Source organism: Serinus canaria, chromosome 2 (assembly GCF_022539315.1).
Source record: "Serinus canaria isolate serCan28SL12 chromosome 2, serCan2020, whole genome shotgun sequence".
Lineage (NCBI taxonomy): Eukaryota > Metazoa > Chordata > Aves > Passeriformes > Fringillidae > Serinus > Serinus canaria.
The window spans coordinates 42,603,467-42,675,555 of NC_066315.1; the positions used below are offsets into that span (position 1 = coordinate 42,603,467).

At 40.0% G+C, this 72,089-nt stretch overlaps 1 protein-coding gene across 1 annotated transcript; it reads right to left on the minus strand.

Moving 5' to 3' along the window:
• Window positions 1–277: 277 nt before the first annotated feature.
• Window positions 278–59,345, minus strand: ZNRF2 (zinc and ring finger 2). Its single transcript, XM_030233419.2, has 5 exons — window positions 58,851–59,345; window positions 27,822–27,917; window positions 8,033–8,138; window positions 7,239–7,316; window positions 278–6,118 (listed from the first exon to the last, which is right to left on the minus strand). The coding sequence occupies exons 1-4, from the start codon at window positions 59,326–59,328 to the stop codon at window positions 7,259–7,261; spliced, it is 738 nt and encodes a 245-aa protein (XP_030089279.2). The 5' UTR covers window positions 59,329–59,345; the 3' UTR covers window positions 278–6,118; window positions 7,239–7,258.
• Between the last annotated feature and the right edge of the window lie 12,744 nt (window positions 59,346–72,089).

A 72,089-nucleotide genomic window follows, 5' to 3' on the forward strand; every position in this document is an offset into this window, starting at 1 on the left:
GTCACATCACTGCTTGTGGGACAGGTAAAGAGTGAGAAGGACTCAGAGGGGCCAGAGGCTGGCCCCGGAGGGCTGCACTCCCACCTGCAGGACTGCAGAGGTGAGATGCTAAGCTGCTTTTCTGGCTGTGGTTCTAAACCATGCACTGCTTTTCCTTCCTCTGCTCCAGCTCAGACTGCAGCACAGACATACAGAAGTTCTGTCCCACAGCAATGCCTCTTGCACCAATACTCAAAACAAAAAAAATTAAAAAATCACCTGGAAGTGTGAGAAAAACTGTGCTTCAAAAGATTTATTACATATATTTGTACATATTTTACATGAATGGAATGTTAAACATACAACCTAAAAATCAATAAAAAAATATTTTCATTCGAGATTATGTACTGGCAAACCACTGAAAAGAGTACCTTAGAACAACTTAAGTCAACTTGCAATCATACTGCTCAATTAAAAAAACCAAAACAACAAAACAAACAAATATATTTTACATTTACATTAGACATTGCAAATTACATTCCGATTTCTGCTCCAGGTAATGAAGGAAGTTATCTTATCCATTACCATTGCATGTACAGGTGGCATTTCAGAAGCTAGCATGGACTTCCCTCTAACTCACTGTGGGCAAGGTTAGCTCTGTAGGAAGAGGCATATAAAAAAAGGGAGTACACACTCTGCTCCCTACTAGCAGGTACCTGCCAAAGGGTGGGAAGAGCCAGAATGAGACTTTTAATCAAGGGATAAAGGTTAACGCTGGATCACCACTCATTCAGTGCCACGCTGCAGCTCTTAAAATTTGTTCCAAGTAGTTTTTATGTAGTTCACTAAAGCATCCCCTCTACAGCTAAGCCACCTCCCTTCTTCCTTGAAAGTTATAGTGCTTTGGCAATATCAGCTAGGGGAGAATTCTTCGCTGTATGGTAACAAATATTCCAGCTTCATTGAAATATATACAAGAGCACAGAATCAAGCTCTGATGTCTCTTCCTCTTAGTATTTCACACCTTGAGAGCTTGTGACCAGTTGTGTTGAGAAGTGTTTACTATGAAATATAACATATCAGCGTTAAAGGGGACAGATTTGAGGGAAAACAAGAGGAACAGGATTCAGCAACAGATTATGTTCTTGCAACGTCGGGTTACTTACACTTGAAACTCTGCCAAAATCGAGCAAATCCTATTTATCGTTGCAAAATCTTTGCCAAAGCACACCCAAGGGCAAAAGTCTCTCAAACAAACACACATAGATTAAAAGCTGCCAGAAAGATCAGTGAGTGGGCTGGCTGCCTTCTACTTCTTGTACACTGGCAACTTATTAGATCCAAGACAGAACCAAGTCCAGCCTTTTTCAGGTGCAAGATACTCCTATGGTGGTTTACCTGAGCAAGTCTGCAACAACTAATAATGCCCCACAGTGAGGTCATTTTACAGCTTATCCCATCATCAGCTCTGATGTACTAATTGAGACATGACTTTACAGAACAAAAGCAGCTTGAAAAGACAGCCTATAATTGTGGAGTAAGATAACCAAATGTAATTTGAGAGTATGGACTGGGTTGGTTTTTTTAACCCCCAACAGGCTAAACCATCTCCAACTTGATTTTAGAAGCAGGTGGAGAAACAGAAACATCACAGATTTTTCATTCAGGAAACAAGTCCTGGACACAGTTCTGTTGTGAATTTCTCATGCAGGGAGTTTTAAATGACAAAAAGTTAAGTGGTAGGAGCTGCATGGAAAAAAACACATTTGGCTGGATTGTAGGAAACCCATAAGAAGCCCTCTCTTACAGTTACAACCTCTTACATCATTTTTGCTGATGCCAATGGGAAGCCTATTCATACAGGAATATGGCCTAACATATATCTCATCTTCAGCTAGGCAGAGAAGAAATGGACACTAAAATTACTTTTAAGCTGGGAAGGGTGGAAAGTGAATAATCAAATATAGCACTCATCAAAAAAAGAGATAACCCTCCACTAGCAAAGGTGAGCTGGAAGATCCCATAGTAGCACTTCTGCACTCCCAGGTGTGTGGTAGTCTCTCAGCAGGAAAATCCCAACTGCACAGTAGAATTAGTACCAAATTTGCACACAAATACTCTTTCAATACACAAAGCGGCTAAAAGCCACAAGAAACTCAGAGAGATCACCGCTTGCACCAAAAGCAACGTTTTGCCACCATTTACAAAGAGAGAATAGTAACATTCAAGTGCCAAGTCCCTTGCTTTTGGTGGAACACAGAAGAAATGGAGCAAGTTTCTAAAGCCCTCACATAGAAAAGGCAGCGCACTAAAAGCGTTCTTAAGCACATCTCACATATTAGCCATATCCCTCCAGAAACACCAAAGATCCACATCTCTGAATAAAAATTATCTTTCCCATATTTGCTGAGATTTCAGTTCCCTGGGAGTCTGTTGTACCAGCTCTCCAGCCTTTCAGCAAGGCTTAATTAAAAACCCAGTGCTCCTAAAATTAAGAAGTAGGATAAATGTATAAATCTTGAGATTCAGTCATAAACCCTCTTCACATCATAAGGGGGGAAGCAGGGAAAAAACCAAGGTCACAAGTATCCACCCACATTTTTGTACATAGCCTACATGTTTTCCATTCCAAAATACCCAGTACACTTACCCTTGATTATGACAGCTAACCTGACTACAAATAAGACCATCTGGTTTTGGCTTTATCCCTCCCAAAAATAAAATACCAATAATTTGTGGTGTGCTTCATATTTTTGCTTTTACATCCTACTTAACTCATTGCTGAATATACACACTGCAAGAAAACGAGCTACCTCCTTCCAAAGGGAAGCATTATTATAGATATACTGACTTGTAAGAGCCAGGACAAAGGGTGCCCTGTGCTGACAGCAGTCTTGACTCCCTTGTTATTGTACAGGGTATGGTTAAATACAAACCAACTCACAGACACCTCCACTATGAACTTCAAAACACGAGCTGCTACCGAAGAGACATGGGTATGTTACAAGTTCAGAAAAATCGCACATTTCAAGACAGTGTCAAATCTACTCTTCCCCTGCTGGCAAGCAGCATGTTTATGGCAGACCTGAGTATGGGAATTATTTCACACCCTTACATACTTAGGGAAGATATAGGCCAGATGACAGAAAATTCTCTGAAACAGCACAGAATTGGCAATCTCAAGATATTTACAGGCAAAGAAGCATATCGCACCGAAATTGAAGTTATTGCTTCTTGTGGACAAGTGTGGTGTTCCTTGTTTGAGACACAGGACTTGTTTGGTGTTTATTTTTCCCTTCTGAAGCACAATGAGTTGACATCCCTGTGAGGACATTTTCAAAATGAAGGTGTTGGCTGTGACTGGAGTTGTGCCCACAGCATGGTCATCACCAGCTGATGGTGACAGAAAGCTTGCCTAGGTGAGTTTCCACTGGTGTTTTGAAACCCAAGCATTGCTCTCATGCTTCCAGGGTCATTCCAGGCTTGGTCTATGTTACAGGTTTGGATACAAGAAAACCTCCCACTGTCTTTCAGAAGAGATTTATGGATACCAAGAACATCAAACTAAAGCTGACCTTGTATCAATTCCTTAAATAATCCAAGGAACTGCTGCTCTACTGTGCTGATGGAAGCAGCAATGGACTCTTGCCTGCAAAAGCATCACCAGTGCAATGGTGCTTTTCCAACACTGTTCCTAAACATGGGACAATAGTCCTAACTGCTAGGTCGTTAAATCAGCTACTTCCATCTGAATAGAGAAGATGAAGGGTTTTGAGGAAACAGTAAGTGAACTAGAAGTATGAACTACCAAAACTGAGCTCAAGTTGTACACAGATTTATGTTTCTTGTATTTACGTACTTAACCCTCAAGCCAAAGACTATCTATGACCTCAGAGCACATGACATCAAAACACTGACCTACCCCCTTTACATGACTACAGGTGAGTTTCTGCAGGCATGAAGCCAACAGTAAACATTAAATAAATGCAAATGGAAAAGTTTTACTTTCAGAAGATATCAGGAGTTTAAAACATTGGGAAAATAGGTCTGCGGGCAACACCACTATTTGAGTATCACAGGTGCTGTAATTCCTCATCCCCTCCCTCCCTCCCCCAAGATAATACAAGGCAACACAAATATTCTTGTCGAAAAAGGACTCTGTACAGGGAATGACTGTACATTTGATGTGACTACAGAATCGAATGTGTGACAAAATGATTCTGCTCCCACTGAAAAAGAGAACTCAACAGGGCCCCATAGCTTACAGGTTCAGCTGAAACCAGTGATGCAAGCCCAAAAGTATAGAAACTGCACTGGCAATTACAACAATTTTCTAGTTTGGACTCCTTTAGATTTGCAGCGTAACAAAGGCATTTTACAGAGCAACATTCAGGAGAAAATGTTATCCAGGGAAGAAGTGCTCTTCAAGAAAGATGGGAGAGTTTAGGAACATGAATTGCACTTCTTCTCCAGATAGCAGTAGTTGCTCCTGTTCTTTGCCCTTTTTGATATAAATCACAGCAGCAACAGAGAGAAATGTGTACTTAAACAAAACAAACAAAACAAAGAAAAAACCCAAAACCCAACCAGAATTATTTATATACAAGAAAAAAAGTCTGAGGTGTTGTGCAACTTATTTTAACTATTGAAACTCACTAAGAATACTGTTGCTAATAAATATTCATAAACTCTTCCCTGTGTTGTGAAATTCAGAAACTACTACAATTAATTCTTGATATAAAAAGTATGCTTCTAAACCTGATATCTGTTCCAGTTCATTGTCTTTTTTTTAAAAAAAAAATTACTAATTTTAACTGTGATACTTTGTGGGATCTAATACATATCCACAGTTTTACTCGGTGTACCCACCCAGAGACATCCTGTGTTTTGTGGAGCTCTGGTATACCAATATAGCACAGTAAAATAATAATAAATTAAACAAATGCAGATGAATTAAACAAAAAAAAAAAAAAAAGAATGAAAAAAAGAAAAAACCCAAACTAAACACAAACATACACTGTCAAATGCTGGTCTCCACATGAAGACACCAAGGGTTTAGATGCAATGTACTACAGATCCTGTGACCAAAAAACACATTCAAACAAGGAAACATGAACTTGCACATGTTCGAAAAATAAACACAAATCCCACCTCGATGTAATCTCACCCATGCCTATAAAAACCTCTCCCCGTGCCCACACTTGCAGTTATTCATTTACACCTCAGGAGGCAGCCTGGAGATGAGAGTAGTACAATAAAATAATTACCTGAAACATCTTTAAAAAAATACCCGTTAAACAAATTACCTTAACTGGCAGCACTTAAAATTGGTAATTCATTTCTTTTTTTCCTATTTTAAAAAAAGTTGCATAGCTGTAAGATTTTGCTTTGCTGCATTTCTTTCTGTCGTTTTGACTCATGAGCAATAAAAGAGACGTTTTAGTTACTTAAATAGCAATACAATGTGCAGATTTCAACAATCTCTATAGCTTGATCAATATAAATTAGTTACCTGTCTTGGTTTTACTCTTTGGACTGCATTGTGACAAAGGTTTAGTTACAAAACTTTGAAATACAGTATTCCTACACAGAGCGGGTTATGTTTCCTGTTCTTGAAAAAAGTGAAGAACGTAAAACAGGGTGTGAATTCAGTAAATTAAGGTCACACTGTTAGATTTTATTTAGTTTGCCATGTACTGTTCTTCAGCCAATGAGAAGGTGAAAACGTTCCCACTCCGATCTGGGGCCGTCCCCCGGCAAGGGTCTCAGATAGCACGTATCGAACGTCTCCGCTTCCACTGGAGGCAGTAGGAAACATGTCCAATAACTTGCTTCTTCACAGAACCAGAAGTTAGGCTGAAATTTGGAACTTTGGCCTTCGATACAAAACAGTGTCAGTAATGTCTCTGGGGAGTCGATTGTTACAGGATGTGCAGCATTTTCAAAATCCCTGTGTGTCCTTTGCATGAGTGTTTGGTATACTGAGCACTACTGTCAAGTAACGGTGTCTGCAATGCTTTCTCTGTGTCACTGTCCATCTTTGCCTTTTTCAGCCACAAAGAACTAAGTCTCAAGCCAGGCACGCTGGGTTCAGCAAGAGAACCTCACATCTCCTATGTTTTCTGATCAGTGGAAGCAGCTGTTGGAAAAGCAGAGGAGAAAATACCATTATTTCAGTACAGAAACCATTTAAACAGCATGAGCACAACAACTGAGTTTTCCTTCCCCTTTTTTCCTAAGTCCCTAGTTATCACCATCCCTGCCATGGAAAAAGCAAATAGAATTTAACATGAGGCTGGACAGCCATGAGCATGTACAGAGACACGGGTGTTCACGAACAGCATGCAGCCTACTGCCACAACCAGAGATTGGGGGCAGTATAGGAAATGTGTTTGGTTATTAATTTTGGCAACACTGCCCTGAGATTAAAACAATTAGCTCAGTAGCAGGATGTCTTCCTTGACATTTTCTTTGCTAGCCCTACAGCACAGACACATGAAGCAACATGAAACAAATGCACAAATAAATGCTAATCATGAATACTTCAGATTTTTTTTAAAATTTCCTTCAGAACAACAAAACCAAACTCTCAGCTACCAGATAGGATTTCAGATATCTCTGTTTCTCTAAGAATTCTGATTGTCGGTGTGCTTCTCAATGCTTAGGGGCAATTATTTAATGTAAGATAAAGTTTCTGAGTCAGTCAACTAAAGAATAAAACTACCCTTTAAACTTTTAACAGAGATTGCAGATCTGCAACCATTAACACAAAACATAAGCTGGAAAAATGCAAACTTCTGTGAGATGGGATAGAAACATGTCAAAATTTTTTACTTATTTATATGCTTTAAACATTTTGGAATGCATTGACATTAAGGTAGTTTTGAAAATACCTAGTTTCAGCCTTTTCATATGATTCCAAAAGACTTCTGTCAGAAATACATGCCAGGACTCACAGAAAAATCCAAAATGACATAATTGTGTTATTTTAATTTTGTTTCATTTCTATTGAAAAATACTCTTAGAAAGTTAATGTTAAAGGTTTCTTGACACTGACTTGCCACTTTCCAGTACTAAAACTGGAAAGACCATGCCAAGCAAGGATGTAGAAACCTTCTGCCTATATTGCAATATACATCAATTCTTACTGATTAATATTGTAGTTCTGAGACACAGTCGTAAATTCACAATTAAAAAGAAATAGTACAGTTATTTCAGGTAATCAAGATATTTATTGTTGGAACATAAATAAACATTACCTAAAAATATGAATCTTGTCTTAATCTGATGGATGCTCAGGGCAAGATCTATTTACTTCAAACCATTCATCTATGCAGCTGTTGGATACATGACAAAAAATGAGAACAATTGACATGAATATGAGTAATATTTACAGTAGGATATGAATATAAATTGGTTTCTCCATTTCAATGACTAGTAGAATTTTATATTATACAAAGAAGTATTTGCATATACACCTATCACTGGAAAAATTAATCACCCCAAACCACAGTAATATTTGGGTATAAAACATTGCTGAAAACCTAAATTTCTTAAGTGTTAAAATTTTCTAAGGAAGCACTTTACAAATTACAGATTTCATACACAGATTAATTAGCTACTAACATTATCATCTTGCCTATATCATTCACTGACATTTTACTTTCTGTAAAGTACAGACACATTAAAAAACAGTATGAAACAGGTTAAAAAACCAATCCCACCCTCTCCCTGCCCAACTCTATTATCATTTGACAGAACTTAAGCCCACATGACCTAAGCTCCTCAGCCATGGTACACATTCCTTCCCCATCCAGGTGATTTCCCAAGAATGAGAAGCTTGTAGCAGGGAAAATTAACTTCAAATACATTTGGTAGAGATGGAGAAAGTTGTCATTAAAAAACATCTTTAAGATTGCTACTGCTGTTTTTTTGTTATTTTTAAATGCAAAAAAGCAACTAAGTTTAAGCACTTCTTTAAGCACCCCTTAAGAAGAGTTACCCCATAAATGCCACCTTGTGAAATTTTACATCCATCCTAAGGAATACTTGCCCTTTATGATATATGCAGAGGCAAGGCAGCCGTGCTATAGTATCTCCTTGCTGCAACTCTTCCAAGCATATTGCACACTCCCCAGCATCTTTACTCAGCACATCCTCTGAGGAAAGAGCACAAAGTGAAATGGTTAAGAATCAGACAACTAAAAGCAAAATGTTCTTTATTCAGAACATCAAGGACAGCTATAGAAGAAGGTATTTTCTGTCCTGCAGAAAGGCAAGGATCAGTGACACACCAAATGACTGAAGATTCATGATGAGAACCCATGTTCAGTTTTCGGCCTGGAAGTTAAGTTCAAGCCTGAAAGTAACATTCCTCTGACAAGGCACTGTAGGTAAATAACTAGGTAAAGTTCTTCCTAGCTTCTAAACACTTAGCCTATCATTTGATTTTTCTACTCTCCTACTCATCTCTCTTGTATACATCTGGCTTTCTTCCACCAGCCTTGCTGGTAACTCATATTTCACACCTTCAACTTCTTCTCACCACACTAGTATGTTCTATACCCCTCCACCTTTTTCTCAGTGTAAAGTACGAAACTGCCAACTGTAGGAATGTGAGATTTCCATTAAGGAAAGGTCATTGCTGTATAGCTCCAATGAGTCCTGGAGACTGAATTTTTTGCAGCATTACCAAGTCCGAGAACAAAGGAGGAAAAAGTAAATTACTAGGAATGCAAAAGAGTTGGCTTTCACTAAAATGTCTCTGGGGAAACATATTATTTTTAATAAAAACCTTATCTCTTGGACACTTCTCTTAGCCAGAATGTGAGATGCAGAATTCAGTCTTAGCACAAACAGAAGATCACATAAGGGCCTCTTTGCCAGATACAGATTAGAAGTCCCTGTTGGACACAGCCTCACAGGGCACTCCCAACAAGAGGCCACATAGCAACCAAATTGGCAGATCAGAAAGGAGCACACTTGGCAAAGTAAGTCCACATGTTCAAGTTTCCATGGTTTCATGGGAAAAGCTTCCTCTTCATTGCCAAAAGGCACCTTGAGTGATTGCTTATGGAGAGTACTTTTTGCAGCTATGACTGAGAAACCAACAGCTCTATGCTGTTCTCTCCTGTGGCTCCATTGCCACTGGCATTCCAAATACAGAGAATGTAGACTACTAGAAAGCTACCATGGCAGCAAGAAAGTAAAAGGAAATTAGGTCTACATTGTTTCCATTAAATGACAGTCAGCTGTCTTGCAGGTGCTTGGGGTTCTAAAGCAGTGCTTATTTCAGTCTCCACTACATTCACTGGTTATGCTAAAAATCCTGTATAATGTCACATGTGCAGCACCTTCACAAAGATGTGAAAAATATCTAGCATGAACTATTATAAAGAAAAATATTCAAAACAAGAATATAAACAATATACATCCACGACAATGAAGAAAATTTTAAAATGTATTTTATGCACAGTAAACTCCTGCTGTTTGATCAGAAACTGTAAGCTTCTCAAAACATTGGAGATACTAGGGAGACAAGGTAATTTAAAACAATAGAAAATATTTTAAGAACTCTTACCTGTCAACTTGCCCAGAAGAGGGTGCTAAGGATAAATACTTCCTTGAGGTCGGATTTTGGTATTTGGTTGTTTGGGGTTTTTTTAATACAAAGGTATTCTAATATCTGACCAGGAGGCAAATACTCTCCAGACATTGTCTGGCTACAGAGATATCAATCTTTGTCTGATGCTGTCAGACTTCATCCTCCTAGACCACCTCTTTGCAAAACTTTACAAGAACTCCTGTGAGCAGTTCTCTTCTCACAGTTAGGTTGTAGGAAGCAGCACCATTAATAATTCAAGCATGTATCATACATACAGAGCATACTTAATAAAAGTAACTTTTTCCACAGAGTCCCTTTATCAGATCAGCAGCTGTTACCCAAACCAGAATGGGACTAAGATACCTCTAGTGAATTAAATCCCAGTCTCACTCCCTCAAGCACTCTCAAGAGGGAAGCACTTAGTCAAGCTTTGATAAGAGAAATTGAAAAGCTGTCCGATAAAAACATTTTATAAAAGAAAGCATTCCTGTAAACAGCTTTCCCATCGTTCTCTATTGTACATGTCTGGCTTATCCTGTACTCCCCAGACTGCACAATGCTTGGGTCTGAACTCCCACTGAGCGATTTAACAAGGTTCTGCACCTTTTGGCTAACATTAGGGCATGATGCCAATTCAAACATTTGTACCTCCCACCAGCCCTGGCGTAAGTGTCTGACACTCCTTTTATTTTCCCTCCAGTATTCCTGTACTCTCCCTTTTGCCAGTACTGGCCCTACTGCACAAGTCCCTGGCAAACAGCTTGCTGCCCTCCCTGGCTTCACCCCAGGCTTTCCAACTGGGACGAGGCACTAGGCACACACTGGGCTTTGCCCAGTCATGCCAGGGGGAGCTGGTGCGAATGACGGCTGGCACAGACAGGACCTCGGAAACACGGTGCAGCTCTGCCATCCCTGCAGGAGAGGTTGTATTAACAGGTCTCAATGCTCCTCTTCCTCTGGAATAATGAGGAATCAGCATTCCCTACTTGTGTAAACCTCATGAATCCTACCTAAGGCTCTAAGGCTCTTGTGCATGAATACTGAAGGTATGAGTGCAAAAAAGCAACTGCTCTAAATGCCTGTGTGTAACTTGCATATTAACATACTCCAAACCCATATAATTAAGCTTATAATTACTTACACACATAGAGTGATGACAGCAAAGCCAATCCTTCACAGACTTATGACACCTTAGTTCTGACTACCTTTTGACCATTTTAGGTGATTCGGATCATCAATCTCAGACAAAGAAAAAGGAGTGAATAATCCTCCAGTTAGACCTGGATCTGGTCAGAATTTGTTCTGCACTCTCCTACACCAACAGTGGCTTGCGTCAGATGGAAGTCAGTTTAAAGGCCATTTAACAATGACTTTTAAACATATCTGTTACAGAAAAATCTGTATATTTTGTACAGAACCACTGCAGTCTGAAGAGGTTTTTTGTTTTCCTGCAGCACAGTGATTCAGCAGATACATTTTATTTTAAAATTTTTCCTTAAAAACCCAAACCAACAACAAAACACACAAACCAAAAGAGGAGTAAAGCAGCTTAAAACTTCATCAATGTTATGATCAAAACATTTATATCAGTGTATTACCTAAATGAAAGTGGGAAGAGGAAATAAGCCACATTTTTCCATTTCGCCCACATGTGGGTACATACACAAACACCACACCCCCACATCCAAATGCACTGCCCCCTAATAGGAGGTAAACACTCCTCCACCTTCCCAGCTACTTGAGCAAGTACTCACTAGCCAAAGATTGGTGTCAAAGACGAAATCTTGCAAAAGAGCATAGTATTTTCCTCCTGAGTCTGCTCAAATACTTCTTCCTCTTCTCCTCTATCCCTGGTTACTACTGTTTTAACTTTGGGTTGTCAGTAATTTTTCCTCCTAAGCTTCTGCTTTTATCTTTACTGGAAAATAAATTCTGTGGCATTTCTGCACTTATAACAAAATATGTAGTAGAGGATTAAAAAACAGGCACTCAGGCAATTTTGCACATACTTTACCAATTAATAACTTGTCTTAGAACTTTTGAAAATACATCTAATAATTACAGAAGCCACTAACTCAGCCATGATTAGGATTATAGGCAATATCTGTGATTAAAGTGTCTTTAAACTGAGGACTGCAAAAGCGTATGCACTGCATACCTTCTGGATCAGGTAATTAAAATCTGTTCTGATGCTTTTTGTTTTGCCTTTTAAAATACATTCAGATATAGTCCTAGGCTTAAGAAACTTGAAGTAACAAATCATGGAGATGTCAATATATTTTGGGAGCTATCACTTTATAGCTGCAGTGTTTTACTTCACTCTGAGCATTCACTGGAAACAGAACACTAAGTTAGAAACACCTTGACCCAATTCAATATGACAACTTTTCAAAATGTGTGTATTTTTTCTAAAATTTAAAACCTTAAATGTCCATGGAAGCTGCCATCCCAACTAACTTACCTAGTGAAAGACACCACAAAGGTCAACCCTTTCAGGAGCACAACAGAAACTTAATTGAAATATACCTTTTGAACAGCATTGGCTCTAAAATTGGTAAAACAACAACCATTAAAAAACATAGATGAAACTTTATTAAATAGTACGTATTGCCATTTATTCATTACACATTCATTTAATTTTGAAGCTGATGACAAGAACTGTCTTAATAAAGTACTAGATACTGTCTCTGCTTATTTTTAAATGGAGTATGCAGAGCTCTAGACATCTAGAAACCAGTATATTTGTTCACATGTAGAGCGTGAATTCATCCACATTGCAGAATTTACATTTTTACTGCTATCACCTTTGCTGATATCACAAGGAGTCAACAAGGACCTAAATGTTTCTACAGGTACCTTACTGTTCAGCAGACAGGAAGCATGTGTGTATGTGATTACACACTTAGTAATGTTACTGACTTCGTTTACTAAATCTTTATGGCTTCTGTCACATTTCTTTTTCTCTCTCTCCATTTCTTTCTGGCTGTTTCTTACTATGCTTTCCTCCTCTTCACACTCGTTTTCCCTAAATGTGTTTTCTCTAGACCTGGATTTTCTACCACTCCTCCTGCCCTCCATCATCTCATGTCATTTTCTGCTGCAAAGCAGGCACTGGAGGAAGGAGGAAGAGAGAAATATTTTAAACTATCTGATACAAATCATATGGACAGCCTTCTTACATGGGGTTAATGTCCTCGGGAGAAGAAGACACTAGAATGGAAGGAAAGGTATTATGCACAGAAGTGCTTTTCTCATGTAGCTCAGTGACTGAGCTTTGCAAACTGGTATTGACTGCAAGCAAAACCTGTCTTTCCCAGTCCATCCTAAGCACTAGGAGAGCCAGCAGTTTTTTCTTTGACATTACAGCTGGTTTTTAGTATTCTGGCTGCCACAAGAGGAATAGTCTTCATTCTCTAGGGATCATTCTTGGATGACCAAGTCAGCCATCCACTGCTGCTCAAAAGTTGAGCCAGAAAGACACTCTGAAGGAAAGATAAATCTTAAGTGCTCAGAGCTCCCAACAGAAAGGAGGAACATCATTCAGTTGTCACTGCAGATGCTTATTTTGCCACTCAGCTTTCACAGCTACAGGGTCAGTCAGCAGATTGAGCAAAGCAGAGCTGAAGCCATTAGCTTAGTTCACCTATGAAGACTGTACTTTCACAGCCAGAAGTGGAAATTCACTACCCTCAGCAGGGTAGAAAGATTTCTCTTTGCTCTAATATAAGCCACCTCCTCTGGATCAAATTTAAAGGGAAGATATTAACATCCAATATTTTAACTTGTACCACAGCTAAGCAGTTTTCAGGATTCACAACACCACAAAGTTGAGCATGTGAATAACTTAAATCCAAATTCCCCTGAACTACTTAAATCCAAATTCCCTTCTATGCTGCTGAAAAAACCCAATACCCTTATGCTAATCAAAGAAGCACAGGTGGTAACTTTTTGTGCATATCAACACCCCAAACACCACTGCACAACTCATGTGGTTATACCTAGAACTTAAGCAAGCCACAAAAACCTCCCCAGCCACAATATACAAAAACTAAACCTCTCCAAAGCAAGCTAACAAGCTGCAACAAATGTGACACTTTATCAAATACTGACAAAGTGCTTGATAAATTGCTGGGTTGGGGGGTGTGGTGATGTTTTCCGGCATCTTACTCTTCAGCCCTTGCAACAGGCAGCCCTTTACAATCTCCTACTCAAAATCCAAGTGTTATCCTTGTTTTCCCCATCCCTCTCACATTGCTCAGTGTTGGGCCAGGACTGAGATAGCTATGTACAGATATCCATCATGAAAAGACCTCCTGCACACACACTGCCTACAGTCTTTGGTGTTGCCTCTTCTTAAAACACAAAAGTAAAGGGGAGGGAGCTTGCAAAACACAAAAGGAAAGTCACACAAGAAAAATATTTGCCGAATTAGGCCTAAGTGGCAATACTTGTGTAGCAACACCAGGCTGAGATGGAAGGAGATGGCTGCAGAAGTTTCATTGTTTCTTAGCTAACCCACATTTGAAGAATTGGATTTAAATTTTTGTGGGACATTCTAAGCTTAGTAAATTCTGAGAAATAGCTAGACGCTTCCTGTTCAGAGAGATGACAATCGAGTCTATAGTAGAGAAAAAACACTTCTGGTGAGATAAAGATAAAACTGAAACAGTAGTGATAGAAATACATTTAAGTGAGCAGGAGTAAAAAAGTCTGTGTTGTGTAGTCATTGTTTAACTAAACAGAATTGTATCCAGGTAGCTAATTAATACAGAAGGCAGAAGGATTTGCACACTGAAGAAAACGGAGTTCTTTTGTAGAGAGATTTAGCTTCAGTGACCACAAGGGAAACATAGCTGGAGCTGTATGATAGAGGGTGCCAGTACAAGTTATGGTTCTGAATAAAACTCAAAATTTAAATCTCAAGTATAAATAACACAGGTTTGATACAATGTTCAATTAAAATATGTTACTTGCAGACAAAGTCAAGTTTGCATCTCAGGGCTCCCAGTGAAAAGCTACACTTTACAAAAAAAGTCCAAATAGTCAGAGAAATAAAGCTCCTCACTTCCAAGCATCCATGTCCATAGCCATTCCTGTGCTATTGTTATCAGTGTACCAGCTTTCACAGTCCGTATTTACACTGCTGACAGAGTGTTGGGGTGAAATAGGTATTCATACTAGATAAATTCTGCTAGCCCAACAGGCCATGAAATGTCTTGTCCTCCCATCTTGAGATTTATTGCTAGTGACTATGCCTTTCCACAGTAATTCAAGATTTGCTCTCAATACAATTATCTGATTGACTGTAAAATTTCTGCTTTTTCCCAATGTCTGTTTAATCAGTCTGCTTGCAATTTAAGATGCCTTTGGACATTAAATAATCTCAAGATAGCTTAATAACTTTCTCCTGCAGCACTGACAACTAGAGATAAGTTCCATTCACCACATTTGTAAGCACTATGTCTTTAAATTGCCAATTTTTCCTCTAGGTATGGGCCGAAGAGCTGCACCTGTTCATAAATGAACCACAAATAAACAGTCTTGTCCTCCAGAACATGATGTAAAAAGAATTTTTTGCCAGCCTTACCCATCTTGTACTAAGTCCCCACTTCAAGTGAACTGACATATTTTTTGAATGACTCAAGGGGTACCTTGGGTTCTTGAAGTGTCTTGCTTGGCATGTTGTATTTTGTCCTGAGGCTTACTCCATGCTCCTGTCAGAAGCACTGCTTCTGGGAGACAATACTTTAAATCTTGTCTTCTCAGAAGGTGATTGGGTGAAAAAGTCTTGAATGCAGCCATAGCAAACTTGTGCCCCACGTGAGATCCCACCATGAACTGTGTACCCTGGCACATGCTGCCTGAAACAAAGCTGTTCACTGCAGCACATGGAATAAGGAAGCTGCCTTCAGGCTGCTTTCTTGGGTTTTCATTGGTATTACGTGACCTCTCAGGTTATTGAGTGTTAGTCTTGAATGTCAGGAGTTAAAAGCAGCATGTAAAGGGGCAAACCCACAAGAAACAAAACAGCAGCAAAACAAGATACCTTAGGAAACAGCCTAAAGAAAGGATCACTTGGGGAAAACATCCTCCCCTCCTTGGCTCCATCAGGGAAGAATGATTTACACTTCTCAAGGCTGACTTTACCATCAAAAAGGATCTTGCACCACAAGTATGCTACAAAAGGAGGAGTGGTTGATTAAATGGCCAGAGGCAACCAGATTGTATTGCTGACAGTCTGCTTCATTTAGAGAGGATCCTTTCTTACAGGGAGCTGGAGATAGAGCTGGGATGAAAGTAACTTACAGAAGCAGGCAAGAAAGAAGTGTGGGATGCAGATCTTTTATAATTTTTGTTTGTTCAGGAGTAAAACAAAGCAAAATATTTAAGTACTGCTTATGCATATCCACCAATCTATACCAGTACTAAGAAACTGCTATGACAGATGAAAAATCGACTTAGATCTATTGAAAACTTGGGACTGGCAGGCCAGAAATCCAGGTGGGTGAAAGTTGGGTGAACCATGAACCATGTTTCTGCTTAAGCAACATGCAGGATCACCATGCAGAGTACACTCAAGAAAAAATGAGAGACATGAATTCCAGCTTGCCTTGCATAGCAGATAACTTCTTTACCAAAAGTAAAAAGCCACCAAAACCAAAAACCAAACAAACATAAACCCAAACACACACACACACACACACACACACCCAAAAAAAAAAAAACCCACCCCAAAAAACCTCCCAACCATTCAACCAACTAACCAAAAACAACAACAACAACAACAAAAAAAACCAAAAAAAAAAAACAAAAAAAAAAAACCCCACCAAGGCATATAACCCCAAGAATATTTTATCTATAAAAGCTTCTTCTGGTAGTAAATCACTTGGGTATCTGAGTTGATGATTTCATGAAGAAAAGCTACCATTGTGGTCAGGGGAAGGGTGAAGAACTCCTTAGAAATACAGTGCAAAAACAGGTCTTTTCGCATAACTTTATAGTCAGAAGGAAGAGTTTACTCAGATGCTGTAAGTGTTAAAATGAGCAACTTTTGCAAATCAAGACCAGATGCTATCACCAACAATGTTCGTAAAAACTTATCAGGTAAGGCAGAGCACGGATGTGGCAGAGAAAACAACAGAAGATGACTGTCAGATCAAGCTGAAGGAAAGATCTAAGTTGGATAAGATCTCACAAGTGCAGGATGTTGATGTGGCCATTCAAAAAGATCCCCACTGAGTTTATGAAATCCCTTTTGCTTTGTCAGCTTCTTTAAGTGACTAAATTTATTTTATCCCCAACACAACAGAAGAGCTCTCAAAAGACTGCAGAGAAGAGTTTCCCAAATAACGAGTCTTCAACCATTCACCATCACTGATACTACAGCAAGAAGCCAGAGAAATTGCACTGCAAAGATTCTCAAATAACATGTTTCATTCTTCACAGTCTGCAATGAACTAGGAGTGTGATGGGGACAGGCTGGCCTCATGAAATGTCTGAGAACTCTCACATGACAGAAGGCAGGTGAAACAAGCACATTAGAAAGCTTCGGAGAAGGAAAGGGTAGGGCAGTAAGTGTCCCTGAACAACTGAGGCAGAGAGAGGGGATGAAGAGAAGCAGCTCAGATGAAGTTATCTATCCTGTTAGTCTGGGCAATATGGGTTACTTTAATGGTGACTTGTTTTGAAGTTGGATAAAGGATCTGATTCCATGTTTTTTTCACTTTGTCCTTTTTCAGGTTCCTATTCCAGGCTTCCTAGAGATGCCCTAAGCACAATGAGTTTTGCCAAATCTTTTTTCCAGTCTTTTAACATTGGCCAAGTAACTGACTCATTGCAAGCAGAGGAGTTTGGTTTGATCTGATGCAAAATGAGTGCACAGGGAGATGGCATGAAAGATGAAACTATGAGCCTAAGGTAAAACAGGAGGGGGGAGAAAAAGCAGGTGTGTGTGACTAAGACACTATGCTTAGGAAAGATAGGATGCATTACCAAGCAACAGACAATGAAAACACTGGTGCCAAAACCCAGTGTGCATGAAGTCTGGCTTATTAATCCCAGTGCCAGGTGCTAGGCCTAGAAGGTACTTTTCCCAACAGGCTCCAGATCAGCCTTTTCCAGATTAATACAATGTCTGGTGTTAACACGCATACGTGGGACAAGGATATAAATCACTGCATAATTTTTACTTGTCTGTCTTTTCTGTTTGCAGCAGACAGACTGCTTTTTACAAGCTATTCCTATTTTAAATACAATTATCCTTGTGATATAGATGGAATGCAAAACATGTCTGAATGCAAAGGTTCTGATAACATCAGATATTGAGTCAGAGTTTTCAAAGTTATCTCAGTTTTTCTACTCTACACTAACCCATTATCCAGTATTATAATTTATTGCAGCAAGCATAGAGATACAGTATTTCTGGTGCTAACAGGTACCTACAGGTTATTACTATCCCATGTGGTACTGAGAACATAGGTATTGAATTGCAAGAGGATGGGAAAAAACAAACAAACAAACAAACAAACAAAAAAGAAACCATCAATAAACCTTCCTTTAAATTTTAAAGTGATTAAGTGAAATAAAAAACAAGCACAATTCCAACAGTTCTCAGCAATCATGATCATTCACAAACAATAACACAAAAAGGTTAACATGGAGGATGTGTTTAAAAAACCAAACATCCCCAAAGACACTTCTCCAGTATTTGTTCCAAGTTACATGCCCATAATCTGGCAGTGTATTTCTACAGCTATTTAAAGTTTTATTTTTCTCCTTGTTCTTTTCAATTTAGAGGCTATCAAAACTACTGAACATCATTATGACATCATTTCAGCTAATAAAGCCATAGATTCAAACAGACTTCCTTGGAACTGGGAGAAGAAAAAAGGTAAGTGCTAACCAAACAATTCCTTCTTCCACCTCTTCATTCCAAACAAATAAACATTATTTATGGGCTAAAAATTAACAGTGAATACTACATTCTTGCTCAGCTACACAGGGGCTGTCAAATACCTAACAATACACATGAATAGTACCTAATGAAACTTCACACAAGGAAGGAGGACATGAGGAACATGGTCAAAATTATGAAAATCTGATAAGGCTTCAAATTAGAGATAGCTGGTAGTGCAGGGTTAAAATGGAAGTTGAGGTTTTTATGAGGAAGTTTTTACAAGGTTTCATGAGTGTTAATATAATTCAGCACCAAACACCAGTGAAGTTTCTCATGTTAGAACTTGGGATTATTTCTGAAGCTGAGCATATCTGTAGCCACGTGAGACAAAGTTATGCAAACTTTGGGGAGCAAAGAGGCTCCCCCAGGGAGGACAGAATAGGCAAGTCTAGTATTTTGTACCTATGTCAGTGGGTGCTTCACATCCTGTTCTAGAATCTCTGGATTTTGTTAAAAATACTAGAAACTAGACTAGAAGCTGGTAATCTTTCCCCTGTGTAAGCAGTGATAAGAATCCCCAGTTTAGAAGTGAGAGCACTCTATCACACTAGCAGTGTTCTCACCCAGCTTGTTTCTGAAGAGTTTGCCTTGCTTTATCACTGGAATCCCCTGCAAAAGCTGGACTGACTTCTTTTGTGCATTGAAAGGCTGAGTCTGCAGCTCAGAAGCACAGGACTATTAAAGTAATCAAAGGGCAGCAGGTTTTAAAGCAAGATTTTAATCTGAAGAAAAAAAATAAATTGCAAATGACATTTCAGGCAGTAGTTTCAAATTGATCTGCCCTTGGGGCAGTTTCTGAGCCAGAAGGAGTAGCTCTTAATCTTTTATACTTCTTTAGAGGGAAAAGAAAAATAAAAGGGGAGAAAGTCTTGATCTGCAAATAATCTGTACTAGATCCTGCAAAACAGTGAGAAATTTAGGGAAAGAAATACCATGAAATTTCTACACAGATCACTCATCTCAATGAGATGTACTCTGGTATTTATTTATTAAGACCTAATGATTTCAAGTACTATTATTTCAAAATCCAGCAAATGAAATATATTTTCTATTATTAGAAAAGGGATATTTTCAAGGTTTTGTCTCCACAGGGCAACTAAGAAAAAAAAAATAAAAAGGGCAGACTACTGGTAATGATAAAATCTTAAGGTTTTAGAGGTATCAGCTTTAAAGACTGTAGAATTACCACAGAAAACCAGCAAAACTAGGAGCGTTATTTCGCCTGGAGCTAAGTTCGCAGCAGTCACAAGACTGCAGCAGTTGCAGACGCGATTTATGACATCCTCTGAATGACCTCTCCGAGCTAAAGACTGATTAAGCGCAAGGCATGGAAGGTAGCTCCTGTCTGCCCGCATCACATGGTGCGCACTCCCGGCGCGGCGGGCAGAGCTGTGCCCGGGCTCTGCTGCAGGCAGCCCTGCGCTGTGCTGCCATTATGTAAGGTAGCACAGCGACACACAGCACCGCGCCTAGCGGTCCCCTCCCCGTGTCACCCGCAGATGTTCCCAGCGGCGCTGGTTCACAGGTGTGTCTGTCATTTTCTAGGACAAGAATTGCCATTTGACTTTGCTCAACAGCAAGGTAACAGCGGTGTCTGAGCTTAAGGAGTGGCATATAAGGAAAAGAAATAACTTGTGCTATTCAGCACATGAATGATCCCATTTTCTCTGTTTCTTCCAGAAACAAGTGGGCTTGTTCTATAGCTGCCAAAATTGTATTTATCCAAAATATCCCCATGGCACAGGTGTGCATTTAAATAAAGGCAATTCCAGTGTATTGAGAAAAAATGTTGTCCTGCTCTCAAGAACTGAATTAAGTATGAGATGACATTGAAGCTATTTTGCCATGGCTTTGTTACAGGAAGTTCACTCTAGCAGGTTTAGGCCTGGCTGAAGGGAAAGTATGCAGAAAATACTTCTCCCCAAAGGTTTGTTAAAAGAGTAAGTCACATGCACAACAAATCAGAGAAAATATTAAGATATTAATAGGTGTGATCTCTGCAATATGTGCTTCTCAGCAGGATCCAAGCATGTCCACTTCAGTTCACTACAGTAGAAAGAAAATCCAGCATCATCTATTGAGCACCTCCAACCCTAACCATGAAAGTGAGCTGTCATGGCTTCTTTACAAATCTATATCCCACATTTCTCTTGCATGTAAAGTAAAATAAGCAATATTGATACTTCAACCCCCAGCACTACATCTCCATGAGTGTATCTTGCAGAGATAAATGGGGCAGTCTGCAGTTCTGGGAATTGCTGCTCCAGACATTCAAAGTACTTCCCTGTCAGTTACACTGTGTTCCCATTTGATGAGCTTTCTTCACTGCCACACCAATACAAACACACAGCTTACTTTTCTGGCTTCATAGCAAAGGTTTGACAGTTTGTGGGTGTGGAGGAAAGATAAGAGACTGCAGCTTCTGAAAGTGCTGCAATTCCATACTGTAAGAGACTGACCCAGTTCATCCAGTGACTGAGGCTGGAATGGGGTCACTGAAGCAGGTCCCACCTCCTCCCTTTAGAAGGCAGGCACAGGTTGCACAAGTTGAACTAGAGTGTGATCTTATTTAGTGACATTTATCAGCATTCCTCTTCAAAATGAACAACCTCCCTTCTCAACAAACTTCAAATGCAACAGGCTGCTTTTGCAGTGATGCTTTTCTGGGAGGTACCAAAAAGTGTTGAAGGAGAGGTTTGGGAAGGCGGGAAGGAAACACAGCTTTATTGAACAAAGGGAGGAAGAAATTAAGTTTGCCACCGTTCCTCTTGGCAGTCTAGTTTGGACAAGTAGCTATCTTTAGCCTAGACTGGTGAACATCAGCAAAAGTCTGCTCTTGTCCAAACATTATCAACAATTCTTAAAGGGAGAAAGTACAAACCAGTCAATATATTTTAATCAAACATTACTTAATACACAATTTCTCTTCCATCCTCAAATTTAACAATGATTTGCAAGACAAGTTATGAGAAGTCTGGGCCAGTATTATATTAATTCACAGAAGAACATCTGTGCAAATGTCTGAGATGAAAATTTTATTTACTATAATAATGTTCTACTGTCACCACATTAAAAAAACTTCGAAGTTAAACAGTTCTTTATATTTTCAAGAACTACTGAAGAAAACAGTTTTAAAGCATTGGGGAAACTGAATGAACCTCCTACATACTCTGGAGGATGTTAATGAGAACACAAGATCAAAAGAAAGAGTAAATACCACTATTTTAACTGCAAGGAGGGAATAAGTGTCTTTTAACATGTTCTATTAAACTACCTTTTAAAGTATGCTCTTCTGCCTCCCCAGCATCCCTGAGGAGAGAGCACAGAACCACCTAGGGCAGAGTAAGAAACTAGAAACTTTTAGCCAGGAATCTTGTTAAACTTTAAAAATTACAGAATCGAGAAATTCTATGGAGAATTTTACACCTTGGAAAAAGTGGAATGAAATAACTGATCTGCCTTAGCATAATTTTGTACTGCTCTGCTAAAAGTCTAGTCCTATTAAAGGATGAGGACAGGGAGGAAGGCTTAAGCTTTTCCAGGCAGACTGGCAAGATGCCCTTTTGCAAGGTCTTTCAAGGTATGATCTCAGGAACTCTGGCAGAGAAATTAACTTGAAGTTAATAATCCTTTTCATTCCTGAAGTTTTGAGTGCTTCAGTCAAAACAGTTGAGAGTATCAGCCTGGCTGAATACTCTCCCTTGGTGCACAGAAGTGACCAAGCAAATCAAGTCACTGCAGTGGGCAGGACTACCAGAATCATGCATTTTGGTGCTTCAAACATTAGGTTAAGGTGCACTGTTTTTCTTTCCTTCTACTGAGTAATATGAACTCAACAAGTTCTGGCATATGTATCTTGCCCCAAAGACACTGAAACGGGCAGCAATCAACAAAGGTTGTAACTTTATTTGACCTAAAAATTAGGTCAGCCCCATTCACAAAGAATGTTTCTGATATATTTTTTTAAAATCCTTTAGTGACTCATGCCAGTATTTAAGTCTCTGCTCTTGATCAAAATGCATGTTATGACCGTCATTTCAATGCTGACAACTCCTCTAGAAGGAGTATTACTTACACAGATTCCAGCTCAAGATTCTGCTCACATACAGGCCTCAGCATATGGCAGTCCCAGCAAGAAATGCTTTCTCTCAAGACATAACTTGACACAACACCTCAAACCAATTTAGAACAAAAATCAGTGTGTTTAAATCACAACAAAACCCTGCTTTGCATCCTTGCTCATTTGAATCAATTGCACTGTTGTAGCCCAAGTCAGTTTGAGATCAGCTCAGCTGGTCAGAGCATGGTGCTAATAACACCAAGGTTGTGGTTTCTATCCTTGTGTGGTTCATGCACTTAGGAGTTGGACTCAGTGATCCTTGTGTGTGCCTTCCCACTCAGAATATCCTGTGATTCTGTGAATTTGGTTAGACAGCATGGGAACATTCCACTCTTTGTACCTGGTGATACAAACACCCCAGAAAACAAAGTACATTGCCAGAGAGGAAGAGCACATTGAGTTCCACTCCTGTTTTTCCTTCTGGTACACATACCTTCATTTTTAATATTCTGTCTATACAGTTTTCCCCATAATAATTCTCCATTTCAAAGAAATTGGATAAAATCTTATTATAAAATCATATCTGTAATCCCTGCTATCTGTGATGTTGGATCTCCTGCTGTTTTTTAATATGATAGGTCTAAAAAATTCACTTATTATAACTTAAATTAAAAAATTACCAAGTCCTTACTTCAAGTAAGGAAAAAACCTTCAGCAGTTCATGCACTGGATGTCTCAACATTGTTCCTCTCTGAATGACACTAGTGAAAGCTTTTCCCCTTAAAATGAACCCTAGTAAATATGCTGGCCAACAGTCAGACCCACTGCCACATGTGAATTAAATGCAGAGTAGTCTGAGCAGGAGCAGCACTGATGTCAAAGCAGAACCACCCCTGAGCGAGCAGCTTTGAGGAGATCAGCTTAGAAAGTTTCCAGTAGAACACCATTCCAACAGAAAGTGCTGACTTGATGAAACCCAAAATATTCCACAGGAATGTGCTAATTCAATCAAAACTTTTGAAAGAGGACAGGCTGGCTTGCCAGGCCAGCCAACCAGTCTAGTGAGCTGACTGGCTCTCCCCAGCCCTCCAGGGTCACTGGCTGCCCCATCTGGCCAGGTGCCAGGCTGCTATCCCTGCCCTCTGAGGGGCCCTCGAATAATAATAAAACTAATGGAGTCTTACAAAGTGTGCTGAGAAACAAACAAAGGAATTTAAAAATGAAAACCAGAATTATTTCAGAATCAAGTGCAGGGTTTCATCAGAAGGTATTGGGTATGTTTGTTGCAAAGCATCTAAAGTCACAAGTCTCTCCTGTGTCTCCTCAATTTTTTATAAAACATCTTCCAGTGAAAAAAGCTGAATCAATATTGGAACGACACAATAATTATATTCAAAATCTAAAGTTTACCAGGCACCTGTAATCATCAGCAAGGAGTTTAAGGTAAGTTGCTTCCAAAGCACTGAGAAAATTCACATAAATGCTCATACCTGACCAAAACACAGGGCTACAATTTAAGCAACATCTTTCACAGAGCAGTCCCTAAGTGGGCTCCCTGCTTGTCACCATGACAAATTTGAACAAGACGGTGCAAGGGGCCTCATTTAACACTCTGGAGAAGCTCAAAGGATTAGGTATGGCTACACAATATTTTAGCAGTCTTTTTTTTTTTAAAAAAAAAAAAAAAACCCTCTCAACTAGCAAGTAACCCACTTTCTTCAAAAACTGGCTTTTGGCAACCTGTGGTTAACCAGTGCATGGAAACTACTCTGGCTCCTCAACAACTCAGCAAGAAACAGCATTTGCTAACTGCTAAGAAAGGTTTTTAAAGACAACATCACCAAACACCATGATGTTTTCTGCACAATACCATTCATTTAACCAGCTTTTGTATAAAAATGCCTAGATATTGGTTCATGTGTGAACACCACAAGTAGTTTAAGGAATGTGGAACAAAGTTCCACAGAAAAAAAGAAAGAGCTCTTTTAAATTGCTTAATTCAGTCAGCAATGAGATCTCTGTTGCAGACAAGTCACATGATTTTGAAAGAATAAGGCTAATAAAATGTACTGATATATTTATATGAAAATCAGCACAACTCCCAGCATAGAACTGAGACAATTTTGTGACCACTCTTTCAGAAAACACATGTAAATCAGACAGCTGCCCGAGTTTGCAGTTCACTGACCCTTTCAACTGCCAAATGCAATGCACAAAGGTAGCTCAGAAAGCAATTAGAGACTGGCTGGGAGGACTCATTAATTTATTTAAACTTCAAATCACAGCTAAGCAGTCTCGTAACATTTTTCTGTGGGAGACTGTTTGCCTCAGACTCATATTTAAAAAGAAAGGTCTGTCTTCTCAGAATGACAAAATACATACAATTTGCTCCCTGGTGTTTCTTAGAAATAACTAATACATTTACAGTACCATGAGGAAAGACATCTAGAACAGAACTAGACATAAGCACAGTTCAATCCAGCTGCTCAATCTCTAAATACTTCTGCACCTGCAAGGTCTAAGGCTTCCTTCAACTCCTCACAACAAAAAACTCAGAGATAAAAGAAGGTGAGGAGAAAAAAAGGAAGAAAAGAAAAAAGATATTTTCCCTTCTAGTGATAATAGGACTGGCAAATATCAGTGACCAAGCAAATGATGCCTGGTTGGCTCTATTCTAGTATATATGGCATGAGGCCAAGATAACAATGAGAAAGTAAAGCATAAAGAGATGCCTTCCATTTTGGAAGCAGCTATCAAAAGTTGACAGCAGCATCTTTTCTTCTCTCAAAGAAAACTTGAGATGACCTTGGCCTATGGCAAAAAGGCTGATTCATCACTGATCTCATGATGACAAATAGCAAAAAAAGAAAAAAATGCATGCATACAGACATTCATATACATGTCTGGGCCTGAAATCATGGCAGCATTAAGTTACCAATCTGCTAGCTAATTTTTTTCATTAGCCTCATTAAAGGGACCACAAAAATAACACAAAGTAACAGCTGAGCACTGCACAACTCAGAAGCCATATCCTCAATTTCTTCATGCTGCAGTAATTTAAATAGCCAGCTACAAGCTATAATTTCAGCTTTAGTCCGTGACTCCAGGAACTAACCAACTGGAGCCACCAGGATCAATGCACACTTCTCTGAAGTGTTTATGAAAATGAGACCATACTTCTAAGTATCTCTCTCAAACCAGCCTACCTAATTTGATAGTTTCCTTATTTCACACTTACATAACTATTTCCTAGAATCAGTTTCTGAGGCTCACTGTACAGCAGACACACTCCTAAGCCAAGAGATGTCAAGCTGCTCTTAACCCCTATTGCATTGCCTACAACTGCTTTTGTCATACTGCAGATTATCCAGAGTGGCTTCAGCTGCCACTCACAGGTTTTACTTCTGCTCATCTGTTGACTTAAACTGTGCAAAGGTAACAAGATGGCCCAAAGGAGCTGCAACCAGCAGTGTGTAAGCTGAAACAATGCAAGATGGAAACAGGAGTCTGAATATGGCACCACTTTGATTCACACAAAGATCATAAATGATACTGAGAGGTTACATTATATAATTACCATATCTTCAAACAAAATTTAGTCAGCTGAGTGCACTCATATGTACATGTAGGAAGCAGCAGGGGAAAAGGATTTCAGTCAGTCAAATTTGTGCACACCGCATCAGATGGATTAGAGCCAGAGCTTGTTCTCTGCCAGTCTGCCTCCTCCTGCTCCCCCCTAACTGATCCCAAGTGCATTTTCCTGCCCTGACTGGGGTGACTAGTGTGCTTCTCTTCTCTCCAATGTCCAACATCGCTCAGTACACACTTTATCTTGGAAACTGCTCAGACCTGAATTTAAGAAAGAAAAATAAAGAGGAAAAAAAGCCCTCTTTGTTAAATGAAGTCAACCTTCTCAAATATATGTGTGGTAACACCAGGAAGAAAAAAGAAATATTTCTTTTCCTAAGTACTGTGCTTTCAAATGGATTTCACAACTCTAAGCATATGATTTCAAATTATTTTTGCAGTTAAGGGCCAGTAGTATTGGATAGCATTATGGTATCCAAAAAATAAGATGGGCCCAACCTTTCTTCAAGACTTGTTTCAATAAAATGGTCCAGTCTAGAATACCCTAACAGCAAGGTACCTGAAAGGTCAATGAGCCCATGACACTATGTAAATAACCTATGTTGGAAGGGACCTCTGGTGGTCTTCTGGTCCAGCCCCTCACTTAAAGCATGACCAAGGTAGACTAAATTGTTCAAGGATGGAGGCTGCACAACCTCTTCAAGTGCCATTTCTACCTAACACTGAATCAGATCTTTCCCTGATGTAACTTGTGAGCATCAATTTTCAGCTTCTTGCTGTTCACCTGCAAAAAAGCCCAACTTCCTCTCCTCTCTACAATTTCTAACTGCATTCTATTCTGACATCTGATGACTGGTGAACAATAATCTCATTGAAGATGCACTGTAAGATTTTCTGCCAAAGTAGGCACTAAAATTTCAGTAAGACTTTCTAATTCCTTGTTTCCTCAAGCCTTTTTTTGGGCTCGCCACAGAACTGAGTGTCAGCCTAAGCTACAGTGATAGAAAGGTTTGATCTCAGTGGGAAAAATCCTGTTTGCCTTGCATTAAAGCTTGCCTAGAAGGAGAGCTTAGTAGTAGGGGAAAAAAACAAGTGTTACTACAGGTGATTCATTTAATATTGACTAAAATAACAAAAACATATAACCAGTCTTTATGAAGTATCATATATGGAATCAAGTGAAAAAGGAGAAGTCCTTTATTTCCTCCCAAAAAATGTAATTTTCTTGAATAGTGTGCAAATGCTCAGCATGTCAAGTAACAGTCCTTAATAAAGTCCCTAGGAGACTCAATCAACACACCTCACTACTTGACGTCATTAGATGAAGGGATGTATAAGCTACACATATCTCAACTGGACAATAAACACACACTGACCAGTGGTCAAAAAATGGAATAAACACATTCAAATAAGAATAATTTTATATTTGCAGGACACATGGCAAATTATATTGGCATGCAGTATATATAAAGACCAAGTTCTTAGGTATTAATTAGAAAGCAAACTACAAGCAAAAAATCCACATAATTTATGAGTCCACCAAACTAGTTACCAGAATATCTTATTAAGTAAAGGACTATTAACACAACAATGTTTAAAATTAATAAATAATTATCAGCTTACTTCTTTCTTACCATTGTAGGTTATCCTTGGTTTTGTCAAACACATCACAAGATGTAAATCCATTTCGTCAGAAGATACAAATTTTGAACAAACAGGGCACTTGAATCCTATGGAAAATAAAAATACGTAAGTGTGAGCATACTCAACCATGTAGCAAATATATATATATTCAAGCCAAAAAGCTATTCTGCACATATAAAAATAAAAAAAAAAAAAAAAAAAAAAAGAAATCCTGGAGGCTTTTCAGTTTTGACCTGACATTTCTTACATAAATAAGATTCCCTTGATTTCAAAAGATCTCAAAATGGACTTCAAAATTGTTTCTGGAAATCATTCTGTTGACAATTGCAAACATTGTCAGCACCTCTGGAACACAAATTTTCTCAACAACATAAGAGCAGTTTAGGGCAGGAGCAAAAGGATCATATGACTCTACTAAAACAGAAATTACAAATCTGTAGAGGACAGAGCCATTAAAATTTGAACTTGTGCAGGAATCCTGAATTAACATGTTCATTTTTACCAGGAATTCTACTGAAACTTTAACCAAGGATCTTGGGTCTGCATCTCATCATACAAGCTGCAGCATCTTTTACCAGTCTGGGGCCCTGGGAAAATATTAACTCAGGGGTGTTGCCTCACCTACTGAATCACTAAGACTTCCTGTAGCACTGAATTTGTCTGACTGCTCTCATCCTATCCAAACATGACCTTGTTTAGCTTTTGAGGTCACCGCCTCAGGCAACATGGGGTAAAGAATAATTAAGACAGTCTGGATTGTGATGCAACTGCATCACAGCCTATGACAAAAGTGCTTAATACCTTAATTTATGTCATTGCCAAAGACAGCAATCTTCCAGTTAAAGGACAAGATCAGCTGGACAACTTTTACAGAAGAGCCTGATTGATTTTGATCTGCTGAATAATTAATACACAAGTGAGAGACAAAAAAACCACCAACAGGGATCTCAATGCATAGTAGCTGCTAAGGAGTACACCTACAGGCAGATTGTCCAATAGGACAACATTCAGCAAAAATATCGAATCTACATCCACTCTCAGCACAAAGGCACAACTTCTCTGATGCTGTGAGGAGTAATGATGCAGCCCTGTATAAAGGGTCACTGCACCTTCCACCAGCATTCCCATCTGAGCCTGCTCCCACATGTTTTAGTTTGTTGCCTCTTGCTTTTGTACTTCTAACCTTGGAAGCCCACAATAAACCAAGTCAGTCAAGGATGACAAGCAACTTGATGCTGCACTTTCAAATAACTGATGCCTGAGAATTTTCATCTTTCCTGTTAATTATTATCCAGATGTAGAACAAGCAACTAACCTGAAGCATGAGCACTTGATATAAGTACTGCACTTTCCTTATCAAGAAAATAATGTATTTCTTAGGGCAGCTCATAGGAAGCAAGTCAAAGAAGACAGCTAGTAACAACCACAAGGAACTCAGGGCAGCAGCTGAACACGTGCTGGAAACCACTTCCTGAGATAAAGTACAGTTCTGCTTCTTCCAGTTTTCAATTTTAGTCATATCTATTTCTTCTTTGTGTCAATCTTGTACTTCAGTTTGAACATTGCTCTTCTCTTCTCATTTCTCCTCCCCCAACACACATTTTTACAAACAACAGATCAATAAGCACAGCACAGCCAAACGTGTCTTTTGGAAAAAACTAGCTGAAAGCATTCATTTACTTGTTGAAAACTTTATCAGTGACCTTTCAGCCACTTCCTTCACACAGGTGTCCTGGGGTGACTTTATGATGCTGAATTGTATCCCCATTTGTCTGTTTAGCCCAGAAATAAGTTTTGCACCTTTAAGACTGGTTCTGAGAACAACGTGGGGGAGAGAAGAAGCGTGGAGATTGTTTTCACAAACTGCACTCACTCCTCCACATTCCTGCTCCTGGACTGTGTTGTCTGCAGAACAGACAGTGAGAAAGAGCTCTCCTTTGTTTTTAGTTAGATTTTGGTTAGCTGAGGCAGTGAAGTTCCCTGGACTGTGTTTTTCCTTTTTCTTGGAACTGTTTAAACCTGCTCTGGACTGAAGAACCCAGAAAAACACCAGGAGCTCACTCACACCTGTGGCTCACCAGGCCCAGGACACTGCCGGAGGGACTGACAACAGACTGGGTGAGCTGAGCTACAGCCCACAAAGAGGACTTCCTGAATTTATCATCTCTTCACAGCAGCAAGAGGTTTTGTTGTTTAGTATTGTTCAGTTTTTGTGCTGGTGAACACTTTGCCTGTTAAATAAACAGGGTTTTTTCCACTTTTCTCCAAGGAAATATTTTCCCAAACCAGCTGGGGGAGAGGCCGCTTGAATCTGCTTTCTAGAAGAACCCCTTTAAAGGTTTTCTCCCAAATTTGCCCTAAACCAGGACAGCAGGCTACACCTCAACATGACTAAAATCAAAATTAGGAATTCAGTCTTCCAAACACCCAAGCCCACCACCCATTACTGCTCTGTTACAAGTTTCTTCAAAAACTAACCCAGGGTAAATTTCCTCTCAATCTTTACCACCCTACTGCTGCTGATTGCTAGGTTTTGACCAGACTTAAGACCCATGCATTATTGTCATTTATAAGCTTCTGTAAGGCATAATTGACAAGACAGTTTGATGTGAAAAAGCCTTACTTCCTTATATGCTTCAGACCAAGTTCTGCTGTGACAGAAGGGGGTGTTTGGGGTGTCTGCATTACAGCAAGTTAACTTTTATGTTCATGGATAGTTAAGCACTGAGACAGTCATTAACAAGTTCTCTCTGCTTTCTGGACAGAACTCTTCTAGCTTATTCCCTAGAGTCATGGGCACATGTAATTGGGAGTGACAGGGAGCAGGGACAACACCAACATGTCCTTAGAACTATTGTTAAAGTTAACAGTGTTAAGAGGGTACAAATCCCAGGAATTCTTGGAGGAAATATGTTAATCCAAATAAAGTTCTGGGGAGAGCTTGAGTAAATAATAATGATAATTTATTAATAATACTGCTTTTACTTTAAACCATGCTTCAAGATATACAGCAGAGAAAAATATTTCAGGTTATCCCCCTAGAGTATTCAGATGAATATGCTTTTACCACCATGCACCTGCCCTTAAACCAAGTAAATAATCTGTGTTCTAAAGCATAGATTAGCAGTATAATGCAATACAGTAAGTATTTTACAATACATTTTGTTGCAGCTTGTCCTGTGTCAGAGGGATGTGAAGGCTATGGCTAAACAACTACAAACATCCTCCTGACACAGCAAGTCTGGGATACCTGACTGCTGTAGCTCTACTTAGTGTGCAGAGCTGAAGTACCCAAAGAACAGAGGACATCACATTTAACTAAGATTTAAGGAACAACTCAGCTGACCAAAGGAAAAGGTCTGTTTGTAGAAAATATGGTTTTCCAGTGACCACAGTCAGCTGTATGCCAGAGACTAGCATAATACTAGAAAAAGAGCCTTGGGCTCACAACACTTGCTGAAACATTCTTTAAACACAAGTGAAATCTGATTTCTCATTCCTTCACAATGTTCCACTGCAATCCAGCTTCTGGATTTAGCCATCTTCTCCAACAGATGCATAGTCTAAGTTTTGTGTGAAGGAAATTACCATCTCCAACTCCTTTTAGTAACCACAAAGAACAATTATTTTGACTACAGACAAAATATTTACTTTATTTTAACTGTATTTGTAAAATATAAATAAGCAAACAATATACACTGTGGACAATCCAGTTGAAGATCCTTAAAAAAGCTCATATTTTCCTACCTTTGCTCAAATCAGAAGGCAATAGTTTCATGACCCAGTTTACAATTAAGTACTGGGAAAGAACAAAGACTCTATTGTACCCCTGCCCAGCAGGCTAACAACATTTATAGCCTATGTTTGTTTTTAACATCTTCTCAAGGAACAATTCCAATAACTTACAGAAAATTTCACATGACTTTAACAATCAGCAACAGGTCAGAAATAACTTGCTCTCTACATGACTTGTTTTACTGGGTTTTGTAGATACCTCACAGACATTTGGACAAAAAAGTGGCAGCAGTTATCAGATGAGGTCACATGAAGTGTCTTCCAAAAACCTATGAAACTCAATCAACTACTTTCTCACTCTCTTCACAAAGGGAGCACAACAGATAATATACAGTTCAAGGTAAAAATCCAGCTCTTAGGAAGGTGTTGATTTCACAGCACACCTTATTTTTGTCCCAGATGACAACTATCACCTTTGTATTAGTGTTGTCACTGTCAGCATGTCACTGCAAAGTCCTTCCTTCTCCCATAGCAGAGAACTCAGGCTGTGACACACCCTTAATCAACTGAAGGACCACCTCTCCCCCCATTCCCTACATTCTAAAGTACAGCAATAAAGAACTGAGCACCAGGACGGAGCAAGCACACACCTCTAGCTGACTTTTGCAACAGCATCCTTAGGAGGGCAGGGAGCCAAATTCTTACAAGCTCCCACCATCTAGTTTCACAACCCCGACTACAATACTGAAAGTAACACATGACTTAAAACAAAACCAAAATCCTGGAAAAAGATTACAATTACAAGAAATGGAGACAGAACAGAAAGTTGCAGTAGAGCAACTCGAAAATCCCAAGGTGACAGATAAAATCTGAAAGAACTAAACCTGCTTAAGTATCAGGACTTATGGCAGAGGTGAATTCTGTCTCAGTCTCTCTTGAATGTATCACTTTCTTCAAGCTCTACCATCTCTTGCAAGTGAACCTCCAGTTAGTCAAGAAATCCCATCTTCTCTCACAACCATCTAACTCACACTTTTCCTCTCAGGCAGACTTGGGAACTACCCACAGGGACAGGTTCATGGGTGGCCACTCATTCTATCAGCACCAATTTCAACCACTTAGAGATGCCTTACTGTGTTTGCCTTGCTTTGCAAACATCAGGCTGCTTATGTTTGCACATCAGTGCACAGCAGAGCAAACATAAACATGTAACAAAAACCAAATTCCTGATTGCTAAGATTTTTACAAAATCATGCTGGCACTTATTCTGTAATATCTACTTAGTGGTTCAAAAAAAAAAAAAACAAAAAACAAACAAAAAAAACAACCACCCCAAACTGCTAAGAGCTTCCAGACAACACAGTGCAGAGTGTCACAGAATTGCACATAAAGAAACATATTAGACTTGCACAGAAGACTGGATGATCCTTTTAGACAATATTAAACAGTAGTAGAAAGAAGTAAGCACTAATAAAACCAGCACCAACACAAAAGACTGAATGAGCCTGATCAGAGTAACTTTTCAGCAGAAAACATCAACTGGAACACTGCCAAAGCCAAAGCAGAATGGGAGCAGCTGCTCTTTTAAAGTATGCAGCATATTACTATTTTAAGTCTTTGTATCCTTGTGTTTTCAAATAAGATGGATAATTCTACCTTGTTTTGCAGTTAAAGAAGTCGTAAGAGAAAGCCTTGCATCCACACACTTTTTCTAAGGTGTATTTGAGAATAAGAAGCCTGACAAATGTTACTTACATATGCACAAATGTTCTTTGGTACTTCAAAAAAGAAGTACAGACAATCTGGAAACACAGCATCCAGTAAATTTGATGGTATGAGGGTGGTATGCAAAATCACTATCACACAAAGAAAGACTGCATAATGATGCTAAAAAGGAAACAATACAACACAAAAAAGGACTCGGTTACTTCTTAAGTGTTCAGTAGACATGGAGAACAGTCAGTAACTCTGCTCAGTACAAAACACATATAGACACTGGGAAGTGTGCACCCTTTATCTTTTTCCCCTAGTCTGAAAACAGATTCCTCTAATGTTTCCTCACAGGCCCTGATGCCTAAACCTTTTATTGCTCTTCTTGTCCTCTGGCCTCTCTCCAATCTTACCATGGTGCACTGCCAAGATCTGGGCAGAGATTTCAGACTAAGACTTCATAAGTTCTAAGCAGAAATCAATACTTACCTATTACACTGTTCCATTACACTAGGTGTTAGTATATATAGATCTACCTATACATACTGAGATCTCTTTTATGGGTGTATATATAGGTAGGTACATTTTAAACAAACCCACAGGTGATTGGCTTATTCCTCTCATGTCTCACAATAACCCCTAAATCTTCAGCAGAACCATTGCTAGCTAGGTCCATTTTTAGTGCTATATTTCTGCTCACATTTATTAACTCTTATCTGTCTTTCTTAAATCCATTATTGGCACTTTTTTAACTTGATAAAAAAATTATGAATGAAAATTTTGCCCTCCATAGTGCTTACAAATTTAGCATTTTATTTTGTTTTTTCATGTGCCCAGCCTCCAAAAAAGAAGTTGACTGAAAACAAACTCAAAGCAGACCACTGTGATATTTGATTTAAATTGCTTTCCACAAGCAGATGTAGGATCTTTTCCCCCAACTATTTCAGCATCCACCTACTTTTTCACCTATACCAAATTTTTTAAGTTGTTTTATAAGAATATACATCAAAATAGCATAAATATTTTGAAGTCAAAGCATAATGCCTCTGCCTATTCCACTTCTTCCTTTTCTGTTCAACTGTGTAGAAGACTATTAAGTAAAATTATAAGGACAGCAGAAAAATTAATCTAAATAATTCAGCTTCTTGGTGAAGTAACAGTCCTGGTCAAGATAATATTCTATTACTCCCTTCTTCTGTAAACTAATTTGTAAAATTTGAAGTAGTTTAAAAAAAAAAAAAAAAAAAAAAGAAGCTGTCCAGTAAAGGCCACATGGTCTATCAGAGTTATATGGTCACAGAATTCTCTCTTCTCCTCAGACAGCTGAAATGGAAAAAGAGAATGAGTAATTCTGTAAGCTCAAAACCATGAAGCTTTATACACTAAAGCACATTGCTTTAACACAGCTAAGATCTTGCCTGGCAAGTTTACTCTAGCCATCAAAGAGAATATGAAAATTATTTCACACTAAATTCAAGAACAAAGAACTAACATTTTTAAAAGTCTTTAAGTTAGAAAGCAAAAGAAAAAAGAGCATTACCAATTCCCAGGGAACCTTCTACACGAAAATTTCTAGGTGCTGTAGCTGGCAATAGAAATGGCTACTCAGAGAAAGTTTGCCATTTTATGGACTTAAGTTTTTTGTTAAGGAAGAAAATGTCTCAGTGAAAAATCACATCTAGTTCTCTACCTTTCATCCTTCCTTCTGCTGTCAATTGTCTAAGCCAGAAGAACACAGCACCACCTGGAAAGACTTCTGGAGATGAAAAGAAATAAAGAAATACTCCCCTCACTTTGGGAGAGAATATGAAATCAAACAGAAATAAGGAACACAGTACAAACATTCTAAGCTCTGTCTTTTCTAGAAAACTGAACCGCATTAAGAACAAATAAGCACTTACTGATTTCAGGTTCATAATCTAGTGGGGTTTTCTTCCCCACTTTTTTGCCAGAACACTGAAGTAAACAAATCTGTGAATTCCTTGAGGGAAACTAGGGATTTTTTCTTCTGTTTTCTGATTTAAATGTCCCACAGAACTCAGTGGGAAAGGGGGATATATAAAGTGGGCAATAAAAACAAATCTGAACTATTTTAGTTTAGGAGTCCACAGAATAATAAGAAAATATATGTTTGGATAATACTTCATATCCTAAACAAAAAGTTATGAAAGACAAAATCTTATTACAAACTTCTTCAGCTCCCTTCATCTTGGTAAGTGGGAAAGTTAGATCTTCAGTAGCAATCACTGAAAAATAATGCAGTACAGAATGAAAATAAATTGAATAAGACATTTTCTGACTCATAAACAAAGCCTTTATCAACTACACAATTCAGGTGTCTAATATCAATGTAAAAGTATCATGTGATGATGATTATAATTGACAGCTGGACAGTTTTAGAAACAGAATGAACATAACCATTAAGATAGAAAAAAAAGCCCAATTTTAATATATCTTGCAAACCAGAAGATGAAATTACAGGCAGGAAAGACCTGTGGAAAGCTTGATATTAACTTTAAACAGAACAATAAGAACAGCTGTTATTAGAGGAAGAGCCTTTTAAGAATGACATTTCAGATCGATGGAAGCACCCAACAAAGGGAGAAGGAAAGACCTTTTTAGCTCAACCAGTTTTGTGGGGTCAGTGTTATCCCCCCAGTCCCATCATCCATAGGGATCTGTAGTCAAGCTAAAGGAGATATTGCTCAAGTCTCAGTCATCCAAAGTCCTAGAGTATCTGCACTTTCAAACTGACAGGCACATAAACAGGAACAGTTGTTCAAGTGACTTGTAAGCCATTAATTCACTCTTTAACTTACTACTTCGTTACCTCCATTTGAAACAAGTCACACCCTTCCCATCACAGATCCACCACAAGTTTCTCAATGCAGCTGAAGTAGCTGAAGACTGACAAGTGTGAATATAAACTTTGGTTAGGAGCAAGCTTTGGTTTTCATATACAAAAAGGCTCCACCCACACCCTAAATCCAGAAGATTTTAGCTTTTGGCTTACACTTGAGAAGCACATTTTCAACTAGCAACCAAAACCTCCCCTTAACAATGAGACTTTGCCCAGAAGAATATCTTTCACTTCCACTGTATTTTCCCAAAGGAGGGGGAAGGGGAGAGAACCCTTCTCTTTTTCATGTAGGTGTGATGACTCCCTTCCAAAATCTGACTCAAGGACAAGAAAGGAAAGACACTTTTCTTCTCTCTCCATCATGAGATCTTTGGCAAGCAGAGACAAGAGCAAGGTCCCCCTCTAGCCTCATCAGCAGGGTAGCATAAGGAGTGTGGGAAGAAAGTAACCAATCACCGTTTCAGAGGCTCTTCTACACAAGTGGGGCCACTGGCCACTTGGGTGAAACCTTGTGGAGCTGAGCTGTTGTCTGAATATGAAGTTCAGTCAGGTGGACACCTTTTTGAGCCCAACTGACTACCTTCTTCAGAAAGCAAGTAGCCAGAAAGCACTGTCAATGGTTCAGGGCACAAATGTATTTTATTTGCACGCAGCAGGCAAGATCATCCTGCCAATGTTCATCTAGCTCAGTTATGATGACAAACAACCCACTGCAGGCCAGCTTGGAAGTCTAAAAACTTTAAAGCAAATGAAATGCCTGAAAACTCTTACTTCAGAGATACCTCATATTCCCATAGCTTTTTTCATCTTAACTCACTGACCTCAGTCCAAAGAGGAAGTATTCTCTCTCATTCCCAGTCTCTCCTGAACCTATACATTTGGCTTTTTTCTTTCTTCTTGAGTTTTGCTACTCCCTCAATTTTCTCTTACTGCCTGGAGCAACATTTTTCTCAAACACCTGAAAAAGGTGTTTGAGAAAAGGTGTTTGTCTTTCCACTCATAATTCCACAATACAAATGGAGGAAGGCAGACAGGACAACTGTGTTCTGTCGTCAGAAGGCACTTCTTGGGCAACTGAGTAATTTGGCAAGACAACTACAAATTTTTAAGTGCAGGGAACCAGTTTGTCTACAGTCCCCTGCCCTACTTCACACTGTCAAAAAAGTCACTACATTCAAAAACCTACCAGGGTTAAAGAAAATTTTCCATTAGAAATCACACCATTGAAAAGAGAGTGTAGAAGAGCTGTTCCAAGACCAGAAGAATCAAGCCCTAGTTTTTCAGAATGCACAGGTATAAATATCTTCAAAACTTGTACTGTACAGAATAACAAATCTGATCAAAATTACATGAAGCACGATAACAAGAGAGGAGAGGGTGGCTATACCATGCTGAGACTATATTTAATGATAGCTAAAAGGGAAGAGGTATGATGTGAAAATGGCTGAATAATGGTTGACAAGGATGACTAAACTGAACACGTGAAACAGAGCATCTTGTTGGATGCAGAGAAGTCTTCTGAGCAAACTGGCCAAAATGCGTACGAGGTCTCACAAAAAAAAAGAAATGGGAGAGACAAAGTAAACACTGCACTTGAAACGCAGCAGACAGGAACAAAGGAGCAAGCCCCAGGAGAAGGCAGCATCTTAGAAGACAGCACAGATAATGATGCTGCTTGAAAGCATGCAGAAGACAAAGTCTCTCGGAGAATCTGAGAACTATTATTCTACTACACAAACAAGGCGATAATGGAGACCTGAGAAAGCACAGCATTTACAGACAATTAGTCTGCTGTCTACAAAGTTTTTACCAAAGTAAGTGAGGGTAAAAAAAAAAGAGATCCTCACTAAGGCAAAACTTTGTAAAGTCTGATTTAGTTTAAATACTTACCAATAACCTACTTGTTCCTGCAGAAATAGAGGTAGCAGTGACAAAAAAAAAAGAAAAAAAAAAAAGGGGAGAACCAATCAATGATAAAAAAGTCAGAGTACAAAATAAAAAGATTACATCTGGGAAGAATATATGTAAGTAAAATGTTAAATTATTATGTGGAATGTTCCCAGGAGTTTATATATTAATTCTAAACAGAATAATGATTCATTTTTTGACAGCAGCATTAAATTATATACCAAAAGTACTTATTATTACATTTATTACTCAGTAGAACAGGAAAATTTTACCTATTACAGTTTCAAGAAAGCCAGGAACAAAGGTTTCAGAGCATACTTGTTTTCTTGTGCTTTTCGTCTATTTTTTTCATCACACAACAATAATTTTTATTACTTAAGCAAAACAGCAGATTTTCCTGTATCATTATACTCTGTATTTTCCCCTTTTATCTCTCCACAACAGCAGTCCTCCATAGATGACATCATTTATCAATTCAGCAGGGAAATATCTAACCCATGCGCTCATTTACTTTCATTCACTTGAAACTGGTGAGAGTTGAATAAGGAGGGCTGGTTGGTTGGTTATTTGAATTTGTTGAGGAGAGGTCATTCGGGGTTTTGGGGATGGTTTTTTGTGGTTTTGTTCATCTGGTTTGATTTTTTTCCAGAGTAGGAGTACGGCGTATGAATAAAAACAGAACGTATTAGAAAAGTCTGGCTTAAAAATACCACTCATTGTCAGAACAGAGGAATTTTCTTTAAGGATTACCTTTTAATCTAAAAGCATGGACATTCTCTGCTTATCATAAAGCAGCCTTTTTTAAATGGAAAATTCAGCTAAGAGAAGTTCACTCTACATTGACCCATTTATTCTTCCAACTTGGAGAATATTTACTTTAATGTATGGACTATTGGCCAGACTAGGGGTGTTGGATCATAAGACGCCAGACATTTAAGATAATTAAAGAGAATATTACAATATATAGAGACGTCCAAGGGTTGGTTACAAAGCATGCTAATTTCAAAAGTGTACACTGGAATGAGATCATTAAATTCCTCAGTACTAACATAATTTAAGTGTTTAACATAAGCAGCATACAAATTTTGGGAAAATGTATTTTGGGAAAGTGTGTTTGCAACCTCTACTTTTGCAAAAGTTCCCATGTCTAAGACAGAACCTTTTAAGAGCATTTGAGAATGTACCATTGTGAAGAAAGCATCCAAAATGCCTAGTAAGAGGAACAGTAAAGAAGATGCATTATTAGTTTAGAAAAAGACAGAACTGAAGTAAAAAAGATATAACCCCCCCAAGTATTTGTCAGTAAAAAGTGAAGAAAAGCTATTGAGTTGCATGCTTTAAATATTTAAATATCTCAATGAGAGATTTGTCTATATTTAGTCTTTCACCTCTATTATGAGAGTACACAGCACCCATAACATATTCTACAAAATTTTTAAGAACATCCATAAATCCCAAACCAACCAAACTTTCAAATTATATATTACATCACTGCTACCACAGTAACTGAGGCAGAAAATGTAATTCTTGCCTCTTCACAGCTAAGAAAACACCATTTGAACAAACTGCTCATATTTGCTGTATCACTCACATTTTAAATATGACTGGTAAGAAATGCTACTGAGCACTTCCTTTTTTTTTTTTTTTTTTTTTTGCTGTTTACAACTGCTGCATTGGTCTATCAGTCAAACTATTGAGAAAGTTGGTTAGTTACCCATTTTAAGCATCTGCATGTAGAAGAGAAACATCTTGTTTACATTAACCAGATCATGCTTATAAGATGCAGATATGCATGCATACACACAGAGAGAGCATAGAATCTAAATAAATTTTAACAGGGACTTGCAGTTGGAAAAAAATATACTGAATGATAGTTTGACTTCTCATCAGTTTGAAAAAATGACACAGTAACAAATGTTTTTACTTTTCTAATTACACCTTTCACTTAGGGTGTTACATGTTTTCATTGCTTTACTCATCCATAAGGCTACTGAAGGTAAAAGAACCTATACCTACTTAAGAGATATGAGTTTTTTCTTCACTGTTCAAAGAAAATCATGACCTGCTTTTTGATACACATAGGCAATACTCATTAAAAATAAAGAAGACACTGTCTTGAGTTTGAAAACTCAACTGCAACATGCTAATGAATTATACTTTAAAAAGAAAGGTTATTGAGGATTGTGGTTTTTGTTTTGTTGGCTTTGGTTTTTCTTATAAGTGATTAAGGAGCAATCACAGTTAGTATTCTTGTTTCAGGAATGTCCATATGAGATCAGAATCACAGCATGCCAAGTGGTAAAAATATGTTTGTTCACATATATGTATTAGTCCCACCTCCAAAGAGCTTACACTCTAAAACAGACAAGAACAAGTAATGGTTACAATGGAAGCAATGTCTCTATTTTATACTTGAGAAAGGCAGTAAGGAACGAGCCCTACCTTACACAGAAAGTCAAACAAGTCTCCTAAATCTCTAGCTGTCACCTTATATAAAAATGCCTATTTGCCCACAATGACATTGAGACAAGGATCACAGAAAAAGTAAATCAGTGACATAAATTTGCTCTGCCTTTCTAGGTAGTACTGCTTTCTTAACCAGCATCTTACCTAATGAGTTAGCAAGGCTCTACCACAAGTCCCTAAATCCAGTGACTGCATAATTTAAATAATAAAATACTCATTGAAAAAAAAAATCTTTGAAAGAATTAAAAAGCTCTTTAGAACAGTTCTTGATGGCAGCATAAAAAATGCCTGAGTTTGAGCCTGCACTCCTAACTTATTTACATGTTCATCCCTTCACCTTCCTTTTCTGCTGTATTAGCCAACTTGGAGATTAAGAAGGTAACAGAAGCTGGAGAGCAAAGACCAGTAAGGGGCATCCAAAGAAACCCTTCTATGACATAACTCCAAACAAACAATTAAAAAAACCCCTCCATGCTACAAGAGACAAGCCAATGAAAGATGTGCCCAAAACATGTTCTGTACACATCCTTTACAAGGAAGTAAAGAAAAAAACCTTCCACAATACACATCAAATAACGCAACATCTGGGATTTCATTCTCTTCAGAGAACCACTCAAATTATTTTTTAGTGCCTCTCACACATTAGGCATCTAAAGCCCTGAGGTAGACTGCTTAGGGCAACTACTACCCCAAGGTCAAACCAATTAGACACAGATTTGTATCTGTTTTCCCATAGAAGCCTTTCATTCTAGGTTGAAATTTGTAACTTTCCAAAATAGACTGTGAAGGAAACAATAGTTCTCAAAAGGCTCTTTTACTTAATCAAACCATTGCCCAAGAAAGAAAGATTTCACACTGTTAAGTGTTCAGGCACTGAATTATCACATTGTTAATTCTAACACTTAACATAATTTATAGGCACTTTCTTTTTCAAATTAAATTTTCTCCTTTATCTAAGAGAAACATTAGTACCTCAAAAATACTTCTGTTTCAGTAGACAGGAGATGTGCTTTCGATGTCTTATGAAATAAAATCTCCATGATAGTCTTGAAGTATAAATCTCTCACACTTAAACTGTTACCAGTTTTCTAAAAGGCTTTCTTATTCTGGATTTAGGAGAGGTCAAAATAGCTGTTTCCCACACGGACACAAATTTAAATCCACTCCTTTCATTGTAGAAGAAGCCCTCAGAAGGCAAGGAAGTCCACTGCATACAGGTGAGTGCAAGAGCAGCTGTGATAAATTTCACAGTAGAGCCACACACAAAATAGTGAGATAAAGCCAGGTGTAAGTCATCAGCTCTGGTGAAAAGACAGACTTGTTGCAGTTTTTCCATAGCAAATTCTATCTGTATTTAAGAGTTCTGAGAAGTCAGTCATAGACATGTAAAGGACAGCCTCTACCTCCAGGCTTTGTGGGTTTATCAAGTAACTTTTTTTTTTTAAACTTGCCTTTAACTACCATTTTTGGGAACACTTAATAAAAGCTCCTAAGGGAAGCTGGCATTCCTGCCTGTCACCACAAAAGCATACTCTTCTCTCTAGAGGAGGTCTTGCCATACCCATCTTTTACAGCAGTCATATCAAATCAGAGATCAGTAAACCAAGAGATGTGCCACTAAGGGAAACCTATTTTCATTAGATCTTTCCCTTGAAATGAAACAATACTCAATATGATTCCTGGCTTTAGGCAGTGCAAATGCCATTTAAACCATTAAACTCATGTCTCTTCTTTCCAGAACTGTGCAGACATCGTACAATTTATTCTATTAATACTACGACCTACAACAGTAGTTTCTGGTCTGGAATATATCTCTGCAGGGCACACCACAGAAAACTAACATCTCTCTAATCCTTCAGGGAGTTTTTCCAGCTCCAGGTTGCAAAATGAGTGAATGCTGAACTTGTTCTGTGAACAGAAGACTGATACATTCTCTGTCAGATAGTTTGCCCAGAACATAGTGGGATAGACTGAAATTCTGCTCCTGGTGTAAAACTGGTGGTGTAAGACTGGTGCTCAGTTAAAACTCATCAGAATTATCCAGAAGCTGGCCTAAGAGGGGAAAAATAGATGCAGTTGGAAGGGTTATTTCATATATATGAAAATAGAGTTATTTTCTACATGAGAATACATTTTTGGGTAGAAGTCAAAACCAAGAAAATTGTCCGACTTTGATACTGTGTAAATAGGACAATATTTATAGATATCAGAGATATTCAAAACGACACTGCAAATTAAAATCTTAATTAAGGAAGGATGTTCACAGCACTGAACATCTACATAATAGCTTCCAGAAGAAAAATAAAAATTCATTTACCAGGTGTCTACCTGCAATAAAATTCATATGGGTTGCATTAAATTCTGAGTCCCTAGACTGATCTTGTTACAATGTCACCTAGTTACTCTAGAGGCATACAGTGACAGCTTCAAGGGGAAACAGGTGATCTAGGCTCAGAAAAACAAAATCAAATGTGTGTCAATTCACCGTGTTACTGACCTACAAGACAGGTGGGATTATAACTCCTGCAGTACCTTATTGTTCTTGGCCTGGCCTGGTTTGTCATGAAGTTGAGGGCAGTGCTTTCCACAAAATAAAACAGCTTCTGGAATCAGTTCCAGATATTAAAACAATAATACAGTATTCTAATCTATTAGTATTCTGGCAAGAACACACATACACACATCAGAGTCTTTAAAACCAATTTAGACAAAAATCCTGATCTCAAATGTCTTAATATGGACAGCTACAAAGTGCCTTATTTTTCATAGGCAAATGGCTTGTACACAAGTAATTTACAAAAGATACATGAACATATTCTAAAGTGCCAGTTATGACAACTTGTATTATCAACCCCTATTCCCTCAGGGACAGTTTTACAGAAAGAAACTGAAAATTAATCAAGGAAAGAAAAACCCTTATAAAACTACCAGCTTTTGTCTTGCACAGGCTAATCTGTTAAAAAAGGTCTGAAATTTATTTAATGTAAATGTACATGGTGGGGTTCCGTCCCCAACCAAGAAAATACAAACAGTATTTCATTCACTGTCCAATCTCTGTATGTTTCTGTAACTATTCAGGGAAAAAACTGTTCTTATACCAAACCTAAGAAATCAGAATATCAGGGAAATAAATTCCAGAATATGACTTCAGTAAAATCCCAGGACTTATAAATAAAATCATGTCATATATCACATCTCAAATGAAGCAGGATTAAGAGGAGGGGGAAAAAATAGCATTGAAAGGTAGAATGCAGCTCTGGAAATCACCCAACAACTTGCCACAGTTCCCACATATATGGCAGGGGGCCAACCTAAACAACCTAACCCAACCCAAACAAAGCAAAGTTACCCATAACTTAGGGACAAGTGATTTGGAAATACATCTTTTCCAAGACACTAATAAAACCCTAGTATTAATTTTTTTAGTGATGGATTTCCATTTTTTATTTAGAAAATACACTCCAACAACTATAATAGCAAAACCAGTTTATTTTCTTTTCTTCCTGCAATTCACCTTATCTCTTCCAGTAGGGAGTACAAGAATTGCATGTGGGTTCCTTTTTTATTTGTTTAGCAGCAAACCAAATAAAGCTGCCAACGTTCTTATAGAACCTGCTCTAATGATATAGTAGTATACCAAAAGATCTTCAGCATAAAATGGAATTCATATTTATTAAAGATTTCTACCCCTAAGGCAAATCGTACAAGACACTGCTAAAAAGATGACAGCAAGTAGGGGAAAACAGCACATACTGTCTTAAATAAACTGCACTTAACAATATAAAAAAACCCATTCAAACCACACAGCTCTGCAGCAGGGCCGTAAAAAGAAAGAAAAAAGGTCACTAAAGTATTTACAGAACTTGTTTTCACACAGGAATCGAAGTATTACTGTGTTTTCCATCTGGGCTTTGAAAGCTATTAAGTGAAATTAATTATTCACATTTTGTTCTTTTTCTTCCAAACACTAGATAGATCTTGTCTTGTTACCTCAGCAATACTGAATACAAAGCTATCCCTTTTCAAAAGTAAATATTTCATAATACCACCTTGTAGATTTTATCTTCTTGACAAGAAAAACTAATATTATTTCTAAAGGTTAATCTTTCAGTGAGCCTTCTACTGCTCAAGGCTTCTTTCTAATACTAACTCAAAACATATCCAGAGGTTTCTCCAGGTTAACTTCAAATCCTTTAATTCTCTCTTTTTAAAACATTGGTGTCACAGAGCATTAAGCAGTGTGAGAACAGCAAGGATCTGCATAATTTGCATTTTCTTTCCTACTTCCACATACTATGAGGAACCAAGCAGGGAAGTCCAGTTGAAACCACAAGCCTAACAAAACTTTCAGCAGAAAATGAGAACCAGGTCCAGAAAATCCTTAAACCACGTGAAAAACAAACAACAGAGATGAAACTAAAAAGAAGGAAGCTGCTGGTTTAGCAATATTTTGGAAAGCTGTGACAAGAAAACTATTTTCTAACATAAAAGTGAACAAGTAGAGAAATGTCTGATTTAAAAAAAAAAGAAAACCACTGCAGGCCTGCAAGCCAAACTTGGTGTCCTAGGGTGACTGTTATCCCCATTCATGTGTGTGTAATTTATGCTGGATATTATGTTCTTTGCCTTTAAGACTGGCAGAGTGAGAGTTTTGTTTTGGGCCTCTTATCAGCCATCCGGCGGGACATACAGATAGCACCAGTGCATGTTGCGGCTTTTCTGCTTTTTGCCCTGCTTTTTGCTCTCGCTCTTGCTTTTTTCCCCCCCTTCTCATTAGTTACTTTAGCTAAATAGCCCAAATTCCTTTCTGGACTGTTCCCCCCACCCCGTTGGACCTGCTGACTGCTCCGGACTGGGATTTAGAACACTGAGAGAGAGTCTACACCTTGTGACTGCAGCAGCTGCCTCAGCGCCGGAGGGACTGAAAACAGCAAACCCCCAGGAGAGACTTTCTGAATTTGTCATCTTTCTCAGAGCAGTGGAAGAGTGGTGTCATCCCCTATTGCTCATTGTGTGTGCTGAGGGGGGCTTGATTGTCAAATAAACAGGTTCTTTCCACCTCTCTCCGAGGAATTCTTCCCGAACCGGTTGGGGGGAGGGACCGTGTGGGTTTGCTTTTGGAGAAGCCCTTTTTGGGGATTCTCTCCCAAATTTGCCCTAAACCAGGACACTTGGAAAGAACGACTAAGAGCCTTCCAGGGAAGTGTACCCGCTCTACCCTAGAGGCTGTCACAGCTGCTTTCTGCACCGCAGGGCACTGGGGCAAATGAGGGTCTATCAGGAACTTTTGCTCTTTCAGTAGGATTGCGTGGCCCAGCCCGAGAGCCGTGGGCCGGAGGGGCAGGTAGGGCTGCTGCGGTGTGCCGTGGTTCCCGGGCGGGCTGCGGGAGCCCCCAGGCCCGCAGCACCTGGAGGGAGCGGCCGCGGGCCGAGGCTCGCCTGAGCTGTCCAGGGCGCGGGTGCTGAACGGGCTCGGCTCGGCCCGGGAGGGACCCGCCTGGGGCAAGGCCTTCTCCTCTCCTCGGCCTCCACACAGCCGCTGTCAACCCCAAACGATTTATCCTCATTACCAGTCTTCTGGTAATCCTGTTATTAAGTGCAGTTAGCCAAATACCACAAGAATGACACGAACATATTAATACATGAGGTCTGTCTTCTGCAGCCAGGCCAGGATCAAGCCCTTTAAAGTTTTACTCTCAGCCTTAGGCTGAGATTCATGGCTTAAAGGCAGAAAGATAAAAACTTCAGTTTGTGTACCAGGATGATGAGGTATATGCAAGTGAAAGAGAAATCCTGAACTTCTCCTCTATTTATACAGCACGAGTGCCAATTTGTATAAACAGTCACAATGGTACTTTCATCTGTGTTATGGAAACAGTTTTTTTACAGCCCAAACAGCTGCTTTTAGTTTTAAAGAATAATTGCTGCTGGCTTTCTTGTTTATACAAGAAGGAGCAGCTTCACGTTTACTAGCTAACACAAACAGTAACACCAGATAACTCTACAAACAAGCCTGTTTTCAATGAATTCTCTTATCAATCTATCCTCCTGAATCTCACTAGGCAGGCAGCCACTGACAGAAACAAACAACCTATGTTTTTAAAGACATTTGCTTTGTTGTTAAATGTTGTCTTCTTCACTAACACCCTGGTCCTTATTTGTCAGACACACCTAGCAAATTAGAGCTTTCTACAAACCTAATTCAAAGTAAGAGGCAATAAAAATCGAGAGGTACTAAGTGTAATAAATGTCCTTTCAGTTACATTTCAAGGCTATATGCATCATTGAAATTGTAGCTAATAGCTAGCAAGAGTCAAGCACAATTAGAAAGGAAAAAAAGAGCCCTTCATGACTGTAATGAGAAAAGAACTATCTGTTAAAAAAATGCATCAATTGCAAATTTCTGCATTCAAAATGATAAATCAGTTGCAAAACAGTAAGAGTAATTTGCTTATTAGGAATTTTTCCAATGGTAAAATCAGTTGTCCAAATAAAATACCAGAGAAATTAGATGGTTTTCCATTAAGAAATTAAGAAATAATAAAATCATCGGCTTGGAATGGGTTAAACCCAGCTGATCCCATATTCCAGTGCTGGTAGGAACCCCAAGGTCTCCTCCTGTACTATGAACATCAGAGAGACTTCAGCCCACAATTCACTCATTAGAATTAAATCTGTCTTTAAAAGTCCATTTGCATAAAGCTGTTGGAGAAGAGCATTGTATGCATAACCTAAAAATAATAAGGAAAATTTTTAAATTATTAATTATTTTCCAAAACACACTGTGAGAAAGAAAAAAGCAATGTTTAAGTATTGCTTACAACAACTGACTGAAAGAGCTGGCAAAGTATCTTTCCTCAATACTTAGGTCTCTGTGTACAAGTACTGGTGATATTTGTAATCCTCAGTCAGAGGATTCAATTGCCATAGTATTCACAACTTCCAAGGTTAGGAAAGCACTATTACAACTTACTTAAAATTTATGAGTTTCTGCAGAGGCCTACAAATGTAACAATTTAAGAGCATGAACACTGAGACTGCAGAAAGAGCTCCTTCGCCTTCAGCAGAGGAAGAAATCCTTGTCAGTTATAGATGACAATTCCTGACAAATGGGATTATGCCCTTCAAGGTAGATTTGTGAGCAAACAAGAAGTTCTGCAGGAGCAAGGCTCAATGACTGGAGTAAAGCTGTCCTCAAAGTGTTTTAGCTGTACCAATAGCTTAAACACATTGCACCTAGCACATTTATCATCATTGCCTGAAGGAGCATGAGGCTTAGTATGTCAGACAGAAACTCCAGGAGGGAAAATAAAAGAAAAATAAGGTCCTATCTTGAGGCTTTTCTTCCTTTCCTATTTCTATCTGAAATTTCACATGTCTGAAATCAAATCACAAGTGTGTAATTTTGTAAATTTACAAATCCTTAAGGCATAAACAGAAAACCAATAGGATTAGAATTTAATATGTTGACATTTAAATTGCAGGCTGTAGTGCCTTGTGCTAGATGTACAGCCCATTTACATGGTTAGCTCTTTGAGGGAGCAAGTTTAATCAGTTTTAACCCATATGTGCTTCAAAACACCGCCAACAAAAAGCAAAATTTACATTACAATTTTCAAGTCTGGGGAAATGCAAGTTAGAAAAATTTGAATTCAAAAAAATACCTATGAATAGATACCCTAAAATAAAAAATTTAATCAAAATGGCCTCTTCTCTTGGATACAGAACTAATTATCTATTTCAGTAGGTTTCTCTTCAGTGTTATTCCTCCATTAATAGTACTGATATACAATTGCTAGATAAACCCAGGATAATAAAGTTAAAATCCAAATTATATATAATACCCTAAATAACGTCTTTTAAGAAAAACAAAGAAACAATTCCTAAACTTAAACACTGATCTTCTTTTTAAATGTGAGCATTTTTAAGATCCAGCTAAGTCAGTATTTCTGCATATTTATTTTTGTTTTCAATAGCACTACAGTTGCTAATAAAGGTGTTGCAAGTGAGATGACTCATCCACACAGAAAACAGCAAAAGGGCAGGGAAAAGGAAGAAAAAAGGAGAGGCTCTCACTAAGTGACACAAAGCTTTAGTGTCACAGGGCCATAGTGTAAGAGATCAGAAAACAACTGTATCAGTACTCGTATCCCTGCACCCTGACTCCCTCTAAGTAAGAATGCAAGGAACACCACCATTCCATACAGACTTTTTCTTCTCTCTTGCTTACAAGTTTGGCATCCTTGCCAGATGATTTAACATTTCCTGGGTGCTTATATTTTTCACTCCTTTTAATTCTGCATCATTGTGAATAGTGCTGGGACAGGAACACGTTGAATACAAATATTTGTTTTTAAACATATTTCGAAGAATGCTTGCATGCTATAGCTAACAAACTTTTAGGCTGCCATGGGACACAGCTATTTAACAGCCCAGAGATAGTGCAAATCCATGACAGAACAGTGATGAAAAACAGGAGTCTCTAAAGGGGCATCTTATAACCAGTATTTTACAGCACTTTGGAAAATACAAGGATATTGTCAAGCTGTAGTTTTGACCACTGGCTAAATAATTCTTTAAAAAACTTGTTAAATATCTGCCCTTTTAACTTGCTTGTTTAAGCATCAGAGCAAAAGATTTCAAGGACTTTCATTGTGGTCCTTGCTTTTGGAATAATAAACATTAATTTCTGCTATTTCTTTTAACTCCTGGCAAAAATTATACTCTGAATAGTTTTATCAATGCTAAGTATGCCTTGCCTTATATTTGTTGTAACATGGCAGCCTTTCCCTCAACTTGCTTCCTGGCTAGCCAATCCCAGAAGAGAATCAACAATGGCCAGAATTTAAAAATTAGAATGCTTTTGACAACCACTCCATGACCACATAAATCTGTGTGGATGGGAACAATCTCAACATTGCTGTCAGTCCAAGCTCTCTTTAGAGAGCTTAATTCCTCACTTTTCACAAATTAATGGATTTCCCCAACACATTAAATGTTTTAATCTCAAGAAATTACATCATCCAAGCTTACAATGCTTTTAAACATTTCTTCTGAACAAAGCTTTAAAGCAAAACATACAATCATTAAAAATATGCAAAAGGTTGGTTGCCTGCACACCTTCAGAGAAGTCACATGTACCAGCCCAACCCACCAGGAGGAACTTTTGCCCTCCAGCTCCAAATGTGTTCATCATTTGAACTTCATCAAATGAATTTACTCCGACTTCATCAGTTGAACACAATTCTCTGCTTTACAACTGGAGAGGCCAAGCAGAGACACAAAGGGAATAACCTGGGCTGAACACGTCATCCATTCCTGCCCTTGCACACTGTAAAACACATTATTTGCATTAGCTTTCTTATCCCTTTGTTTGCAGCAAAACTAGTCCCACATTTCCAAGGAACATTTCCTCCACTCCCTAGTTCTATGCTGACACTGGATCTCAGTCTTATCAAGTGCATGAAAACCAGTTTATTTTGGTACACGGTTTATTATTCTAGCAATGGCATTTATATTTCCACCAAACCAGAAGCTGTTTCAGTACTGTATTTCATTTCAATAATATTTTCAACACTTCATTTTTTTACAACCATGGTTAGAAGAAGCTCGGTATCATGTGTCTTTGAAAATGTTATCACTTACAAAACACACAACTTCACAGATAGGGCACACTGGGATATAAACTAATCCAACAGCCAAGCTATAGCAAATATGCATTACTTCAATTAATTTTAACTGTATTTCAATCCTCAAAAAGCAAGGCAATGCCTCTACACTTGTCATCTGGTATTTTCATATTAGATAACTAGTATGCAAATGCTAGGACAGCTGAATTAGATATTCAAAGGGTCTTTCTTTGATAGCATGCAGCTCTTTTCCATATGTGAATTTCATGCTGTTTTCATTCATGTACTGTTTTAGCAGATCATTTCTCTTCAGCTAGCAATAGCTTTATGGCACTACTGCAGGGGCAAACCAGGTATTCTATTTCTTTACCCAGCACTTTAAAAATATATAAATAGTTTTACAGTTATGCTTTACTATTTTGGAATTGTAATTTGTTAATAGATTGCTAAAGGTTTGATAAAGAAACCAGGTCATCTTTGTACTTTGTACTCAGGCAACCCACCTACTTGCCACTCATTGAGTAATACTCCCAATATAAAAATAAAACAAGTATCTATCCAAACTGATCTGACTGCCTGTAACAACTACACCCACATGGCTAAGAGAGTGAAAAAACCCTAAAACTCAAACACTTAAACCAGCTCTAATCTACAACTAAGTTTGAAAAAAATCACAGCATTGAAAAATCAGAAGGAAAGTTACACAGCTAACACTGTAGCTGGGCACTTCATGCCTGAACTCAGCCATACATCCTTTTAGAAAACTTCATCACAATCAGCTCTGAAGATGAACCATCATTATCCAATCTAAGATATTATAGGAGCCCTGAGCCACTCATACACATGCAACATATGCTTTCCAATATTCAGAACACAGGAGTGTGATTTTAAACTCATTCTTCCCAAAGGACAGACACAAGAAAATGGACAGCAAATTCTCAAGTCTGGCATCTTAGGCTACATCAGTCATCCTTGCTGATGTAGCAAAGACACTGAGAAGAAAGAGAACTGCCTCCTAGTGAGAGCAAAGCAGTTAAATGACCACAGAGAACCACATTTTCTACTGTCATTGTTCTTCATTATCTGAAGATTGTCCACCCTTGTCTCTCTAACATTTGCTTAATTGATGATGCTCTGATCTATTTGGTAGCGGCCACAGCATTTTCTTAAGAGAAGCAAGATTCTTTTTTCCCAAACTGGAACTTTTATCCATATTCACACTAAAGAATAAAGGAGTGATACTCTTCATTCTACAATAAGCAAAACTTCTGATAGCTGCAGGAAATCAAGATTCAAAGTAACATAATTTTCAGGGGACTATCTAAGATTCTTGACAGCATGACAATCTAGTTTGTAAGTTTTCTGAAAGATTCTCACCAGATTGGTCCAGATTTCATTATAAAAAAAAATTAGGATTCTCAAAACACTGCTTATGTGTTCAGGCAATCTGCAGAAAGCACCTCTGAGCAGACTTTTCTTTTGCTGCATGTGGAAAACTTCACATCTGTTAGTGCATGCTTATGACAGTTTTTATTTTAGCAATACAGAACAACTGCATTTAGGTTATTCTCAGTACAATTCAGGAAGAACCCATCCTTCAATTTTGTGTCAAATTCAACTCTCAAAGACAAATGCATCTGTATCTTAATAAGACATGGGATACTCCCCTTTCTGCATTGAGTCCTATAAGTGCCCTAACCATATTTTAACTCAAGAAATTGTATATATACCTACACTTCAGGGGAAAGAAATTCCAGGAGAGGCATAACTCAGCTTCATTTTTTTACCAGAGAATAACCCTTATGGAATATGCTAGCAGTGGTATAAAAAAGACTGTAATTTACTAGTATTGACAGTATTCCAGATGCTCAAGTAACCTCCCATACCTAAAAACACCACCTTCAACTTTTAAAATCATAATGAAAATGCAGTATAAATCAATCTGACGTAAGGACTAATTATGAGAACCCAACAAGGAAGTGTTTTGGAATACCACTAGTTTTAAAAGCCATTTACAGTTAAAATGTTACTAAATAATTGCTTTATATAAATGACACTTTGTATGGAAAGCCAAACAAATCGTAACAGCTTGCTTCTTCTTGCCATTATTCTTAGGTGAATTTATTACAAGTTACTAGAAGACACGCAAAGTGCATGCCAGATGAGAACTCTGTATTTATAGCACACTAAGTCAGTCAGCAAACAGAATCTACTAAAAATATCCCCGATGGTATGCAGCACACCCACCCTTTGGGGACTGTGCTCAGGCTGTGGTGGTCTGATTTTGAGACAGAGCAGACTAGCAAGAAAACACCCAGCTAGGTCAGCTCCTGAAGACAACAGAGTGCTAACAAGTCAAATCCCACACAACACTCTTGTGTGTTCTGTTTGGCAGCCAGTCAGACACCTCGAGCACTATGAGATTTTCCTGTGTGCTTCCTGATCTCTCCAGGTCAATACTATTCAATTTCCATGCAGAAAATAGAAGCATGTCCTGAGTGAAAGGGAGAACCAGCCTCATTTGTTCTATGGCTTGCCTTCCCATTTTTGAAAGCACCAGGGATTTGAAGCCTACCAAACAACAGAGGTCAAAAGCCTCTGGATGCATACTGAGATATCCTCATGAAAGTCACGATGATTATTTACAAAGGAAAGGTGGTTTTGGGACCATAGGCACTTGTTCAGGAAATATCTATCCAGATAATAGACAACAAAAACCACTCCCCCAGATGCTTAAGATATGCATTTCTGGTTTTACTCAGGTAGTTGTGGTTTTATATAATTTGTTTTCTTTTGTTTGAAAAGATGCATGTCTTCAAAGATGCTCCAAAATAGAAACTTAGAGCACTCAAGGATTTCTCACTTTATTTTCATGGGTTAAACATCTGCAAGAACAACATGCTCCATTACCACAGTAAATGAACACAATCTGTTGAAATGACCATACACCTCTCCTGAAACTAATTAAGCCATTAATGAGCAGCAGACACACTGCAAAAAAAACTTGAAAGTAATATAAAATATTACTTTATAAATATATAAAGTTGGTTGCACTCAAATAGCAAGGAAAACCTACCCCAAAATTTTCACAACTTTATTTAAAACTTAAAAGTTTCCTGCAAGGCTAAGAGAGCAATTCCAGAACATTTGCATGATAAAGTTTTCCATGAGCAGCTGGCAAGAACAGGGGAGGAGAACTTACCCAAACAGATGCATAGGCAACGTGTTTTAAAAATAGTTTTGAATTTCTAGCAGTGACAAAAGGCTTTCTTTATAAAACAAAGAAATTACTTGGGAGGTTGTTGGAGACTAGCCTGTAATTATATGACAGAACAGGACGAGAGACACTGTCAGAATATCAGGCTTGCATAGGTGTTCAAAAGACATTAAATAAGAGAAAGGCCTTTGTTTGAACTGGCACTGCAAAGGTTCAATCAGGTATTATCACTACCTTGATAGCCAAAAGAAATATTTATATATGCCATTACAATTAGGCTGTTTCCTTTCCTGCAGACTGTAAACTATTTACATTTCTCCCACAAATGCAGTGCTGCCATTTTTTATTATTTAGCTTCTCCCAAACCCTTTTGTTGACCAAGTAGAAAGAGGGGAACAAAGGGGAAAAAAAAAGCACTTAAAAAAAATTCCTTTCAAAGATTCCCTATCACTCACCTCAGTCTTTACTTCACTGCCCCAAGCTATTCACCAGCACAGAGACCTGTTTCCAACTGAAGCAAATGAAAGATGACTCCCAGGGACTTCATGAGAGCCATCAGAAGATGCAAACAGTTTTTCTTTTAGCTCACTTTGTCCAAACACTTAACATTTGAGACTACAAGCACTCTCTTGACTGAGCTGGAGCAGGTGGCTGGTGGTGTTGGACGTTTTGCTACCTTTTCTTGTCCCTGACTCAGAAGGGTTTACACCTTTGCTGCCAAATCAGGAGCTGAATATTGCCCAGTGAATGTACACAGGAACAGAGCAGCCCAACTAAACACTGGAACAGTGAGACTCTGCAAAGGGACTGAATTCCTCAAACTCATCAGTCAGAACAGACCTCCTAAAGCTCATTATCAATAGACTTATCCTTGGACTGCTCTCCCAGCAAAATGGATTTTTCACCCTGTGTTTTGGTGAAGGGGATGCTAACGTATTTACAAAATCTCCCATATCTTCAGAGACTGCAAAAGTGACTGTTCTCTCTCACTTTGAAGTCAATTCAATCATATAGCTGAACATAGCTATTACTTGCCCCCAACAGTCCTGTTACAAGGCACACTTCCCAACCTTTCTCCCAAGCCAGGGGGCAAAGACCTCAGAATGCCCCTTCAGTTTGCAAAATGGGAGCAGTATTAAGTCTGAAGTGTTTCAGAGTTTCATAATTTCTCAAAGCCATAGTACTTGTGTCATACTGGAAGAGAAGGGCAAGGAAGTGACCAAGACAGTTGAACCTCAAAAATACATCCAAATGTATCATATAACTAAACAGATCCGATGGGAAACAAAACAAGATGTGGCCTTCTAGGCAGTTTGAGAGAGATCTAAAAAACTCTTCTGAGAATTCACATCATTCTTCACAACCCAACTAGAAATTCAGGTTATAACCTGAGGCTTTCATAAACTTTCATTTACAGAATGAAGAATTCATTCATTACTTGTACTAACTATTATCACAAACAGATGCTACTATAATATACCTACAAGGTTCTGCCCATGTTATATTATTCATTCAGTAGCTGGTGATAAATCCTGCACTGTAAAGCACTTAATAATAGAAGTCTGATCATTATTTGGCTTAAGAAGAACGTAACAAACAAACTTCCTTCTCCTAATAAAGTTGAACAGATGCAACCTTATTTCCAAATCACTACTCCCAATTTTGACATAGGCATGAAGGCTGTTAACAGCTGTATCTGAGAACACTATATATTTAAAATCTATCTGTAAAAACATCATATAAAATTGTATATAGCCATATACAACAAACTGAGATTCTATTTAATACTTGTACAGTCTCTGCTCAGTCATCTTGAAAGAAGAACTGATGGGAAAATTTTAAAAACTCAGTATGTTTGAGTTTATGTTGAGTTCTGTTCTGTCTTCAGTTGATTTTTTTATATATGACTCCCTAAGAGACTCTTAATGACAAAATAAAAAAGAACAAAAAAGTTTAAAGGCATTGTTGTCTTCCAACAACATTCCTAAATTCGAACACCAGAAGGATACTTATACTAGGTGTTTTTGCCAAGAATCCTCCCAGTTATGACCACCCAGAAACAGGAACAAAAACACGAAGAGGGTTCTAAGGAGCTGTCAACACTTTAAGTGATGGAAGTAACACATCAGCAGTTATCCAAAGCAAAGGCCATCCCAAAAGTCCATTTTTAGCTGAACCAACTGCATCACTGACAAAAACAAGCTACACCGTAACTACAGTGGTAGCATTGCTGCAGTGCTGATGAGTATATAATCTCTAAAAACACAGTGGAAAAACTAATGTGAATCTGCCTCCGTGGTCCCCAGGGCCAACTCTTCTACACATAACAGAAGGTAAGAATATTTACTTTGGGGCTGGAGGAGAGGGGAAGTCCCATTCACTGAGGGAAACTACTGGTCAAAATTCCCGATAAGTGTTATCACCTTAAAGGAAGCTGGAACTTGGCACTGTGTCACAAGAAAGCTCTTGAATGTCACGCACAGGTTTGGCCTCTCTGGGAGTGCCCTAAGATCTTACGGAATTTGGGTCTCACTCTACTTAACGCCCTAAGCCTACTTCAGGCATGCTCACAGCACAAAGTTAAACACACATACATATACATATGTATTTTTGTGAGACCAGGGCACTGATTATTGAGTGAACTGAACTCCTGCTGAGATCAGACCAAGCTACACAGCAGTATTTACTCCACTGTGTGCTGTTCATGCCTTAGCCTGAGGTCAGATGGGAACATGAGACCTTCACAGCCAGGCAAGGCTGTTAGTACTACCGCTCCTACTAAAGGAATATAGGCAGTAGCTGAACATAACATAACTTATATATTCTCATTCAAATGGTGTATTAACAAGCTTAGTATAGATCTCAGCATGTTACATCAGAGGGTTAATACTTACACATTACTTCAGCATGCAAAACAGCTCAGTAAAAGTGACAATAGAGTGTAATTCACTAATGGCAAATTAATTACAGTAATTTAACAAATGCAACACCCACATGGCACTGACTGACCGAGCCAAGCAGTATACCTAAAAACATAAATAGCTGGAGATTCGGTTCAACTTACAGAAGGTATTATTGTCCTTCTTTTTTTATTTTAATTTTCACAGAATTGCTATGCTAATCCTCACAATTAAGTTCATCCCTTTTCAGGATAAAAAGAAATAATTCAGCTAATTTGCAAGTTACAAAACAAGGGAGGGGACTTCAAGCATGCTCAAGATACACAAGATAAATGCCAGATACCACACCTAGACAAGCTTGAGCTAGTTATCATCAGGACAAAAACAATGCTTCAAGTTATTTTTCAGAACGTTGATGCTATTAATGTATGATCTCCAGTTGGGCTACTTTTCCCAACCATGTAGTTATTACAAGGAATCAAGAAAACACAAAGCATGTAACCAGAAAAAAGATGACAACACTGAGTGGGATGAGGAGTAATTCATCATCAACATCACAAAATATTTAAATTGAAAGAAAGAATAATGCTTCAAGTGAGGCCTTCTTCACAGGTGTTGCAGTATTATTATTAAGTAGCTATTCATCCCACTAAGACACACTGTCTTTATGTGGTCACAAGATAGTCATGAATCCATTTGCTTCTTCACTAAAAATCTTACTGTATCTTGAAACTTGCCAGTTATAACATATGGCAATCCTTATTTATTAGTGAGTTTAGATGAAGACAGTGTACCCCTCCTGGCACTCCTCCCGCACTGGTAAAAGCAAGAAGCTTTGCATCACTCCAAGGACAAAATACAGTATAGTACAGCAATTAAAAAATTATTACATGCCATAGAAAAGAAAGATCAAATTCAGAGTTATTCTGAAGAGACCTTCCTGCATCTGAATACAGCTTCCTAGGTTATCAATCCTCATCACTTCGTTTACATTTAATCCACTCCCTCCTGGCACCAAGGCAAGTTGCAGTACAGTATTTAAGCACTGAGAGGGGAAAAAAAAGTTTCACCTTTGAGCAACAATTGGCTACACATTCTAATGATTCCCTTGTACTTAGCACGAGCTATACAATACTCCATGATAGAGCATCCCTTCATCACTACATGCACGTTCTCCCCCCTCAAGGTACTTTGGTGGTGTAATGAACATCCTTGCAACAAAGCACTCCCGTCCACCAGCTTGGTACTATGAGAATAGTTAAGTTTTCTTTCTTAGAGGAAAAGATTATTTTATCATAATAGGGTTTGACATCTTTCTGTTAATGTTCAACCGCTGGGACAAGGCAGTTTTAGATATAGGAAGTAACAGCTATGCTGACTTGAGGTCACCAAGCCAGAAGCAGCAGGCCATGTGACAGAAACCTCGTGTACCCTGCCAGGGTCAGGCTGTACACAGCTCTGCTTTGGCTAAAAGCTAGGTGAATCGCAGAAAACGAGAAACCCAACCTCCTACAAAGAGTATTCACAAATGGATTAATAAAAATTAGGAAATGTAGAAATTTTACATTAGCCTCTTGTTTCCCCCCCCCCCCAAAAATAAAAGCTTTGGGGTATTAAGTTTATATAGGTACGTATTTTTGTAAGTATATATGTGTGTAATAAAAATGTCAGTTGAAGAATACATCCATTTAACAATAAAATTTGTGCATTGTTTGACCTATATGAACAACCTTTAGAATGAGCAGTACTTAAAGGAGCCAGCAACTCTGAACGCAGCTGGCAACTAACAAGATGATTTCCAAATTCAAGGTAAAAATAACAGGCATAAAACGCTCGTCCTCTACAGCCCAATTAATCTCGATAGCGCAAGACAGACAAAAAAACTGCAACGTGCTCCATGTTTACTGTGCTTCACCAAGGGCCTCAGCTTCCTGGTTATTTTAGAGTCTAGCCGAGTGTTTCCCCTGCCTCAAGAGCACATGTGCCCATCCTCAAGGCTACAAGCTGCCGGTGCTGCAAGCCTGTACTGCAGCGGCACGGACAGCTAGCCGGCTCTGCTCACCTCTTAGAGGGTGCATTAACAAAGAAACTTACTTTAACTTCTGTTTTTCTGTACCGACTTTCTGAACAGAGAACCCGAGAACTCAGAAAGAGGAACAAGTAATTAATCAGTGCCTAAAGAGGGGTTTGGTCCGATTTTAGAATAAACGGCGGAGACACATGATCCAATTAAATTCTAATTATGTAAGTAGTAGGCAAGAGTATTTACACAGGCACTGATTACAGCTATTAGAGTCTAAAGTCGCCGGCCGGAGAGGCTCCGCTTCCTCCCCGCCGCCGGGCTCGTTTCATTTTTAACCTCCCCGTTCACAGCTCTCCTTACAGACAATAGGGAGACACCAGCCCGAGAGCCCCGTCTCCAATCTCGGACGCCAACCTGGAGGAGCCGCAGCTCTCCCCGGAGTGATGATTCACTATCCGTCCCACCTCGGAGCCGGGGAAAGACCCTGCAAACCTCATCCCACCACTCGCAACCCCGGCCCCGCAGCGCCGGGACAGGCAGCCTAAGCCCCCCGCCCGGAAGTGCCCCTTACCTCCGAACAGGTGCGGCGAGAGGTGCGCGGGCAGCGAGCCGATCACCAGCCGGGGCCCGCCGGAGGAGCCGCCGCCACCGCTGCCGCCCCCCGCGGGCCGCTCCCGGCCGCCCTCCTCCGGGGTGCTGCTGACCGAGTCCTGCGAGCCGTAGGGGCCACTGCTGTGGGGGATGTTGAAGGCGGACTGCGCCGCCCGGGCCCCGGAGGCCGTGGCCCCCCCTAAGGACCTGCTCCGGGGTGCCGACCCCGCGGCACTCCCCGCCGCCGCCGCTCCTCCGGCCGCCGCGGCCGCCGCGCCGCCGGGAGCGGCGAGAGGCGCCGCCGCCAGGTGCGCGTAGCGCCCGCCGCCGCCTGCCGAGCGCCCGCCGGTCCCGTTAGCGCCGCCGCTGCTGCTGCTGCTCGAGGAAGGCAGATCCCCGCCCGAGTACGCCCGGGTGCGGCCATTGGCGGCGGTGGGGCTGCTCTGCTTCGCGCCCATGGTCCCGCCGCCGCCTGGCGCTGCCCGGTGCCCTTCGCCGCCGCCGCCTTCCCCGCGGCGCCCGGGGGTGGTGGCAGTCCGGCCCCGGCGGGGGCGATCCGAGGCGCGGGTCGCGCCGGGGAGGGAGGAGAGGGAGCGTCAGGGGAGGGGGACGGGTCTCTCGGTGGGTCGGTGTGGAGAGGGGAGAGCCGCCCGCCGGGATCCGGCTCAGCTGGCGGCCCCGGCGCGGCCGCTGCTGGCGGGTCTGGGGCGCCACCATGAGCTGCTCGGGACGGTGCTGGCTCCCGCCGCGCGGCCGCTCGGCCCCGCCGCCGCTGCTGCTGCTGCTGTGCCCGCCGCCGCCGCGAATGCCACCGCCATCCTCCTCCTCGTCCGCCGCCGCTGAGCCCTGTGCGGGGCACCGGCGGCAGCAGCGCCGCCGAGGCCGCTCGCTCACCCGCGGCGCGCCGTGCCCGTGCCGAGGAGGCGGGAGGGGGCGGTCGCCCCGGCGCAGCCGCTCCTCTACCGTGTCGCCATGCTGGGGGCGGCACCAGCGGGCGGGATGGGGAGCGGTTACGGCGGGCGGGGGCCGCCGCCTCGGCTCCCCCCCCCCGCGCCCAGCGGGAGACCGGCCCCCGGCGGCGGCGGCGGCGCAACGGGCCGGGCCCGCCGGCTCGCCCCGCCTCCCGCGCCGCTCCTCCCGCAAGGTGCGGGACAGCGCCAGGTGAGGCCCGCGTGGCCTCCGGCCGCGCTCGCCTCGGCAGGAGGGAGAGCGCCCGCGATGGGGCCGGCGGCGGGACGCTCGCTCGCTCGCACACACGAGGGGAGCTCGCTGTGCCCTCGCCCGCAGGCGCCTCCCGCGGGCTGCACGCCCGCCCGGGCAGCGGAACAGAGCCGGACCGCGCTGGTGGAAGGCGAACGGCCGTGCTTGGGGACGGCCCCCGTGTCCGCGCTCTGTCCGAGCCCCGGCAGGTGAAGCAGAGGAGCGGCTCGGCGGGGCGGCCAGGGCCGGCGTGGCGGAGCGGCGGTGTCCTCCTGTGCCGTCCTGCCGCGCCGCTCGGTTCTCCGCCACTGCGGCTCCAGCAAACGCCCAGATGCCCGACCTCGGCGCCTAGGGCGGCTCCCGGCCGCCCGGCTGGGCCGCGGCTCGGCGGGACAGCGGGGGAAAGGGCCGCTTGTTCCCCTTGGGAGCTCTCCCGGGTCGGCGACTTCCGACCCTGACGGTTGACTGCGAGTCTCTGTTCTCCGAGAACCTGGATGTACCAAGTGACTTATGGATATACCGGGAAGCAGGACTAGAAGGACGAAAATCTCTGACATCTTTGGTTCACAGGTGATACAGGAAAATCCTGTATACCTCAGTCTCTCACTTAAAGTCACGTTTTTTTACACGAGGATTAACTAAGCTGTAAATTTTATTCCACTGAATAATACCCGTGTGGATAGCAGGCGCAGTTTGATCATAACAAAACATTCAGAGACATAAAACTGTTTGTGCCTTGTTTGATACTGAGTGTCCCATACATTGAATTTATATAAGCATGATTCCTACAGTCGGTCATCTGAGGAAAACTGCTTGTTTTATGGATTTTTGTCTGCTCTAAAATAGACTGTGTCGCCATGAAGCAGTGCATCAGGACTCTCCATCATAATGTCTCAATAGGGATTCCATCTACATTCCTACCTATGTCACAGTGGCACAGTATCCAAGCTATGTTATAATTAATACCATAAAACTGATCCAAACTTTAATTAAAATACAAAGCATTATGAAGCATTACATTCACACTTGTGGCACCTTTGATACTCCTTCTCAGATGTGAAAGGCCTCCTGTTCCACCTCCTTTTGCCATGACTCTTGCAACTGCATGTGGCATCACATTCTGGCATCACCACAGCTCACAGCTGGGTCTGCGAGAAAGGTGCCATCGTTGGGGGTGGCACAGGAGGGTACTAGCCCTAACTCATCCTTCCAACACCACTTTTCTGGATAGCTGAGACGCTCTGTGAACACTCTGAACCCCATTTAGAGGATGCTGGTGTAAACTGTTTGCCCATTTCAGCCAGAGGCAGTGATTCCACAGCTGTCTTATGAAGAGTCTTTTGTGTGCTGGGTGTTGGGCAGACAGCTGGGGTCGATAATCTGCCGTCCCAAGCTATGTCATCCCCACTTGTGAATTATAAGCTGCAGTCTCTGCTGGCAGTGGTAGATACTCCAAAGTAGATCAATCATGAGCACTTTCTAGTTCAATTCCCTGCAGAAAGAAAATCAGTGTGGATATGCTGTCTGCTCTGCCACCACTGGTTACTTTTCAAATCCTTGTCCAGCTTTGGCCAAATCTCTCAGAGACATTAACAGTATAGAAAATAAGTGGTTATGTAGAAGACAGAGATTCTAATGTTCCCACAGAAAGGAAAGCTACCATAGGAATTCCTATCCTGCTAGATTCCAGGAATCTGCTTGGGCAAAGGACGTTGCAAACATGACTCATAATTTCTGCTGCTCACAGAATGCCTGTGGCATGTTGAGCCCTATTGGGGCAGGGTTACAGGGAGCATGCTCAGAGTTTTATGGAGTTTTTAAAATTTCCACTACTGAGTGTTAGTAGAGCTGTTCAGCTGCTAGAATAAACAGCACTTTGAAAATAGTACATTGCTACACACTATCACAGCACTTTCTGTATTTTTTTACAGTGGATTTAAGAACTGAGCAGATGTTAAATACAGATCATATTTGACTCTGAATAACATTTTATTCAATTTAGGATTAAATTATGAAGCCTGTGGTGGAAAAAAGCCCTACAAAAAAAGACATCCAGTTACTCAGTCTTACAGTCTGAGAAAGTTACATTTAACAGCCTAGGATATTTCACAGAAAAGAAATCACAACAACAGGACGGCCTGTGTCCCCTTCTCAGCCAGCATGACTGCTCCCAGAGCAATGTGATTTTCTTTTTTTGTTTTGGTAGGCTTCAGTTTTTGTTTTGCATCTAGGACATATTTGTAGCTCTCTCACTATCAAGTGTGAGTCTAAACAAGGCACATCTCTCAAATAACACCTACATCTTGAGGGAAAAAAACATGCCACGCCTCTGAGCCAGCTTTCTCCCCTCAATTCTTCCTGGTCTCTCTGAAAAATGAGTAGAAATTTTTCTAGATATGAAAATTTGCTTTATATAAACAACAGTACAGTTAGGTTTTCAAGCTAACATTTCTTCTAACAAATGTCTATTTGCTGTCTAGTCTTGTAGAGGCAAGTATCTGGCACTGTAACCTACACCCATTTGTTCATTACTACACTCCAGAAGTAGCTTGCATAAAAACTTTGTAAGTTACAAAAGAAAGGCACTAGAGATGAGAGGAAGCAGTGCAGAGAGAAAGTAGAATATCCTGCTGCTGACCATACTTCTACAAATTTCAAGAACTCAGTGGAAAAGCAGATAGTTATATAAAAATTAACTTGTATAGGTCTATATGGGTGAATGCTGCTTTTGTTCCTGTAGAAACATACCTAGGGAATCGTGGTCATACTTAAACAAGCACTATTTGTTCCTTGTCCAGGATAGTGGGAAAAAACTGGTTTAGACAGGCAAATATACTCGCTGCTCTTTGTTATAAGCTGCATACCTCCTGTTCAGTTCTGGTTGCACCACTTTGTCTCTCAGCACCTGAAAATAATGAACTTGATTCTTGACCAGTTTCCTTGAACATACCGAGTGACAGGTGTGCCCTAAGCATACAAAATTAGGGGTAAATTCATAATATTGCACATTTTGGAAAATGTGTGCTGATAAATAGAGCAGGGGCCTGCAATTTGCTTGACAGTGAGCTATGCAGACGGATAATTTCCCCTCTCCCCTCCTGCCCTCTTCTTTGATGGCTTTTAAAGGGACACTGAAACAAGGATTTAAACAAGGTTTCATTACTGACAGAAGCATCTGACCCTGAACTAATAAAGCCAGCCAGAGTTTCATTCTGCTCCAAAACAGACACTCTATTCTAAAGGAGAAAGATTTGAAAAGTAATGGCATACCCTCATAACATACAGCCTAATTTTATACTAACTACTGTGGGCTTCTAAAACCTTCTAAAAAGGTTTATCCAACTAGATTTTCTGAGCAGGTACCAGGCTAGAACTGCACATTGTGATTGGAAGAGGTCAGTGCAGTTTTTACATTACTGTGTATTTAATCTGTTTGAAAGAAATAGCTCTGCACACCACTTCTGCAAAGATAACTGAAAATAGAGACTTCTGATGTGTTTAGTTGCTCATAGGGAAAGCAAAACAGAGCTGCTTTATCGCCCTGAAATAAGACATGTGAAATGTACATGCCTTCATCTGCAGCTAGAGTAGGCCATCCAGCAGATGAGGCTGTTTTATGTTCACATCTGTGCACTGAGGGAAATAGGTCCCATATAATCCCTCTCAGTGTACTGCAAACAATACATAAAGCTATTGTAGGAATCCCTTTGGATAGATTTTGGAGTCAGTGATGCTCCAGCTGGTGTCTGGTGTTTTTATAGATGCAAGAGACCCCATTATCCAGATTTAGATTTTTATTTGCATTAAATAACTCTTTACATATATTGATGTTAATCATATGAAGATTTGGGCACATGCTTGCACTGACACATGAAAAACAATTCTGCAACATGTTGAGATCTTCATGGAATAAAAAGACCAAGCTGCTTGTCAAACTCAAGGTTTGATTTCTAAAATTGTTTTGTAAATGTGTGGTGATGCTCACAAGGGTAAGGAGGCTCACCCTTGCTTTATAAAAATTCTGTTTAAAGCCTTCCATCTTCTGTTTGAAGTTTATGCTTTTCTGACGTTTCTATCACACTGCAAACAATATGCTGTATTTTGTACTCTACAGTTGCCTGTAGTGAAAACTGATGTTCACAAAGAAGATAACTTAATCTTGAAAATAAAACTGACATTTTGACTGGACTTATTGATTGACCATTTTGTACATGAAGAAATACTTGGAAATAACATATTTGACAAAATGGCAATTTGTGCTGTGCACTTCATTACCACTTGCTGTAAGGTAGTACTTTAGGAAATATACTTCAGTCCAAGATTTCTCAAAGGAAAGGGTATTCACCCTAATAATTACTATGCTGTCCTACACTCACAGTTGTATTATCATAGCCACAGAGTACCTATGTAGGTAACCAGAGGCAATACCAAATGCTATTCATACAAATTTTTCTTTTTTGGTATGTGATCAGGCCAGTACTCTTACTGGTTCTGCCATAAACTGTATTAGTTTTACTTGTTGGTGGGGGTTTTGTTGTTATCAGCTTTGCATTAATCACCTCTCTGTGTAGTTTCCTGATCTTTCATGCAGTTTCAGCCCCACCCCCAACCCTCATTTTTTTACATGCTTGAGAAACAAGAGAAGACAAATAGCTGCTTAGGCTATGCCCATTGGAGGAATCTGCACCATTTCATCAATGAAGTGACGTGGATGCCTGTTTATCTGGGCAAGGCATGATACACACATCTGTGGGCATGCCAGTCCGGGTATAAAACTGACATAGAAAGGTGCCCTCCAGCTCATTTTTCTGTTTCTGTGACTTCCGAGAGGGGGTGGAGGACAAACTAACAGATGGGTAGCATGTTTACTCTCTCTTGTTTTCAGATCTCAATGCCAGCTGAATGTGGATTTGGGAGGTGGGGGAGGACAACTGGATTGATCACTTTAAACTCCCTTTACTTGGGCAGGGGGATGTAACGGTAGTCCTTAGAGGTATATCCCTGAATTACACGGTTTTTCAATGCAGGCTGGGACCACAAAATCCTGCTGCACCTAAAGAGGCAGCTGGCTTAACAGAGAGCTTTTTAGAGCAGTTTGTGATGGTTAAGAATAAGGAAGACACTTCCAGTCATGACACAGTGTGAATTACACAGGTAAATCAGTCTTCAGAAGCTGATTGCAGGCAAGGCTCTTTTATAGGATACATCTTTCATTATTGATACTAATTCTTTGAATGCCAGACATCTATAGAAAGAGGTAAGTATATGGAAAACAGTGTTACAGAAAAATAACAGCAAAAAATGCAGGAATGAGAGCAGGTGGTAAAGGCACGTGATATTAGATTTGCCACGTACAATCTGTATTCTCTCAGGTTCTCTATTATCTACCAAATATTACTTTAACTTCTCAGAGCCCAGAAGAAAAAATGCCTTTGTCCTTATTTTTTGAACAGTATTTTCTAATATTTTGTATTAATTATTAATTAGTGTTCTACAGCCTACTACTTGCAGTCTGCTACTGATAAGCCTAATAATGAGAAACAAAAACACATAGGAATGTTAAGCACAGCTGCTTGGGCAGTCACATGTGTCACAGTGACTTTGTGCAGCAGGAGTCAAAGGGACAGTAACAACCATAAAGTACAATAAAAGCTAGGCACACTAATGCTTGTATCAGGATAATACATCATTAGCTGATGCTTAGTGAAGAGCACAAAGGCATGTGAGTGGATTTTTCTGAAGGCCTAGATCACAGCTACAGCAGTACCGGGTCAGGAGGATGTCAGAGAGCTCTGTGCTCTCTGCCAGAAACGTTTTCTGCCCCGGCTTCTGTGCATCACGCCTGCTGGAAACCAAGCAGAAGGGTGGTGTAAAAGGCTCCATCTGCCGTGTTGGCTCTCATCCACTCGACAGAAGCCAAAACCCATGAACGTGAGAGATGAGAAATCAGAATTGTGAACCCACTTCCTCCTCTCTCTGCTTTGCCTTTCCCCAGTTTGTACTTCTCCAGGAGCAAGAGGAGCTGTGTCTTTTTCTAGATTGCTGCTTGCAAAATGAGGGGAGACAGGGTTCATCCACCTTCCTCAGCCTTCCCATAACAACATAGGGAATGAGGGACTTAAATTTCTTAAAGAAGCAAAATGTATTCTGAAGAGTGGTAGAAACCAGGCATTTCATCACTTCAGAAACTTCCTGGCTGGTTGTTCTGCCCCAAGCTGGTTTCAGTTCAATATTCAGAAAATGCCAGGCAAATAGTAAATCAAGTGCAAGTTAGAAGAGCCCTTGCAGCTGCCTGGTGTAGCAGAACACTTCCAGATGATGCAGTATCTTTCTAGGCAATAGGAAAGCAAAGACTCAGTCTTGTCAGTAGGCTCTTGCTGAGATGAGTACTCTTAGTTGCAGGATTAACCATCCCCATGGACCACCTGTGCGATGCTTTCTTAGCAGGGTCACAAATTATCAAGATAATTCAGAACCATTGCTTTTTCTTTATTATTTTCTAAACAAAGCTTTTCCTCTGGACTCATGTTAACTCCTCTTTAACTCAGTCATGATGTGATCACAATTTAGATAGGGTCTTTTTTCAGCCATATCAATCCCAGTCAAGGACAGAAAGCAGTTCTACACTTTCCACGTGGAGTTTAAACAGCAAAAAAAGACCTGTTTTGTTGAAAGCATATAATGAGGCTGGAGAGGCTTGGGTTCATTCTGGGTAGCAGTTCTTCCTCTGTTGTTAGAGAAAACTTACAGAGCAGTCTGGTATTGCAAGTCCACACTGACATCTAGTGCTGAAAAAATTGCACTAGCCAGTGAGGAAACAAAGAAGGAAAAAGGTGTTGGGTTAGGAATGGAAAATCTAGAAATATAGCAAAGCATCCCTCCTGCTTTATGAAAATGCTTGGCTGTTTGTAGGTCTGTCCTGTGGGCAGGAGCTGCTCTGTCTCCATGAACTTGGGTGCTGAAGGGGGATCCCTTGGGGAAATGCATGGGATACTGGGTCTGACAGACAAAACAGCTGCTCTGGCTGCTCCTGAAAACTGCTCTTGTCAGGAGGAATCTTGAGTTGTGACTTACTTTAGGTCTGTTTTGTAGCCACTGCTACCGTAGGACTTGGTGCAGATCAGTGTAACTGATAGAGAACTGCTGCCAGTGGCCCAGGAGTCTTGATGTTATAAACAAAGACTTCACAAGACTGCAATGTTCTCACCTTCCAACCTGAGAAGAGAATTTCCTGGTACTTTGGAAAGATTCCCTCTCTAAGCTGTTTCTAGGGAAGAGGGGCTTTTTTTTTTTTTTAATTCTTCAGTGGCTTTTAGTTCTTGATGTTCTCTTACCTCCCACTTCAATGCAAAACGTTCTCATCATTTTTACACATACACAAAAATTCACACTTTACAATATTTGACTGTTGCCTTTAAGAGCAAGCAAAGATTGTAAAACAAAATATTTATGATTTTTTATTGTAATTTCTACCTTCCGTGGGGAAGTAAAAAGTAAAAATAATATACAGAATAATTAATGTTTTTCAGTGTCTTAGCTGCCAACACAGCTCCTTCCCTGTCACCAGGGAAATGGTGAGATTAAAACCACGTGCTCTGTGTGCTTCAGAAGTGAAATATGCATGTCAGTGTTGTATAAATCATCAAAGGAGACGAGCAAAAGGACAGATCCAAAGCCACCAAGATCAATGGACTTTTTTTCCCCCATTAAATCCCATGAGCTTTGGATCAGGTCCTGGCGGATGTCAGAGCTCTGGCAACCCCACAGAGAAGCTGTAGTCCAAATGCTGGTGTGCTGTTTGGCAAGCCACAGCTGTGAGGTTGGCAGATGTATCCTTCATGGAGAGAATCCTGGTGTTAATGAGCAGGATTTCACACTGGGACCCAGCACAGGGGAGTTCTTGTTTCTCTGCACGGAGGCAAAGCAGGGCCTGCCCTAGCAGGGGTTGCTGTGTGTGAGGGCATCCTCATCCTTCAGACAAGGGCATCCTCATCCTTCAGACACACACTGAGGCAAGCTGCATCTCCTGGTACTGCCTGGGGAGCAGCTCTTTCCTCCTCCTCCTCCTCCTCTTCCTCCTTCACAGCACAGCAAGCAACAACAGGCAGGATTTAGCCCTTACTGCCTTGCCAGTGTGAAAGACTCACATGTGGCTTTTGTCCTGTACAAAGTACCCTTCCTCCCCTTAGAATCAGAATCAGCCCAGGTGCTCAGACATAATTTCTTCTGTCAGTTTTTGCAATTTTTTTATTTTTCTGGGAAATAATGATACAGAAGTAAGCATGTTGACACATCTAGGCTGCATTTTTTTTTCCCCTGTATCTTGTAATCAACAACAGTATGCAGATTTTAGAAATGTTTTCAGACTTTTGTGTCTGGCCTGGACAGATTGGGATGTGCATGGAGGATTGGCAGACCCAATTAGACAGTAAATAGTGTAAGTAGCTGTCAAAAAATAAGGCTAAAGCAGGAGAAAGCATGTGGCATCTCTCACTAGATAAGCTAGAATGACTGGCATATTCAGTCAGAAACAGTCATTTTCTGATTTAATGGGGGCTTAAGACAAATTGTCTTGCAGCTGAGACCATGCAAATCAATCACTAAAATGTCAGGTTAGAGTCCAATGTCAGTTAAAATTCCCTTAATATCAGTAGAATTACACCAAATTTATCCATCCAAATTTATAGGGTGTGAATATTGACCCATAATTATTATTAGGAGCAAAAGCATGCAAAACTGTATCACATGTCTAGAATTTTCTTGAAATAGTAAAAATTAATAGAATAGTAAAGCCAAAAATATGTAATAGACTAGAGTGGAAAAGAAAAAGAAGGAAAAAGAACAGGAACAGGAAGAGGTAAAGGAAAAGGAGAGGAAGGGGACAATGGAAAGAGGAAAGAGAAAAGAGAAAGAGAATGAAAGACTGAAAGAAATGCCAAGAAAGGAATGCAGTAAATGTCCCTGATGAAATTTTAAAACATGGGAAAAATTCCAAATGTATATTAATAACCTAGAATTAAATCAATTCAACATTACTGTCATCATGTCAGGTTCATATTCATCCTTTCCCTTTTTTCTCCTGAGAAAACCCGAAGGAAACCCATGAAATCTGGTGGCAGCAATTCATTCATGAAGGTGCCACTATCATTTTAAAGGTGACTAGTTTGCAGAGCATATTTGGTGCAGTGATTGAGCAGCCAGTACAGACACAGTCAGCTGACACGAGTTCCTAAGCCTTTAGGAACATTCAGAGTGTGTGGAAATCAATGTTTTGTCAGTGTGCTACTAGGCAATAAAAGATCTATTCCCCACTAAGAGCACTGGCTTGCTTTGTGCAGAGCAAGATCTGTTTGAATTTCAGATATCTGCGGGGAGGCAGCCAGTTAGGTTGAATGGTAATAATTTAGTTTAACATTCAATCCCCTACTTGGTCCTTTGCCTTCTGCTTAGGAGTGGGGTTCAGTGAAGGGAACGCTCCTGTTCATGCAAACAGGGTGACTTGGGTGGGACTCCACCCACAACCCAGGTCACAGAGCCTCCATGGGGCCTCCCAGTGACTCAGGACTTCCACAAGTCCCCAGTCTGGGGTGAGAAAATAACTTTTGTAAAGTAGTAGGTTGGTTTTACAAGCAGTAGCTGCCCAGAAGACAGGAATGACAGAGTTTTGGCAGTGTGCAGACCCACGCAGCAGCAGATCAAGCAGGGGTGGCTGACACCAGTACCAACCTTGCCTCATCATCCTGCCCTTATCTCAGAGGCTGCCATCCTTGCCTGGAGCTGACAGAAGGATACAGACAGCTTGATGTGTTAGAGGAAAGCAAAAAATATGTCAGTCAGGAGCAGTGGCAGCTCAGGAGCAGCTGTGTGATCCATCAACACCCTCCCCTGCGAGGCTGGGAGAAGGGCTGGGACAGCCCTGCTTTAATCCATTGCCACACACAAGTTAATATCCCAATTCTTCAGCATTTGGCTATGAACAGCCTCTAATTCAGGCTGGCTGTCCTCAGCAACAAAGAAAAATGTAAATGCACTGTGACACTTATGCAGTGTGGTGTGTTAGACAGGGACAACAGAGGAAAAGAATGCTTTAAAAAATACACAAATACACAGTGAAACCCCTAGAACTGAGGAAGCTCAGGAGCATTTTTTTAGCTCCTTCATTATAATTGGAGTGATTCTCCTTGCCTTTATCTGAAAATAGTTTTTTCCAGAATCCTTTTAGACTTTAGACTTCATTTAAAATCATATTTGATGATCTGATAGTGTGCTCTGTCTGGCAGTATTACAGAGCAGGTTTCAACAGCTGTAACCCACCTGAACTGATGTGCCTCTACTAATAGTGTTCAAACCAGGGCTTTGGTTCAGGTCCCTGTTTGCAGTGGAGGCTGAAGGAGAAATGTTAATGCAATTCTATTATTATGAAGGGCATTTTACAAAGGGAAGAGAAAAAGTCAAACTGAATAAGGATGAGCTAAAGGATAAGGATGTTAAAAATTATTAAAAATGTGTTGTTAAATCAAAAATTATTTACATGAAGGATATCTTCCCAGTGGGAGAAAACTGGAAAGACAGTATATTTTCCCAGAAGAAAAGGAACAAAAGGAAAGAGAGTACAATGCTTGAAAAGCAGCAGCAATGGTCAGAAGAAAATTTGTCCTTGTTTTTCAGCTATCTGGCTTAATTATTTGGGCAACTTATAAGTCAGTCTAGTCTCTAGCTGATTCTGTTCCTCCCTTTCTACTCCCTACATCTTTATCATTTTGTCAGGATAAAACACATTACAAATTGCAAGAAGCTCAAGCAGTAAGTAAAAGCATGTTAATAAGCACACAAGGTCAATACATTTTGTAGCATATCCTTATGATAAGAAGAGCTTTGGAAACACAGAACTTTTAGGGAGCTCATGGTGTCCAAGTTATGCAAATGCCAGTCACAAAAAACTCATGTCACTAATGCTCACCTGTTAGGAGAGCCATGGAGCACAGAACATGCAATAAATATTTCAGCAAAAACATCTTGTAAGTTCATATACAGCAGGATATCTCTGAAGAAATTAGTCTGAGAAACACATTGTCATGTTGAGATTGTAGCAGCCTGAGAAGCCACTTTTGAATTCACCTGGTGATTTATAGATATGACTTGTACTAGGGGAAAATACATATTTTTTTTTACTGATCAGCAGCTGACATAAACCAAATGTATTTACTGTCAATGCTGCACAATTAAGCACAATTAATCACAAAATCCCAGAAATCAAATGGTACAGAACCTACTGGTTTTTGCTAATATTGCTGTATGGTACATATTAGGGCTTTCTCAGGTAAGAAATTAATTCTTATTAAAAAGTCTTGTGGGCATCAAAACAGCTTAATGAGACAAGAATTAGCTGGAAGTCAAGAGGCAAATGGGGGTGGGGAGGACTATATAGAACTGCTACTTAATAAACAGTAGGTGAAAACTCATGAGAAAGGAGGAGGATGCCAAATGGAAACAGCTTTGCCTGTTGGGAGAATAGTCTTTCACCCCATTTTAGAGAGGTAGGGTGAAACATTGTCAAGGCTGATCTGTCCCACAGGCAGGCAGTAAAGAATTTGGTCTGTCTCTTTATTAGTTCATTAACTGAGCTGACTGCCAATTCAGATCACTGATGGAAGTTTAATTATCATCCCTGTTGTTTTCATTAAAAACTGCTGCTCCTTGGTGGTTTATCACTTCAGTTTTTAAGGCCTTTCTGTGTGTGGTTTGGTCACAGAGGCAGCAGAGCCAGATTGATTTAGAAACAGATTTAACCAGACTGGTGCTGAAATTGTGGTTAAACTAGCCTGACATACTTCTTCACCTCTTTCTGTAACACACATGCTAAAAATCCTGCCCTTGTATTTACCAGAATTAAACATAACTGGAATTACATCAATAGTCTTTGCAGAAAAGTCTCACTTAGATGCCTCTTTGACAGGCATATGATTAATCTGGAATGTCTTAATGAGACTACAGCCGTGGCTCACATCCAAGGTGCAGG

What these genes read in the sequence shown, in the direction of transcription:
- ZNRF2 (XM_030233419.2), bottom strand. Translation starts at nt 59,328, where the DNA reads ATGGGCGCGAAGCAGAGCAGCCCCACCGCCGCCAATGGCCGCACCCGG. An exon ending in CTCGCCGCACCTGTTCGGAG is followed by an intron (nt 27,918 to 58,850) that starts GTAAGGGGCACT and finishes TATTTTCCATAG; the next exon opens with GATTCAAGTGCCCTGTTTGT. An exon ending in ACCAAGGATAACCTACAATG is followed by an intron (nt 8,139 to 27,821) that starts GTAAGAAAGAAG and finishes CTCTTTCCTCAG; the next exon opens with AGGATGTGCTGAGTAAAGAT.